The 60,948-nt window shown below is 43.0% G+C and overlaps 1 protein-coding gene across 1 annotated transcript; it reads left to right on the top strand.

Annotated features, from left to right (window-relative positions):
- The first annotated feature begins 10,909 nt into the window (after positions 1-10,909).
- On the top strand, positions 10,910-33,981 carry LOC141139028 (uncharacterized). The gene is made up of 5 exons (XM_073624799.1): positions 10,910-11,158; positions 14,181-14,348; positions 22,464-22,631; positions 28,331-28,477; positions 33,865-33,981. Exons 1-4 carry the CDS (start codon positions 10,954-10,956, stop codon positions 28,468-28,470), a joined length of 681 nt encoding a protein of 226 aa, XP_073480900.1. The 5' UTR covers positions 10,910-10,953; the 3' UTR covers positions 28,471-28,477; positions 33,865-33,981.
- Positions 33,982-60,948: the final 26,967 nt, after the last annotated feature.

Raw genomic sequence — 60,948 nt, 5'->3', positions numbered from 1 at the left:
CCACACCGTCAAGTACCACCACCGCATTAACTACATTAGAGGCCGGTTACACTCACCTAGCCAGGAGACTCCCAACCATAATCTTGTTAAAAAGATTATTGACATATCTCAAACGATTATTGGGTATAGGAGGCTTCTTATCGTGTACTCCTATTTGGAGGAACGACAATTATAGGGAACTACTTAAACTGAAAGGCTTTAGGTCATGGGAGACAAGAGGGATTCAGTTTCTATCGCAACTTTACAGAGGTCAGGTTCTCAAGTCTTTTACAGAAATCCAAATGGAATTTGACATCCCGCTTACTAATTTCTTTAGATACCTGCAATTAAGACATGCTCTACAACTGTAATCTAAACATACTTCTCTCCAGCTAGTTGAGCATGCCATCTTGCAAGAGATCTTGATGGAAAAAGAAACGAAAGGTATGATCTCCAGAGGGTACAGTATTATTCTTGCTGCACTTCAGGACCCCACTGGTCTACCTTGCAAAAGCAAATTGGAGGCAGATGTAGGGCCATTAGACGAGGAGACATGGAGTCTTTGTCTCGCATCTGCTCTGAAGGTATCTATATCAGCCTCACAGAAACTCTCTCACCTCTATTTGCTACATAGAGCATACAGAACACCTGCTAAATTGCATAAATGGGGGTTGCGTGACACACCACTGTGTCACAAGTGCCTGAGAGATCAAGGGGACCTCATGCACATGTTCTGGAGGTGCCCAAAACTCTTTTGATATTGGTCGGAAATTCTAGAGTTGGTCTCTCAGGTGTTTAACTTTACAATTCCAAAAGATCCGGTGGTATGCCTGCTGGGTGCCCTGGACGATGAGTCCTTGACCCCTTCGACTCATACAGCGATACTCTGACTGCGTTATATAGCTCGGAGACTGATAGCTCGGCACTGGATCACCTCCAGGGTCCCCACCAGGCAACAGTGGATTGATCAAGTGAATAAACTATTAATACACGAGAAATTGACGTACCAACACAGAAATGTACCCCGTAAATTCTACAAGATGTGGCAAGATTGGCTGGAGGTGCCAGGCTTGGCATCTCATCAATTGGTCAAATATAGATTGTTGCAAGGATAATCACAAAGCTATGGTACCTGATTTACTAATTGATAAATATATATTAAGTGAAGAAAGATTGCTGAAGTGGTTGGGCTGAGCACCATAACTAAATGAGCAATGTTTCCGGAGTATGGATAATAGATTTTATGTTGCAACATACATCTGACACTATGTTTTTGTTGCATTGATGCTTACTCATTTTATTGTTTTTAGTTCTGTTCCGCACCGCCTTACTATATACTTGTATGTATGTAAAATGGTACTCAGATATTGTACAACTTTGATGACCTTGTAAAAGGACACTTGATATTCGTTATGGTCACTGATATATCATGGTTTTGTATGACTTGTATATGGCTGTGCGGAAATTCAAATAAAACTTTTTTCTGATTTAAAAAAAAAAAAATCACAGTATACAACATATAGATACAATAGCCTATAGTCAACGCGTTTCAGAGAAAACTGTAGTCTCCTTCATCAGGGATTAACAGGATGTATATCATATAGAATGCAGATAGTTAAAAGTAAAGTAGTGCATCTATTCAATGACATACAGATATGGGAAAGGCAATATAATAGCAACTTACATCTTATTTAGTTGTGTATACATGAATAAAATCCACGTTCATATATTAACCACTTACGGACCGCCCGCCGCAGTTTTAAGTCGGCATATCGTTGTTATGACAGCAGCTAGCTGCCATAACCCCGGTATCCCCTTCTTCAGTGGGCAGTCCGCTACAAGATAAAAGTGGTCTCTGCTGCAGATTCGCAACGAGATCACTTTTATCGGCAGGGCGATCCGGTGCCCTCCGCCGCTTAATGGAGCCGTCGACAGTGGCGGAGGTGATCGCGTCCTGTCGTTAGCTGGGTATGGAGACGAGTGAGGGGAAGATGGCTCCCATCCGTCTCCATACAATTGCTGGGCGGAAGCGACGTCAAAATGCCACTTCCGCCTACAGCTCTTAAAGGGACATTTTTTTAAAATAATTTTTTTAATGACAATTTTTTTTTTTTTATTGCATTTTAGTCTAAATATGAGATCTGAGGTCTGTTTGACCCCAGCTCTTATATTTAAGAGGCCCTGTCATGCTTCTTTCTATTACAAGGGATGTTTAAATTTTTTAAATGTAAATGTAATTTTAAAAATTTTTTACATTTAAAATTTTTAACGTGCCTTGTCCTGACAAGCTCGCGTGCAGAAACGAACACATATGTGAGTAGCGCCCATATATGAAAACAGTGTTCAAACCAGACATGTGAGGTATCACTGCGATCGGTAGAGCGAGAGCAATAATTCTAACCCTAGACCTCCTCTGTAACTTAAAACATGCAACCTGTAGAATTTTTTAAACGTCGTCTATGGAGATTTTTAAGGGTAAAAGTTTGCCACCATTCTAGGAGCGGACGCAATTTTGAAGCGTAACATGTTGGATATCAATTTACTCGGCGTAACATTATCTTTCACAATATAAAAAACAATTGGGCTAACTTTACTGTTGTCTCATTTTTTGATTCAAAAAAGTGTATTTTTTCCAAAAAAAGTGCGCTTGTAAGACCGCTGCGGTGTGACAGAAAGTATTGCAACGACCGCCATTTTATTCTCTAGGGTGTTAGAAAAAGAAATGTATAATGTTTGGGGTTCTAAGTAATTTTCTAGCACAAAAGCCTGTAAACAACAAATCTCAGAAAGAGGCTCGGTCCTTAAGTGGTTAAAAACAGTGTCACATGGAGTCTCTGGCAACCCTGTCCGCGTTATAGCTGTTTACAAAATGCAAGTGCCTCCAAACCAGAATTTTGATGGAGAGATTAATAAAAGGACTAACAACCCATCCTCAGAGGGAACCAAAGGGGGTTCAGGGTTGTATAATAGATCCCTAAATGAGGCTAGACCATGGATACTGGGGCCTAGAATGGGAGTCCTGGAAGAAAAAAAAAACCCAAATAAGCATATAAAAAAACTTGTATGTATAATATGCGTACAGCCACAAAAACAAAAGGCTGCCTGGTGGTAGCACATACCTAACATGTGAAATGACATCTAGAACATGGCAAGCAGGCCTGGAGATGCTAAGAGGGGATCCTATAAATAAAGAGGAAAAAAGTATGCAATAAAGATCACTACTGTTAGCAGCCATCATCAGAGCCCCAAAAGTAACAGGGAGCGATGTTGAGCATCAGCAACCACTCCATGTAAGTGGGGTATTAGATGTTAGGTAACAATGTGCAAAGTTTCCAAAGTTACGTACTGTTGGTAACGTTCAATCTCAATTAGACATCCTGAGCTAATCCTCCTGGTGGCCATGAAACTATGAGAGTAAAGCTGTGATATTTACGTGCCTACTAATTTTCGCCGCACTCTGAATAACTTCTTCATCTGGATGACTTAAAAGGAACAATCCACTTCTCTATGTGTGTACATGCAGCTTCACCGCTACCTCTTTGCCACTACTTCCTACTTGCATGGTACTTTCAGATTAAATTACAATAGAGTCATTCTGATCACCTCCTCGCTTGACTGATTGGAATCCCAGGGCAATGTTGAACTCTAAGTCACGGGCCATAACCACCCATCTCACCGACTTGTGCATCAACAACCTCAGTCTCTGACAGTACCCTTCCCTTGGGCTTTCACTCACTTGATCAATAGTCCATGTGCCACTCATAAACGATCGATCGCCCAGTTTCCTTCCGTTTTGCTGCCACTTCATCCGAAATGATTCCTGGTTCCTCTGTCTGTCTGTGGCCCGCTCCCCTCCCCGCAGGGGAGGCCTACGACATCCATAATTACATGCTGCGGGATGTTGTCTGTTCCTCCATGAGAACCAGACCTCCACCCATCTGGCTAGGGTGAGGCTCCGTTGGCTCCCCTCCGGGAACCAGGCTGGGCCTCTCCGGCTCTCACGGCAGACAGCACGTCAGGACCCCGACTGACCATGTGACTCAGCTTTTATATCAGAGTTCCGGGCCTTGTCCAACAAATCAATGATTGGCCGGGACTCGAATACAAACACCTGTCACTCAAATATAGAAATTAACAAACAGGCCTGCTGCAATAGCACAAGCCTGTCTAAATTTACCTGACATAGGAAACTAACAATAAAGGTCACCTATGTAAAAATAGGTGCCCGCTACATAACTATATTAGTAGATTGCTTTGAGTATTTATTTTAATTTATGAGATTTTAGATACATTTGCTTTTTTTTTAAGATATGAAATAACATTTTTATATTTTATACAAACATTTGGTTGCGTTGATGCCTAAAAAAGTCCATGGTCTCTTCACCCTACTTTACTCCCTAACAACAGTTGAGGTTGGCGCGGTACCCCTAGCTTGCCTTTTACTCTCCTCCTCCCTCATCTCCCTGCCTGCTACGTTACACTAAAAATAATTCAATGTAACTTTTTTTTGCTATATACCACACCTTGTCGGATTGATTCAATACTGGAACACAGATCACATCATATGGAGTGCTTTTAGCTTACCAAATTCATTGGCGGTTGAGAAAGGTTGCTCTCCCCTTCCCCTGATCCCTATTCCTTCCCTCCTTACCCCCTTTTTTCCTTCCACACCCTCTTCCCTTCCGTCCCTTTCCCTATCCCCCTGCCATACTCCCTACTCTTATTAGTCATATAAGTATCACCTATCTATACCATAGAACTTGATCCCACTACACTTGTTGTATTCATGTCTGTCTCGCGCTCTTACAATGCAATTTGTAGTTTATGTTCTACTTGTTTACATGTGTACAAGGGTTTTGTTGCAAGGGGGGCCCCTCTGAATGACAGAATTTCCTGTTTCTGTAAAAGATTTCACTGCCTTCAACCTCCCCTCACCTTTAAGTGTAATTATACCCTCCTACCCCCCTGCATAAACTGGAACCAACCTGGTCTATTTTGTCCTGAGTAACATCTAGTACTAACCAAACCATCTCAACCCTGTTTTATGGGCATGTTTTACACTACCCAGTTTATCCCCCCAACCATCACTGGTGTTATAAATTGCTCATGCGTTATGTGGGAACCCCCATAGTTCTCCTTCTTGTATACTTTTGCCATGGTTTTATGGGAGTTTGAGAGATGCTGGATGGTGCCAAGGGTTCTCCTACTTGCCAGGGGTCTCCCCTGGCCTCATCTACCTCTCTCTGTTCTTATATTCTTACAGTTTTACTCTATTTAGCCTGCTTATCTGTTGTTGTACTTACTCAGAACCTTTCACCTGTTCGATCTCCCCTCCTGGTTCACTGTCATTGACTTATTTTAGTCACTTGGACCTGTGATGCAGTGATTGCTCCTATACTTTCAGCTGTTTCTACACATCTACTACCTCCTCAGAGCTGGAGAATATCTTTGCTTTCTGTCTCCTACCTGACCCCCACACAACAGTCTCAGTGAGCTTCCGCTGACTTTTTCTGGATTCTTGTGCTGTCTCACTGTGTGGGCTAGCTGGTCTGCTCCGACCTCCAGATTTTTCTTGTTTCTTGACCGCCCTTGAACCCTTGGCGTCTCGCTCTCCTTCCTAAGTGAAAAATCTTGAAAGCCCTATTTCTATGGAGGAATTGGAATAAGAAGCAATTAAGCAATTAAAAACAGGGAGTCCTGATGCGGATGGGTTCACGGCTGCATACTTCGAAACTCTTTCATGCGTTCCCACCTCTCCCTTTTTTGTTGCTTTGAATTCTCTAGCATCTACTATTTGTGACTGACACAGTCTTTTGGAAGCACGCGTTTCTGTGATTGAAAAAGATGACACAGATATGTGGTTGGTGACTAACTACCAGCCTATATCACTCCTTAACATCGACCTCAAACTTTTTGCCAAAATTCTTGCTAATTGCCTGCTCCCGTTGCTCTCTTCCCTCATAGCCAAAGACCATGTAGGCCTGGCCACTGTCAGGGAGGCCAGGGATAACACCATTAAGGTCTTGAATCTCTATCACTGGCTAACCTCCTCTAACAAACAAGGCTTTTTTCTACCTTTAAACACAGGGAAGGCCTTTGACAGAGTGGCCTGGGACTATATGACTGCTGGGCTATAGGACTATGGGAACGCATGCTTCATTTCATCCTATCACTCTACTCAACTTCTACTATGATAGTCTGAGTTAATGGCCATCTGTTGAATGCCTTCCCCATCTTAAAAGGAACCAGATAGGATTACCCTCCTTTGCCAATCCTCTTTGTGCTGATACTGGAACCACTTCTCTGCCAGCTTCCGGCTAATGTAGACATTAAAGGACTCTCGGTTTCTGGACAAACTTTTAAGCTTGTCGCATTTGCGCATTATTCTTCTTTTCATAACGGAACTCCATGTTACAATTCTGAACCTACTCATGGATTTCTTTCTCCTCAAAACACTACCACCCTCCAAATAAATTTTTCGAATTCTTATGCCCTGAAAGTGTCCCTTCCCCGAGAAATAGTAGCTTATCGTCAATCCAATTTTCAATTTAAGTGATAACCTGACACTATACCATATCTTGGCATACAGCTCGTGGCCCCCTATCAGACCTATACCCTGGCAACTATCTGCCTCGCCTCCGAGACATACAAGGTGATATACAGTGCTGGAATAAACCTTTCTCTCTTTCGACTTTGTTTTCCTCATATAGGAAATGCTGCACCACCCTTCTACAGGGTACTAAACATTCCAGGATTAGCTATGACAGACTGACACTGCCCAAGTTGAAGAGAGGAATAGGTCTTCCCAGGCTCCTAAAATACTACTGGCCTTGTCAATTGACCAAACTAGTAGACTGTAACATTCACAACTGAGTGAAAGGCTTGGTGTCAATAGTGCCTTTGCCACTACACCCTTGGCTAGCTCCAAAACACATCCCCATGCCTATATGGATCACCCGCTCAGAAAAACTCCCGATCTCTTCTTCCCCAGGTCCCTTGACCCCACTTCAATACAACCCTGATTCTCCATCCGGGATCTCTAGGCAATTCTTAGAAAACACACAGACATACAAATTTGTGCAGAGCACTTCTTCAATCAAGGATCTCTCCTGAGTTATGACTCCTTGACCCCTCGCATGCAGGGACAGATGTTTCCCATTTTGACTTACCTCCACTTTTACTTGTCCAAACCGCATCTGCCTTTGGTCTTGACCTCACACAGTCTACAGTATATACACAAGAATTACATTGCAACAAGACTTGATCTCCATCATTTACTCTCTCCTATTTTCTGATTAATCACCCAATATAGGTAAGGCATGTAAAGCCTGAGAGAGGGAGTTGGCCCTTGACTTGTCTGCTGTGGAATGGGAATTTATTTTTACGTGCATTCATTAGGGGTCTATGAATATTACAAAGCAGGAGAATTGGTGTAAAGTAGTATCAAGAAGATAGTATAGAACCCCTAGCTAAATATGTTCTCCTATTCTATACCTAACCAGTAGCCTGGAACCTGGAACCTTGTTACACATATGGTGGACCTGCCCAACCCTCTATTCCTAGTTAAGTATAGTCAACAATATAATTTCCAGGTTCACCACTTACTCACTGGATTTTAACCCAAGCACAAATTCTCCTTCACCACTCCTCCTTTCATAAGACAGTTTATTTCAAGTCTTTAGCTATGCACTTGGTAAATGCAGCTAAACTGTCCCAACACTGTGGGGCTCCACTAGTGTCCCAAAGATCATGGACACGTTGGCCTGCTGGCTTCATTTCCAAGAATCTGTGGAATATACCTTCTCCTCTCAAGCTCTTCCCTCCTCTCCCCTCTGCACTAACTCCAACCCCCCCCCCCAATTTTTTGTTCCCACCAACTATTCTTACCCTCTCCTGTACTCTCTACTCCCTGACCCAATACTTACTTTGTATCTTGCCAGCTAACACTACCTCACACTCGGAACCACTTACCTTCTCTTCCTTATTTTGACCTTTGGTAATATACCACTTCCATCCTTCTCGCTCAGGAAACCTAAAAATACATCCACCCATGATGGGTTCCGGGAATTGTTTTCTGCATACGTACATGGTTATCTTTGTTACGTAACTAAAGGCAAAACTGGTGACCGTTATCACTGAGAGTCAAAGTGAAAGAAAAGCCACATTTTTGGATCACCAGAACAGAAATAGAGGGTCACTCCCTGGTCTGCTAATCCCTCCATTGGCTTCTGCTCACCCAACAAATAAAATTCAAAATACTAACAATAATTTACAGTCAGCCACACCTTGGCCCCCCAGCTACATTACTAACCTAAAAAACACAAAATGTGTGGTCTGGTGCTCCCTAATATATACATAGAAAGAACAGGAGTATGCCCTGGGTCCCAGAGCATACTTGCGTTCTTTCTATGTACATCACTAACCTTGTCTCAAAATACCAACCTAATCGTTCACTTCGTTCCTCCCAAGACCTCCTGCTTGTCACTTCCTCCCATGCTCGCCTCCAGGACTTCTCCTGAGCCTCTCCCATCCTTTGTCCACTTTTAGGTGATCCCTGAAAACCCTTCTCTTTAAAGAAGCCTATCCCACTTCCACCTTACAACTGTGTTTCCACTTTCTCCATCAGCTTATCCCCAACAGTTATTACCTTTTGTATCACTTTACCCTCCCTTTTAGATTGTAAACTCTTAACTAGTAGGGCCTTCTGATTCCTCCTGTATTGAATTGCATTGTAACTGTACTGTCTGCCCTCATGTTGTAAAGCGCTGCTCAAACTGTTGGCGCTATATAAATCCTGTATTATAAAAATAATAATAACGGGGAAATCTACCAATGAGGACACTACTTCTGTGACAACCAGGGATTCCCTCACTTTGGAGGGGTTTCCTCTCACTCCCTGTTTTGGCTTTGGAACAGGAAGAGAAGGGAAATCTCCCCAATGGGACACAGATGACAAAAAAAAAAAAAACAACCTCAGAGGGGCTATAACCCTCCCTTACTCTCTCCAAAATAAAAAGAAAAATTAAAAATTAAAAAAAATTAAAGAGAACCTGTCACCTAGAAATCAAAACGTAGGGGACTTTTTGTCCCCTATGCAATGAAAAAAAAAGTTAAGTAAACATTTTCTTTGCAAAAAAAAAGTTCCACTTAAGCACATAAAATCCCCCCCACCAAAATTTTTGAGGCCCCCCCACCCCCACATATACGCACATATGAATGTAAACACGTGCATCGGGGGCGCCTACGCATGAAAACGTCAATTGCAATACACATGCTACATATTGCTGCGCACGCCAGAGGGAGAGTAATAATTTTAACACAAGACCTCCTCCATAACTGATGACCTACAGGGGGCTTTTGAAGCGTTGCCTATAGAAAATATAGGGTACTGCAGTTTGTCACCATTTCATGGGCACACAAAAAAAAAAAAAGGTTTGGCATGTTGGGTATCCATTTACCCGGTGCAACCTCGTCTTTTATATTTTACCAAAAATGTGGGTAGTTTAGTGCGTTTGTTCCACCTTATATTCACTTTAGTGTGTTTTTTATATTTTGCGTTTCCTAGACCTTTGCGGTAATAACATGTGACATAAAAAAATGAAACTACCACAATTTTTTTCTGTAGGGTGTCTGCTTTCAGAAAATATATAACGTTTGGGTATTTTGTGTAATCTTCCAGACGAAAATGATTTTGTTAAACATGTGTGCAAAAAATGCAAAAATGCCTCTGGCAATGAGTCCAACCAAACATTTTGTCCTTTTTCTATATTTAACCGCTACCCGACCGCTGCACGATGATATATGTCGGCATGTCGGTGGGCAAAAGGAGCGTACAGCTATGCCCCCCTTAAGAAGCGGTGCTGCGGGCGCGCACCGCGTTCTCCATGACCGCGGGTGCCGCAGACTCAATGTCCACCGGGTGCCCGCAATCGTGTCACGGAGAATGGGGAGATGCTTTTGTAAACGAGGCATTTCTCCGTTCTGCCTTGTGACATGACAGAGATCACTGCTCCCTGTGATCGGGAGCAGTGATCGCTGTCATGTGTTTGAAGCCCCTCCTCCCCACAGTTAGAATCACTCCTTAGGACACACTTAACCCCTTCATTGCCCCCTAGTGGATAACCCCTTCATTGCCAGTGTCATTTACACAGTAATCAGTGCATTTTTATAGCACTGATCGCTATATAAATGCAAATGGTCCCAAAATAGTGTCAAAAGTGTCCGATGTGTCCGCCATAATGTCACAGTCACGATAAAAATTGCAGATCGCCGCCATTACTAATAAAAAAAAAATTATAATAAAAATGCCATAAAACTATCCTCTATTTTGCAATCTTTTTTTTTAACAAAAATATGTAGAAGAATACATATTGGCTTAAACTGAGGAAAAAAATTGTTTTTTTATATATTTTTGGGGAATATTTATTATAGCAAAAAAGTAAAAAATATTGCTTTTTTTTCAAAATTGTTGCTATTTTTTTGTTTATAGCGCAAAAAATTAAAACCACAGAGATGATCAAATACCACCAAAAGAAAGCTCTATTTGTGGGAAAAAAAGGACGTCAATTTTGTTTGGGTACAATGTCGCACGACTGCGCAATTGTCAGTTAAAGCGACACAGTGCCGAATCACAAAAAGTGCTCTGGTCAGGAAGGGGGAAAATCCTTCCGGGGCTGAAGTGGTTAAAGAAAAAACATTGTACTTACTATATTGGATGTCTTGGGAATCCTCTGCCATGTGAGAGGAAAAGTTGTTAGATCAGAACATAATTATAGTTGTATGCTGTCTTTATACATTAGGTAAGAGGGTAGGTGTATATTAAAACTAAAATGTAATTATAGGATGTCACTTCTATGATGAAGCTCTGAATATAATAATATCTTCTTCTCTGACATTCTGCCTCCTCCCTGATCTCCTCCTGTACTGAGTCCTATATAACCCGCCGTGTACATTCCGAATCTCATAGACTCAACCATGTCTCCGTACAACGCCGTCTTCCTCCTCCTCCTGAGCTGTTCAGCCATCTACGCCGATGTTTTCCCCAACAATCCAGGTCCTCCACCCCACCATCAGCCTCCACCAGGCAATTATCCAGTTCCAGGTCCTCCACCCCACCATCAGCCTCCTCCAGGCAATTATCCAGTTCCAGTTCCTCCACCCCACTGGCCCCCTTCTAGAGGTAAGTCACCCATCAAGGGCTGAACACTATGAAAATTGGCAGAACTTGGTGGTCAAACTTTCCTTGTTTGTTTGTTTCTTGTGATTGTTTTATTTGGTGTTCACTTTTAAATCTGATATTAAGGCCTTCTCTTCAGTCTTGCACAGTTGTACCGGTTCCTCTCCTCTACTGAAATGGCTTACTCTGATTTCATGGCACACTGTGAGCCCATACCATTTCCTGGCTGGAGGATGTCTAGCATCCTCTAGGCCAGTGATGGTGAACTTTGGCACCCCAGATGTTTTGGAACTAGATTTCCCGTGATGCTCAACTACACTGCGGAGTGCATGAGCATCATGGCAAATGTAGTTCCAAAACATCTGGGATGCCAAGGTTCACCATCCCTGATCTAGGCCTTTCCTCCCCAGCCTGACCGCCCCTGGCCTTCCTCTTTCTTTCATTGGAATTCAACTGTTTCAATCATGGAGGCTCAGCATCACGTGTGGGCCTCACTTGCCTGGATTGTATAGAAAAGCATAGAGATCCAGTGATGACATCACTAGGTCAAAAATAAGGTATGTAATAAAAAAATATATAAAAATGTGATTATGTTGATGAGGGGGGAACAAGGGCAGGCAAAATATAAGCAATTTAATTGCAAACAATATAAGTACCTGAATTTGACTCAGTGTCAGCCTCTTGCAATCCCTGTATAGCAGAGTTTAAAGGGAGGAAGGAGATGTTCCTCTTTGCAAGGATAGTAGGAGAGGACAGAGTGACAGAGAGCTGAGCTCCACACATTCCAAACACATGTAAACACACACGTGGAACCGTACACGCGGGAGTTGCAGTGCATATCTTGGGTGGAGCGTCTGCTCATAATAGGGAATTATGATTGAGAATTGATTGCTTTGGAGGCCCCCCAACCCCCTGACCACCCCCTTTAAACTGCACAAGTAGCCAGAAAGGGGTTGTAGATATGCCATGGCTGGGATGCCTTTCTTTGCTTATGGGGTGCAGCAAAATTTATACCCCCTTCAACTGCCCGCCGAACATGACCCATTCAAGTAAATAGATCCACGCTTCAATTGCCCTACAGGTCAGTTGTGCAGCTTTGAAGGGTTAAATCAGGCACTGAGGAGGCGACGTGTCATTTTTCCAATCACTTGTCAACCACCCTCTGAAAGCAATCCACCGCAGATCCAACTGTGAAGGGGAAGCTGGAGTTGCACCTTATAATGGTCAAGAAGGGGCTTCCCTACTGCCTTCTGATTGGACAAAGGGCAATGTGAAAAAAGGAAAAATATTCCCACCCTATGATTTGCCACCTTTGAATACCATAGAAGCTTGGTGCACCTGACCCAGAATAGGCGATGGGTAGATATTACGGTTCTTTGTTTCAGATGAAATAGGGACACCGTACTGGAGATAAAAGATTCAGGTGATTTGATTTGTCATTATCTAAAGGTGAAATATTAATGTTAGGAGATGCATTATTTGCAACAAATATTTCACATCCAGTTGCAACAATATCTTCTTATATATTATTTTCATGTGTTGCTTTGTGTTTTTTTTAATTACTTATTATTATTTTTATTATTATTATTATTTAAATTAATTAATTTAAGATTTAATAGTATTATTTTTTTCCATTAGATAAGCTTTAATTTGCTCACCAAGATCAAAAAACAAATATCCTCCCTATTATTTGCTCATGTATTACTTATTTTATTATTTAATTACTATTATTTTAATTTCTTTCTTTTTTTCTTTTTTTTCTTTCTTTCTTTACAACACTATCATTTTTGTTCTTTAGATACGCTTTTAGCTGAATACCAAGGTCTAAATTACAAATATCCTCATTATTATTTGCTCATTTTTTATTTAATTGGGGGTTCCCTCCAAAAGAACTGATGGATACGTTTTGGGTGTGTCCAAGAAAAAAGGCTGGCCAAGAAGTAGATAAAGATAAAAACAGGCGTAACCTCATAGGGAGTGACCTCAAGGGTATGACTAAAGGAATTTCCCTTCTGTAGAGCCAGTGACAATGTTCAAGTGTTTTGGGAAAAAAGGTCATAATGGAGATAAAGATAAGAACAGGGGGAAACCTCATAGGGGGTGACACTGAGGGTATGGAAAAGGTTTGGTTGTCTCAGAGAAAAAGGTCAAGATGTAGATAATCGTAAGAACAAGGGGTGACCTCGAGGATATGACCTATGAAGCTTGCTTCCAGTAGAGTCGGTGGACAAGGTTCAGGTGTCTCAGAGAAATAGGTCAAGAACTAGATAAAGATAAGTACAGGGGGCTACCTCATAGGGGGTGACCTTGTGGGTATGAACAAAGGAGCTTCACTCCAGTAGATCCAGTGGACAAGGTTTGAATGTCTCAGAGAAAAAGGTCAAGAAGTAGATAATGATAAGAACAAAGGTCGATCTCAAGGATATGACCTATGGAGCTTGCTTTCAGTAGAGCCAGTGGACAAGGTTCCGGTGTCTCAGAGAAAAAGGTCAAGAATTACATAAAGATAAGAACAGGGGGCGACCTCATAAGGGATGACCTTGTGGGTATGAAAAAGGAGCTTCCCTCCAGTAGATCCAGTGGACAAGGTTTGGGTGTCTCAGAGAAAAAGGTCAAGAAGTAGATAATGGTAAGAACGAGGATCAATCTCAAGGATTTGACCTATGGAGTTTGCTTACAGTAGAGCCAGTGGACAAGGTTCAGGTGTCTCAGAGAAAAAGGTCAAGAATTAGATAAAGAAAAGAACAGTGGGCAACCTTGAGGATATGACCTATAGAGCATGCCTACAGTAGAGCCACACACTAGGTTTGTGTGTCTCCAAGAAAATGGTCAAAAAATAGATAAAGATAAGAACAGGGGGAAAGAAAAAAGAGGCTGTTTGGGTATGGGAAGGGAGGGGATCTCATCTTGTTTTTCGCAGCTAGAGGGTAAAACTTTTAGTTGTGACCAAATATCATATGCTGAAGGGTGTCCATAATGTCAGTCATGCAGAGAGGTCTCATGTACATCTTGCTTTGTGTTTTAGTGAAGCCTGGAGTCTGCCAACCTCCTTCTCCTGAGTGCAGGTTTATACGGCCGAAAGGACAGTGTAAGGATGATGGGGACTGTGAACGAAATCTGAAGTGCTGCACCACCTACTGTTTTCCCCAGTGTCTCCCACCTATGCCTGAAAGACCTGTGAGGCCTCAACCACGTAAGTACCTTGAAGGGATAACAAATCAAAGCTGGAAATTTTCCATAGGTTACATCCCATTCCCTGGCACCAAAAATTTTCCAGATATCATAAAGACTGATAACATTTATAGTGCTCAAGATATCTTTATCTATAGATGAAAATAGTTGGTGCATATCTGGTGGCTATCCTTACACCTACAATCTTGGCATTATGAACTTGCAAACCCTCTTAGAATGTCTAACTCTATTAGGGGGCCAGTAATGAGCCCTCCATATGTGGAAGATGTGGTCATCCCTTACCCATGCCCTGCCCATAGAAATGCATTATGGCTAAATCTGAACCGACAACAACTGTGTCAATTTAATTGTCCACCATTTCTTAATATGGACTTGATACACCACATTTATTGAGGATTGAGTAACATCTGTGATGCTGGAAAAATGGTGAGTTGGTCTCTGAAAAATTGCAAAAATATTCTTACCGTATTCCTGACAAACTTCTTGTGTAGAATCCTGGCATCTGCTGAGTGGAAGAAGCCCGGGTAGAAGATGTTGGCACCGGTGTGGGAACCTTAGTTATCCCTGTGACAAACACAGAATCAGACCAATGCCCTTTCCACCAACTCCTGCCAAAGGACTGGTCACCTCACACCGCACTGTCACTGATTACACACAATGCCACTCTCAGCCCCACCCGCCACAAAGATTCTCCAGGTCGAGGGACCACAATCTAGGTGCCTGGGTTAAGTTAACTAATGCAAGTAACCCTTTAAACTGCCACCAGATAGCTTTTAGGCCTATTAACCCTTCACAAAAACAGCAATGACAACTATGATTTCCAAATGAACTTCTGTAACACACACTTACACCACAGACAGGTAGATTCAGAGATTCATACTATAGTAGACATGTGCAAAACAAATAAAATGTATTTCATTTCGATTAGTTATCTGCATAAATTTGTTTAGATAAATATGCTTATCTAGTTTCGGAATTTGTTTCGTTTATTAAAATTCGAATTGATTTTAATTTTCCGAATTCCATTCAAATTCAAATCAAATTCCATCGAAAACAAGTTTATTCTATTAGAAATTTGAATTTTGGAAGATGGTTATATTCTTTCTATTTTATTGTATTTTCTATTCTATTCTATTCTATTCCTTTATTTTCTATTCTATTCAAATTCAAATTTATTCTATTCAATTTTTTTCTATTAGAAATTCGAATTTTGGAAGTTGATTATATTGTTATATTCTTTCTATTTTATTCTATTGTTTTTTTCTATTCTATTCTTTTCTATTCTATTCAAATTTATTCTATTTGAAATTTGAATTTCGGTAGATGATTATATCCTATTTTATTCTATTCTATTCTTTTATTTTCTATTCTATTCAGATTCAAATTGATTCTATTCGAATTTTGGGGAATGGCTATAATCTTTCTATTCTATTCTATTTTTTTATTCGATTCCATTCTTTTATTTTCTATTTTATTATATTATTTTCTATTCTATTCAAATTTGAATTTATTCTAATTGAAATTTGAATTTCAGAAGATGTTATATTTTATTCTATCCTATTTTTTTATTTTCTATTCTATTCTTTTATATTCTATTCAAATTTATTCTATTTGAAATTCAAATTTCGGAAGATTTTTATTCTTTTAGTCTTTGATTCTCTATTCTATTCAAATTTTGGGAAATGGTTATATAATTTCTATTCTATTCTATTGTTTTTTTTAATTCTATTCAATTCTTTTTTTCTATTCTATTCTGTTCTATTCTGTTCTATTCTATTCTATTCTAATTAGAATTTAATTTAAAATTAGAATTTCAGAAGAAGGTTATAGTTTTTCTATTTTATTCTATTCTATTATTTTTTCTATTCTATTCTCCAATTATTTTTTCCTATTCTATTTGAATTCAATTTTTTCTATTTGAAATTTGACTTTAAGAACATGATTATATTTTTTCTATTTTATTCTATTCTTTTCTACTCCTTTATTTTCTATTCTTGCTTTGTGCACTGGTCCAAATCATTTGGTGGAGGGGGATTATGGTTTGGGGTTGTTTTTCAGGGGTTGGCCTTGGCCCCTTAGTTCCAGTGAAGGGAATTCTTAAGGCGTCAGCATACCAAGACATTGTGGACAATTTCATGCTCCCAACTTTGTGGGATTAGTTTGGGGATGGCCCCTTCCTGTTCCAACATGACTGTGCACCAGTGTACAAAGCAAGGTCCATAAAGACATGGATGAACGAGTTTGGGGTGGAGGAACTTGACTGGTCTGCACAGTCACAACCTCAACCTGATAGAACACCTTTGGGACCTGAAAGAAGCCCGGGTAGAAGATGTTGGCAATGGTGCGGGACCTCAAACCAATAGAACACCTTTGGGATGAATTAGAGCGGAGACTGCGAGCCAGGCCTTATCGTCCAACATCAGTGCCTCACCTCACATGTGCTTCTGGAAGAATGGTTAAACATTTCCATAGACACACTCCTAAACCTTGTGGACAGCCTTCCCAGAAGAGTTGAAGCTGTTATAGCTGCAAAGGGGGGGCCAACTCAATATTGAACCCTACGGACTAAGACTGGGATGCCATTAAAGTTTGTGTGCGTGTAAAGGCAGGTGTCCCAATACTTTTGGTAATATAGTGTATGGCTATATTCTGGCTGTGCTGTTATTATTTAATGAGTTATGAAATATACAGGGATTGTGAAGTGGAAGAGACAGAAATGTTGATTGCTAGAGGTTTCATCAAAGGTATTTACGATAGGGTGGCCTGGCAGATCTCTGTTTGTTTTCTGGGTTGCTCAAGCTTGTGAACTGGACAGTTTTACGAGGGTACCTAGACTGAATTGTGTATTTGTCAATAGAAAGGGTCCATGTGTCTGATCAATAGGCTGATAAGGGGGTCCTGGTATCAGTTAACAAACTGTGTATTCCCGAAACTGAAGGAAGGAGGGGGGGGGGGGTCAGTAAAAAAAAAGGGGGGTAAGGGGTAGTGTGTATGTGGGGGGGGAGGTATTTAGGGGGCAGGTAGGAGTTAAATGGGAAAGACAGGTAGGGACGCAGCCAGACCTGTCCCCCCTCAAATCATCCAGCACCTCCGTGGCAGAAAAAGCCCCTCAGCCTCAGTCAGATCAGGAGGCATTCCCTCCCATGATTAGGTTGGCCTTGTGGGTAACACTAACACTACCCCCCTGGCATGACGGGGATAAAAGAGGTGAATGGTTTGCCAACATGCACTCAAAATCAGTTGTGCAAGAGTCAGTGGCGGCCCGTCCATACGGGGTGCAGGGGCCGCCACACTCTAATCCATGTGCCCGGCCTCTAATCTACATGTAGGGTACATGAATTAGGGTGGGACGGCCCCTGCACCCCGTATGGACTGGCTGCCACTGACTCTTGCACTACTGATTTGTGAAAATGTTCAAAATTGGGCCCAAAGTGTCAATATTTTGTGTGGCCACCATTATTTTCTAGCACTGCCTTAACCCTCTTGGGCATGGAGTTCACCGGAGCTTCACAGGTTGCCACTGGAGTCCTCTTCCACTCCTCCATGAAGACATCATGAAGCTGGTGGATGTTAGAGACCTTGCGTTCCTCCACCTTCCGTTTGAGGATGCCCCACAGATGCTCAATAGGGTTTAGGTCTGGAGACATGCTTGGCCAGTCCATCACCTTTACCTTCAGCTTCTTTAGCAAGGCAGTGGTCGTCTTGGAGGTGTGTTTGGGGTCGTTATCATGTTGGAATACTGCCCTGTGGCCCAGTCTCCGAAGGGAGGGGATCATGCTCTGCTTCAGTATGTCACAGTACATGTTGGCATTCATGGTTCCCTCAATGAACTGTAGCTCCCCAGTGCCGATAGCACTCATGCAGCCCCAGACCATGACACTTCCACCACCATGCTTGACTGTAGGCAAGACACACTTGTCAAAAAATGTGTTTGTTTTCGTTTCATTTGTATATTTTTTTTTTTCATTATGATTGCAAATCGTAAATTCGTACATTCACACGTTCGTACATTCGCACGTTCGTACATTCGTAAATTCTTACATTCGTACATTCGCACATTCATACATTCGTATATTCGTAAGTTAATAAATTCATACATTCGTAAATTCGTACATTCGTAAATTCCTAAGTTCATAAATTTGTACATTTGTAAATTAGAAAATTCGGAAATTTGTAAATTCGAAATTTGAAAATCCAAAAACCCGAAAATTCAAAAATCTGAAATAGTAACTAACTGTTAAATTATAGGTATTGTAATTTCCTTTCAAATTTGGCTGTTAGTGAATGTAACAAATTAGAATTTATCCGAAGTTACGAATTATCTGAAATAACGAATGCTGCATCTAAACAAATGGAACGGAACAAATTAAAAATAAATAATAATAATAAAAAGTTTTTATTATTATTATTTATTATTATTAATTCATTACATTACATTCGTTTGGATACGGCATTCGGCATTATTTCGTTATTTCGGATCATTCGTAACTTTGGATAAATTTGTATGTGTATGTGTTCACTAACAGCCAAATTTGAATTGAAATTACAATACCTATAATTTAATAATTAGTAATAGTTAAGTTATTATTAGTTATTTATTATTTCAGATTTCCTAATTTACAAAATTACGAATTCACTAACTTACTAATTTATGAATTTACGAATTTGTGAATGTACGCATTTACGAATATTCGGAAAAATTCGTTAAACGGGTTTCCATTAATTCGGATATTTTCGAATGAACGAATTTGTCAAAATTAGTTAAAAAACAAATTCAGAACGAAACAAAATGCACATGTCTACTCCTCACCTGGTTGCTGCCACGCATGCCACCATCTGAACCAAATAAGTTTATCTCATCAGACCACAGGACATGGTTCCAGTAATCCATGTCCTTACTCTGCTTGTCTTCAGCAAACTGTTTGCAGGCTTTCTTGTGCATCATCTTTAGAAAAGGCATCCTTCTGGGATGACAGCCATGCAGACCAATTTGATGCAGTGTGCGGCGTATGGTCTGAGCACTGACAGGCTGACCCCCCCACCTCTTCAACCTCTGCAGCAATGCTGGCAGCACTCATATGTCTATTTTCCAAAGTCAACCTCTGGATATGATGCTGAGCACGTGCATTCAACTTCTTTGGTCGACTATGGCGAGGCCTGTTCTGAGTGGAACCTGTCCTGATAAACCACTGTATAGTCTTGGCCACCGTGCTGCAGCTCAGTTTCAGGGTCTTGGCAATCTTCTTATAGCCTAGGCCATCTTTATATAGAGCAACAATTCTTTGCCATGAGGTGCCATGTTGAACTTCCAGTGATAAGTATGAGAGAGTGAGAGCGATAACACCAAATTTAACACACCTGCTCCCCATTCACACCTGAGACCTTGTAACACTAACAAGTCACATGACACCGGGGAGAGAAAATGGCTAATTGGGCCCAATTTGGACATTTTCACTTAGGGGTGTACTCACTTTTGTTGCCAGCTGTTTAGACATTAATAGCTGTGTGTTGAGTTGTTTTGAGGGGACAGCAAATTAAATTAAGTAACTGTTCAAACTGGACAAAAACCTCTTTTCTTTATATTTTATTTGGCTACACCATTTTTTCAATAAATTGAAAAAAAAAAAAATTGGCAATACAATATTACCAGGAGATGGCAATGGTGTTTCAAGAAAAAGCAAATTATTTTTATAATTTTTATATTTGTAATGCAGCTTTCAGAGAAAATGCTTGTCCGAACTTTTGGCTTTTAAACTTTTTGTGTGAATTCTGCTGAGTTATCACACCAGAAAATATTTTTTTCAATTCTTAATGGATCTCCATACCTCCTGTTCCCCATTATGCCTTGTTTCCACTGAGCGGATCGGTAGGGTACGCTATTTTGAGTGTTTCCATTATGAAAGCGGCCTATACAACCGAACCGCACCATTCCCACTCTATGATTTGCCACCTTTGAATACCATAGAAGCTTGGTGCACCTGACCCAGAATAGGCGATGGGTAGATATTACGGTTCTTTGTTTCAGATGAAATAGGGACACCATACTGGAGATAAAAGATTCAGGTGATTTGATTTGTCATTATCTAAAGGTGAAATATTAATGTTAGGAGATGCATTATTTGCAACAAATATTTCACATCCAGTTGCAACAATATCTTCTTATATATTATTTTCATGTGTTGCTTTGTGTTTTTTTTAATTACTTATTATTATTTTTATTATTATTATTATTTAAATTAATTAATTTAAGATTTAATAGTATTATTTTTTTTTCATTAGATAAGCTTTAATTTGCTCACCAAGATCAAAAAACAAATATCCTCCCTATTATTTGCTCATGTATTACTTATTTTATTATTTAATTACTATTATTTTAATTTCTTTCTTTTTTTCTTTTTTTTCTTTCTTTCTTTACAACACTATCATTTTTGTTCTTTAGATACGCTTTTAGCTGAATACCAAGGTCTAAATTACAAATATCCTCATTATTATTTGCTCATTTTTTATTTAATTTATTATTATTTTTATTATTATTATTATTATTATTATTATTATTATCATTATGTAATTATTTCTTTCTTTCTTTTTAAGATTTATTTATTTAATTTAAGATAAATTTGTGTTCTTTAGGTACACTTTTAGTTGAATACCAAGGTCTAAAACATATGGCATATCTTCCTTATAGAGCCCTGATACTTGAACAAAGGGGATTAGACCCTTTAGCAGCAAAGACTGGGAGCAATTCCACGACAGGGGTATGATGCATCTCTCAACATATAGTCAAGGTGTAAGATCTGGGCTGGGTGCCCTCATAGGGGGCAACCTCAATGGTATGACCAATGGAGCTTTCCTCCAGTAAAGTCAGGGTCGAGGTTCGGGAGTCTCCAAGAAAAAAGGCAAAAATGTAGATGAAGATAGAAACAGAGGGCAACCTTATAAGGGGTTACCTTGAAGGTATGACCAATGGGGGTTCCCTCCAAAAGAACTGATGGATACGTTTTGGGTGTGTCCAAGAAAAAAGGCTGGCCAAGAAGTAGATAAAGATAAAAACAGGCGTAACCTCATAGGGAGTGACCTCAAGGGTATGACTAAAGGAATTTCCCTTCTGTAGAGCCAGTGACAATGTTCAAGTGTTTTGGGAAAAAAGGTCATAATGGAGATAAAGATAAGAACAGGGGGAAACCTCATAGGGGGTGACACTGAGGGTATGGAAAAGGTTTGGTTGTCTCAGAGAAAAAGGTCAAGATGTAGATAATCGTAAGAACAAGGGGTGACCTCGAGGATATGACCTATGAAGCTTGCTTCCAGTAGAGTCGGTGGACAAGGTTCAGGTGTCTCAGAGAAATAGGTCAAGAACTAGATAAAGATAAGTACAGGGGGCTACCTCATAGGGGGTGACCTTGTGGGTATGAACAAAGGAGCTTCACTCCAGTAGATCCAGTGGACAAGGTTTGAATGTCTCAGAGAAAAAGGTCAAGAAGTAGATAATGATAAGAACAAAGGTCGATCTCAAGGATATGACCTATGGAGCTTGCTTTCAGTAGAGCCAGTGGACAAGGTTCCGGTGTCTCAGAGAAAAAGGTCAAGAATTACATAAAGATAAGAACAGGGGGCAACCTCATAGGGGATGACCTTGTGGGTATGAAAAAGGAGCTTCCCTCCAGTAGATCCAGTGGACAAGGTTTGGGTGTCTCAGAGAAAAAGGTCAAGAAGTAGATAATGGTAAGAACGAGGATCAATCTCAAGGATTTGACCTATGGAGTTTGCTTACAGTAGAGCCAGTGGACAAGGTTCAGGTGTCTCAGAGAAAAAGGTCAAGAATTAGATAAAGAAAAGAACAGTGGGCAACCTTGAGGATATGACCTATAGAGCATGCCTACAGTAGAGCCACACACTAGGTTTGTGTGTCTCCAAGAAAATGGTCAAAAAATAGATAAAGATAAGAACAGGGGGAAAGAAAAAAAGAGGCTGTTTGGGTATGGGAAGGGAGGGGGTCTCATCTTGTTTTTCGCAGCTAGAGGGTAAAACTTTTAGTTGTGACCAAATATATGCTGAAAGGTGTCCATAATGTCAGTCATGCAGAGAGGTCTCATGTACATCTTGCTTTGTGTTTTAGTGAAGCCTGGAGTCTGCCAACCTCCTTCTCCTGAGTGCAGGTTTATACGGCCGAAAGGACAGTGTAAGGATGATGGGGACTGTGAACGAAATCTGAAGTGCTGCACCACCTACTGTTTTCCCCAGTGTCTTCCACCTATGCCTGAAAGACCTGGGAGGCCTCAACCACGTAAGTACCTTGAAGGGATAACAAATCAAAGCTGGAAATTTTCCATAGGTCACATCCCATTCCCTGGCACCAAAAATTTTCCAGATATCATAAAGACTGATAACATTTATAGTGTTCAAGATACCTTTATCTACAGATGAAAATAGTTGGTGCAGATCTGGTGGCTATCCTTACACCTACAATCTTGGCATTGTGAACTTGCAAACCCTCTTAGAATGTCTAACTCTATTAGGGGGCCAGTAATGAGCCCTCCATATGTTGAAGATGTGGTCATCCCTTACCCATGCCCTGCCCATAGAAATGCATTATGGCTAAATCTGAACCGACAACAACGGTGTCAATTTAATTGTCCACCATTTCTTAATATGCTTTTTTTGGACTTGATACACCACATTTATTGAGGATTGAGTAACATCAGTAATGCTGGAAAAATGGTGAGTTGGTCTCTGAAAAATTGCAAAAATATTCTTACCGTATTCCTGACAAACTTCTTGTGTAGAATCCTGGCATCTGCTGAGTGGAAGAAGCCCGGGTAGAAGATGTTGGCACCGGTGTGGGAACCTTAGTTATCCCTGTGACAAACACGGTATCAGACCAATGCCCTTTCCACCAACTCCTGCCAAAGGACTGGTCACCTCACACCGCACTGTCACTGATTATGCACAATGCCACTCTCAGCCCCACCCGCCACAAAGATTTTCCAGGTCGCAGGACCACAATCTAGGTGCCTGAGTTAAGTTAACTAATGCAAGTAACCCTTTAAACTGCCACCAGATAGCTTTTAGGCCTATCAACCCTTCACAACAACAGCAATGACAACTATGATTTCTGAATAAACTTCTGTAACACACACTTACACCACAGACAGGTAGATTCAGAGATTCATACTATAGTAGACATGTGCAGAACAAATAAAATGTATTTAATTTCGATTAGTTATTTGCATACATTTGTTTAGATAAATATGCTTATCTAGTTTCGGAATTTGTTTAGTTTATTCAAATTCGAATTGATGTTAATTTTCCGAATACCATTCAAATTCGAATCAAATTCCATTCAAAAACAAGTTTATTCTATTAGAAATTTGAATTTTGGAAGATGGTTATATTCTTTCTATTTCATTGTTTTTTCTATTCTATTCTATTCTTTTCTATTCTATTCTTTTCTATTCTATTCAAATTTATTCTATTTGAAATTTGAATTTCGGAAGATGATTATATCCTATGTTATTCTATTCTTTTATTTTCTATTCTATTCAGATTCAAATTGATTCTATTCAAATTTTGGGAAATGGCTATAATCTTTCTATTCTATTCTATTTTTGTATTCTATTCCATTCTTTTATTTTATATTTTATTATATTATTTTATATTCTATTCAAATTTGAATTTATTCTAATTGAAATTCGAATTTCAGAAGACGGTTATATTTTATTCTATTCTATTTTTTTATTTTCTATTCTTTTATATTCTATTCAAATTTATTCTATTTGAAATTCAAATTTCGGAAGATTTCTATTCTTTTAGTCTTTGATTTTCTATTCTATTTAAATTTTGGGAAATGGTTATATAATTTCTATTCTATTCTGTTTTTTTTAATTCTATTCAATTCTTATTTTTCTATTCTATTCTATTCTATTCTATTCTATTCTATTCTATTCCAATTAGAATTTAATTTCAAATTAGAATTTCAGAAGAAGGTTATAGTTTTTCTATTTTATTCTATTCTATTGTTTTTTCTATTCTATTCTCCAATTATTTTTTCCTATTCTATTTGAATTCAATTTTTTCTATTTGAAATTTGACTTTAAGAACATGATTACATTTTTTCTATTTTATTCTATTCTTTTCTACTCCTTTATTTTCTATCCTTGCTTTGTGCACTGGTCCAAATCATTTGGTGGAGGGGGGATTATGGTGTGGGGTTGTTTTTCAGGGGTTGGGCTTGGCCCCTTAGTTCCAGTGAAGGGAATTCTTAAGGCGTTAGCATACCAAGACATTGTGGACAATTTCATGCTCCCAACTTTGTGGGAACAGTTTGGGGATGGCCCCTTCCTGTTCCAACATGACTGTGCATCAGTGCACAAAGCAAGGTCCATAAAGACATAGATGAGCGAGTTTGGGGTGGAGGAACTTGACTGGTCTGCACAGTCACGACCTCAACCTGATAGAACACCTTTGGGACCTGAAAGAAGCCTGGGTAGAAGATGTTGGCAATGGTGTGGGACCTCAAACCAATAGAACACCTTTGGGATGAATTAGAGCGGAGACTGCGAGCCAGGCCTTATCAGTGCCTGACCTCACAAATGTGCTTCTGGAAGAATCGTTAAACATTTCCATAGACACACTCCTAAACCTTGTGGACAGCCTTCCCAGAAGAGTTGAAGCTGTTATAGCTGCAAAGGGTGGGCCAACTCAATATTGAACCCTACGGACTAAGACTGGTATGCCATTAAAATTTGTGTGCTTGTAAAGACAGGTGTCCCAATACTTTTGGTAATATAGTGTATGGCTATATTCTGGTTGTGCTGTTATTATTTAATGAGTTATGAAATATACAGGGATTGTGAAGTGGAAGAGACAGAATTGTTGATTGCTAGAGGTTTCAACGAAGGTATTTATGATAGGGTGGCCTGGCAGATCTCTGTTTGTTTTCTGGTTTGCTCAAGCTCGTGAACTGGACAGTTTTACGAGGGTACCTAGACTGAATTGTGTATTGGTCAATAGAAAGGGTCCATGTGTCTGATCAATAGGCTGATAAGGGGGTCCTGGTATCAGTTAACAATTTGTGTATTCTCGGAACTGAAAGAAGGAGAGGGGGAGGAGGTCAGTAAAAAAAAGGGGGGGTAAGGGGTAGTGTGGGGGGGTGGTATTTAGGGGGCAGGTAAATGGGAAAGACAGGTAGGGATGCAGCCAGACCTGTCCCCCCTCCAATCATCCAGCACCTCTGCGGCAGAAAAAGCTCCTCAGCCTCAGTCAGATCAGGAGGCATTCCCTCCCACGACTAGGTTGGCCTCGTGGGTAACACTAACACTCCCCCCCGGCATGACGGGGATAAAAGAGATGAATGGTTTGCCAATATGCACTCAAAATCAGTTGTGCAAGAGTCAGTGGCGGCCCGTCCATACGGGGTGCAGGGACCGCCCCACTCTAATCCATGTGCCCGGCCTCTAATCTACATGTAGGGTACATGAATTAGGGTGGGGCGGCCCCTGCACCCCATATGGACTGGCTGCCACTGACTCTTGCACTAATTTGTGAAAATGTTCAAAATTGGGCCCAAAGTGTCAATATTTTGTGTGGCCACCATTATTTTCTAGCACTGCCTTAACCCTCATGGGCATGGAGTTCACAGGTTGCCACTGGAGTCCTCTTCCACTCCTCCATGAAGACATCATGAAGCTGGTGGATGTTAGAGACCTTGCGTTCCTCCACCTTCTGTTTGAGGATGCCCCACAGATGCTCAATAGGGTTTAGGTCTGGAGACATGCTTGGCCAGTCCATCACCTTTACCCCCAGCTTCTTTGGCAAGGCAGTGGTTGTCTTGGAGATGTGTTTGGGGTCGTTATCATGTTGGAATACTGCCCTGCGGCCCAGTCTCTGAAGGGAGGAGATCATGCTCTGCTTCAGTATGTCACAGTACATGTTGGCATTCATGGTTCCCTCAATGAACTGTAGCTCCCCAGTGCCGGCAGCACTCATGCAGCCCCAGACCATGACACTCCCACCACCATGCTTGACTGTAGGCAAGACACACTTGTCAAAATATTTGTTTGTTTTCGTTTTTGTTTCATTTGTATATTTTTTTTTTTCGTTATGATTGCAAATCGTAAATTCATACATTTGTAAATTCGTAAATTCGTACATTCGCACATTCATACATTTGTATATTCGTAAGTTAATAAATTCATACATTCGTAAATTCGTACATTCGTAAATTCGTACATTCGCACATTTGCACATTTGCACATTCATACATTCGTATATTCGTAAGTTCATAAATTCATACATTCGTAAATTTCGTAAGTTCATAAATTCGTACATTTGTAAATTAGAAAATTCGGAAATTTGTAAATTCTAAATTTGAAAATCCAAAAACCCGAAAATTCAAAAATCAGATATAGTAACTAACTATTAAATTATAGGTATTGTAATTTCCTTTCAAATTTGTCTGTTAGTAAATGTAACAAATTCGAATTTATCCAAAGTTACGAATTATCTGAAATATTTGATCTTATCTGAAATTATCTGAAATAACGAATGCTAAAAAATGCTCTAAACAAATGAAACAGAACAAATTAATAATAAATAATAATAATAAAAAGTTTTTATTATCATTATTTATTATTATTAATTCATTACATTCCATTCGTTTGAAAACGGCATTCGGCATTATTTCGTTATTTCGGATCATTCGTAACTTTGATTAAATTTGTATGTGTTCACTAACAGCCAAATTTGAATTGAAATTACAATACCTATAATTTAATAATTAGTAATAGTTAAGTTATTATTAGTTAATTATTATTTCAGATTTCCTAATTTACAAAATTACAAATTCACTAACTTACTAATTTATGAATTTACGAATTTGCAAATGTACGCATTTACGAATGTACGAATTTTCGAATATTCGAATTTACGAATATTCGGTAAAATTTGTTAAACGGGTTTTCATTAATTCGGATATTTTCAAATGAACGAATTTGTCAAAATTAGTTAAAAAACAAATTCGGAACAAAACGAATTGCACATGTCTACTCCTCACCTGGTTGCTGCCACACATGCCACCATCTGAACCAAATAAGTTTATCTTGGTCTCATCAGACCACAGGACATGGTTCCAGTAATCCATGTCCTTAGTCTGCTTGTCTTCATCAAACTGTTTGTGGGCTTTCTTGTGCATCATCTTTATAAGAGGCTTCCTTCTGGGATGACAACCATGCAGACCAATTTGATGCAGTGTGAGGCATATGGTCTGAGCACTGACAGGCTGATCCCCACCCCTTCAACCTCTGCAGCAATGCTGGCAGGACTCATATGTCTATTTCCCAAAGACAACCTCTGGATATGACGCTGAGCATGTGCACTCAACTTCTTTGGTCGACCATGGCGAGGCCTGTTCTGAGTGGAACCTGTCCTGATAAACCGCTGTATGGTCTTGGCCACCGTACTGCAGCTCAGTTTCAGGGTCTTGGCAATCTTCTTATAGCCTAGGCCATCTTTATATAGAGCAACAATTCTTTTTTTCAGATCCTCAGAGAGTTCTTTGCCATGAGGTGCCATGTTGAACTTCCAGTGATAAGTATGAGAGAGTGAGAGCGATAACACCAAATTTAACACACCTGCTCCCCATTCACACCTGAGACCTTGTAACACTAACAAGTCACATGACACCGGGGAGAGAAAATGGCTAATTGGGCCCAATTTGGACATTTTCACTTAGGGGTGTACTCACTTTTGTTGCCAGCTGTTTAGACATTAATAGCTGTGTGTTGAGTTATTTTGAGGGGACAGCAAATTAAATTAAGTAACTGTTCAAACAAAAAGCTCTTTTCTTTACATTTTATTTGGTTACACCATTTTTTCAATAAATTGTTAAAAAAAAAAAAAAATGGGCAATACAATATTACCAGGAGATGGCCATGGTGTTTCAAGAAAAAGCAAATTATTTTTATAATTTTTATATTTGCGTTGCAGCTTTCAGAGAAAATGGTTGTCCGAGGGTTACCAATGATCGATGCCATACCCCATGGCTTGAATCTGAATGCAAGACTGACCGTGACTGCAAAAGGAATGAAAAATGCTGCCAAACCCCCTGCAATAAAGTCTGCTTATAAGTCTAAGGTAACACTCAACTCAAGAGCACAGTAAAGATATAGGATCTGAACTTTTGGCTTCTAAACTTTTTGTGTGAATTCTGCTGAGTTATCACACCAGAAAATATTTTTTCAATTCCTAATGGATCTCCATGCCTCCTGTTCCCTATTATGCCTTGTTTCCACTGAGCTGATCGATTCGGTTTGGTTTGGTACGCTATTTTGAGTGTTTCCATTATGAAAGCGTTCCATACAACCGAACCGCACCATTCTAGGTCCTGCTTCAGATGTGGGGCCATAGAAAATGGTACGGTTCGGTTAGGGCGGAGCTACGATACATTTCACTGATTGAGGGAAGTGTGACGCCATGCTAGGCATTTTTTCTAAACCCACGGATGGCCCCTGGCGGTCTGACTTGCAGTGGAAACGCTCACCTGAATAGGCCAAACCATTCTAGGCCTTCCAAACTGTACTGACCCGAACCGATCCGCTCAGTGGAAACGAGGCATTAGACTGTTCTCTATTAGATGATAGGCTCTCATATACAAGACCCTCATATCTCCGGTTCCCTATTAGATGACAGGCTCTAATGTACAGGACCCTCATATCTCCTGTTCCCTGTTAGATGATAGGCTCTAATGTACAGGATACTCATCCCACCTGTTCCCAATTATATGATAGGCTCTAATATACAGGACCCTCATATCTCCTGTTCCCTATTAGATGATAGGCTCTAATGTACAGGACCCTCATATCTACTGTTCCCTATTAGATGATATGCTCTTATGTACAAGACCCTCATAACTCCTGTTCTCTATTAGATGCAGTGGTGTATTTTGGTTTTGTGCTGCCCTAGGCAAGACTAAATTCGCCCCCCCCCCCCATGTAAATTTGCCCTACCCCTTCCTGTTTAATGGATGTGACTCCTTCCAAAATTGAAGGACTATAAGTTCTAGTATGAACCCCTGAGCTCTCACGGGTTCATGCTCAGACCTGTAGTCATTCACTAGTTTTGGGGGGGTCATATCCTCAGCTCTGCAATCCTTCACTTTTGGGGTCACATCCCTAGATCTCACAGGTTCATTCTGGAACCTGTAGTCCTTCACTAGTTTGGGGGGCATGTTGCATCCTGAGCTCTGAGGGGCTCATGCTGGGGGGGGTCACATCCCCCAAAAGTGAAGAACTACAAGTTCCGACATAAGCTCCTTAGATCTAAGGATGTGTCTCCCTCCAAAATTGAAGGACTACAAGTCCCGGCATGAACCCCTAAGAACTAGGGTGTAACCCTTTAGATCTCACTGGTTCACACTGGAACCTGTAGTCCTTCATTAGGAGGATGGAATCAGTGGCAGTGGTGGTGGTGCTTGGGGGGTTGGATTCAGTGTCAGTGTTGGGTTCAGTATCATTGCTTGGGGGGGTGGGTTCAGTGTCAGTGTTGGGGGGGGGGTCAGTGTCAGTGATTGGGGGGGATGGGTTCAGTAACTCTCATTTGCTGTCACCTGTCAGTCAGTGTCCAATTGATTCCCCCTGCCTGCATGCAAAAGAGGGGTGGAGAGAGAGGGGGGTTGAAAGGGGGTTATGGAAGGTGAGGGAGAGAGGGGGGTGTGAGAGAGAGGGTGTGTGGGGGTAGGAGAGAGAGAGGGGGGGTGTGAGGGGGAGTGGGAAAGGAGGGTGGGAGAGAGGGGTGGGTGTAAGAGAGGGGGAGAGGGAGAGGGGGGTGGGAGAGAGAGAGAGGGGTGGGTGTAAGAGAGGTGGGAGAGAGAGGGGGTAGGTCTAAGAGAGGAGACAGAGGGAGAGGGGTGGGTGTAAGAGAGGTGGGAGAGAGAGAGGAGTGGGAGGGAGAGGGGGGTGTGGGTGTGTGTGGGTGGGAGAGAGAGAGAGGTGGGTGTGTGGGGGTGGGAGAGAGAGAGAGGGAGGTGGATGTGTGGGGTGGGAGAGAGAGAGGGGTGGGTGTGTGGGGGTGGGAGAGAGAGAGAGGGAGGTGGGTGAGTGGGGTTGGGAGAGAGAGAGGGGTGGGTGTGTGGAGGTGAGAGAGAGAGAGGGGGGGTGAGTGGGGGTGGAAGAGAGAGGAGGTGGGTGTGTGGGGGTGGGAGAGAAAAGGAGGGGTGGGGGAGAGAGAGAGAAGGGTGGGTGTAAGGGGGGGGTGGAAGAGAGAGAGGGGTGGGTGTAAGAGAGAAGGGAGAGAGGTGTGGGAGAGAGGGAGGAGTGGGTGAGGGGGTGGGAGAGAGAGACCCGGTAGCCCTGCCTGCAGTCCCTATTGTCCCCCCCGTGACTATCCCAGGCAGCCCCTGTCTGTGTTGGAAGGTGTGTGATGCACCTACCTCACACCCATCCTCAGTCAGCTTGTCTTCCTGTTGCAGGACAGTCACAGCTGGGAGAGGAGTTGGAGAAGGAGTGCAGGCTCTGCCACTCTGGGAGGCGCTGGGGATGCTGCTCAAGTCAGGGTGGCGGTGAGGCTCTTGGTTATGGCAAGCTGTGAGCCTCTTGCCAGCTGCCGGGGCCTTCCTCTTGCTATTTGAAAATGCCACTGCCCTGCACCCCATCGCCTCTGGACCAACAGCGGACTCTCCAGGACCATGACAAAGGGGCGGGGCTCAGCTCAAGGGGCCGGGCAGCTGCTTTGAGCCCCTCCGCGCTGGAGGAGGAGGAAGTTAAGTTCTCCTCTGCTTTGAATGCTGGGCAGGGAGGGAGTCAGGGCTGTGACATCACTGGTTGCTAGAAGCCAGGTGGCTCTAGCAACCAGTGGCCAGGAGTCAGGTGGAGGCGGAGCCGAGCCAGCACTACCACGGCTCAGTCCGCCCCTGTCCCCTGGTTTCCGGACTGCTCCCAGTGTCACTTTTATTCCGTGCGTGAGTCGGGACTCTGGAGGACAGGTCGGGGAGGAGGCTTTTTTTTCCCCAGGGGGTGGGCTTTTTTACCACCCCCTCCCGCAGAGTGCCACCCTAGGCCTGGACCTTGTTGGTCTAGGCCAAGCGTGGGCACTGATTAGATGATAGGCTCTAATGTACAGGACCCTCATACCTCCTATTCTCTGTTAGATGATAGGCTCTAATGTACAGGACCCCCATACCTCCTGTTCTCTATTAGATGATAGGCTCTAATGTACAGGACCCTCATACCTCCTGTTCTCTATTAGATGATAGGCTCTAATGTACAGGACCCTCCAATCTCCTGTTCTCTATTAGATGATAGGCTCTAATGTACAGAATCCTTGTACCGTCTGTTCTCTTTTAGATCATATGCTTTAATGTACAGGACACTCATATCTCTTGTTCCCCATTAGATGATAGGCTCTAATGTACAGGACCCTCATATCTCCTGTTCTCTATTAGATGATAGGCTAATGTACAGAATCCTTGTACCTCCTGTTCTCTTTTAGATGATAGGTTCTAATGTACAGGACACTCATATCTCTTGTTCCCCATTAGATGATAGGCTCCAATGTACAGGGCCCTAATACCTTCTGTTTCCTATTAGATGATAGGCTCTAATGTACAGGAGCCTAATGCCTTCTATTTCCTATTAGATAATAGGCTTTAATGTAGAGGAACCTCATACCTCCTATTCCCTATTAGATAAAAGGGTCTAGTGTACAGTGTATAAGCTCTATAATGTATAGGACCCCCATACCTCCTGTTCCCTACTGCATATAATCTCATAGACACACAGGCTGTCATCAGCATTTAAAGGTTATCTAAGCCAAGTGATATTACTTAAAGAGTCAGTGCAAGCGTCCACTCACAGTCTCTTTAGACTTCAACACCCAGCTTATTTATTTTATATTTACTATCTGTAAGGGTGCACAGTTGCAGAGTAGTTCTTCTGGCCAAGGGGTTCAGATTACATGATCATGATTGGATTGCAGATCTCAACTTGATCCTTTGGAGATCAAAGTATATTCTCAACCTACCAAGCCTGTCCCTGAGTTGAGGGAGGCTTGCAATTGCATCTTACCTAATTGGCACAGGCAGGATCTGACCTATCCAAAGCTTTAAATTCTCTCTGTGCCAGATTCTGAGATATAAAAAAGATTGTATTGGCATAACCAGTACCAATGCAACCAACCCAACTGGAGTCCATTTTTTTTCTCCAACTGGGCTTATGCAGAATATTTTATCTGTGCACTGCATAGTATGGGAGTTATTTGATATAGATTTTTCAGAGTTTACTAGGATTGGAATACTTTCTCTCTTCTCAAAAACCAAGGGAGATGTGATGCCATGTGGTGGCCTTAGATATAGTGCAAGGGTATTCAATTAAAATTCAGGTCTGATCAGTAAAGATTTCTTCCAGCAGAGGTCCAAATTCAGGTCCTTCACATCACAGCCCCCCTCTCCTCTTATATCACAATTCCGTTCTTACATCGCTCATGTTCTGAACCCCCCCTTCACATCACCTCCCCCCACATCAGTGTCCAATGCCCCTCTCACATGATCTCGCCCCCCCCCCCACAGCAGTGTCCTCTGTCCCTCTCACATCAACCCCCACAAACATCACCTCCCCCCCACAGTGGTGTCTTCTGCCCCTCTCACATCAACCCCTACAAACATCACCCCCCCACAGTGGTGTCCTCTGCCCCTCTGACATCAACCTCCACAAACATCACCTTCCCCCCACAGTGGTGTCCTCTGCCCCTCTCACATCAACCACCATAAACATCACCTTCCCCCCACAGTGGTGTCCTCGGCCCCTCTCACATCAACCCCCACAAACATCACCTTCCCCCCCACAGTGGTGTCATCTGCCCCTCTCACATCAACTCCCACAAACATCACCTTCCCCCCACAGCAGTGTCCTCTGTCCCTCTCACATCAACCCCCACAAACATCACCTTCCCCCCACAGCAGTGTCCTCTGCCCCCTCACATCAACCCCCACAAACATCAGCTACCCCCCCCCCCCCACAGTGGTGTCTTCTGCCCCTCTCACATCAACCCCCACAAACATCCCCCCCCCACAGTGGTGTCCTCTGCCCCTCTCACATCAACCCCCACAAACATCACCTTCCCCCCACAGTAGTGTCCTCTGCCTCTCACATTAACCCCCACAAACATCACCTTCCCCCCACAGTGGTGTCTTCCGCCCCTCTCACATTAACCCCCACAAACATCACCTTCCCCCCACAGTGGTGTCTTTTGCCCCTCTCACATTAACCCCCACAAACATCACTTTCCCCCCACAGTGGTGTCTTCCGCCCCCTCACATCAACCCCCACAAACATCACTCCCCCCCACAGTGGTGTACCTGATAGATATACAGAGCAGAAAGCGGAAGGCGGGACAGATCGAAAGCGAGAGCCACAGTAGGGCTGCATGGTGGGCCAGAGCTGCCGAAGTTAACTTTGCATATTAACAAGCTACCCACTTGTAAATATTAAACGTTTCCATCTACTTATCATCTATTTCTGTTTTTCCAGGTTTGGCTGCAGACCAATACGGGAAGATTTGGTTGCTCCAGATAATTCCCAGCTAATTGTATAACATGAAATTTGGGTGTCTCATGTATAGTTCATCATTAAAATACATGATGAATATTGGTCTATATTGTAATTTTTATTGCTCAAGCTTGTGTGTCCTTTGAAGCTGAAGTTTAATCTGCTTAATTTTCCCGTCCCTGGTTTCTTCCTTCCCTCCCCCCTCATCAACATGCTAATAACCTTTTTAAATAAAGCCTTTCCATTGTCATTACATTCCTTATTCTCTATGTAATGCAGGCAGATTACAGCTGGTGGGAGGGGTAAGGTGTGGTACATAGCTTCCTGAAAACATCACCGCACCCTGCCTCTGTACTCCTTCCAAGAGCCCTCAGTCCTGATGCATGGGAGAAGTTATAAAAATAGCAATATGCCTTGATGGGTGCAGGTCAGTCTGGGGGAGTGGGCAATCCTAGGCAGGCTGTACTTGCATACATGTGATGCTGAGCTTCGATGTTGAAAGAATTGAAATCCAATGAATGAAAGGGGCGGGTCAGGGACAGTCAGCCTAGGGAGGAAAGGGCTAGATAATGTAACCTATAGGGTAGAGGTAGGACCATCTTTGGAAATGCCAGTACTAAAAGGTCCTGGATCTTCTTGGCAAAGTGGAACTGGAAACAAAATATAAAGAAACAGACATTAAAAATACATTAAATATAACAATAGCTTCTTCTGTTACTGAAGTTTGGGGCAAATAGTAGGTACAAGTAGATCCAGTTCTTACCAGCGATGTTGCCACTCGGGTGTAGCTCTCCACTGTAGACATGTGCTAAGGTGGTGACTGGGCTTTGCAGCTGATTCTTCTTCAAATGTTTTTTTGAAAATGCAGCCTAAGCTTCTCAGGATGGCTGTGACTACCTCTTTTGGAGTGAAGGATGATAGGAGGATGAAAACCTTATAGGATCGAACACTAATATACAAGTTCATGAATTAATAGAGAGTTGCGCACTAGTTGGAGCCCAAGACAAATTTAACAGGTAAACAATAAAACATTATAAACTGTATGCTTGAGGCTTGACAACCTCGGAGTAAGTATCTATCATAATATTCGCCATGGGAAATGCTCAACGTGACCATGGGACCATTGAGAAGGATGAGATGGATGTTCTGGGGGGGCTGTGAAGGAGGCCTTATGGTAACTGTTTGACAGCAGCCAAAAGTTGAGATTGCAGTTGCTCTCTCTCTCGAGACGGGTGACCAAAGTCAATGTACAAAGAGCACGCTGGTTTGGAAGTCCTAGACCTCATCTAAACCTACATGGGCAGCATGTGGTCTTCTGAAGCTCGCACATGGCCCGCCCAATGCATACCCTTATGCTTACTATCAATTCATTATTTATAAGGGTTGGTTATAAGAGCATGACATTGCAACGCTGATACAATCCAGGATGCTCTGGTCTTCTTCATGCCAGAGCCAGCAGTAAACCTTCACAGCAAAATGGTGGTGATGTTGACCTCGGGTGGGTGCAGCAGGGATGCAAAAACTCACCTGTTAGACAGGCTCCTCCTTTCCTCCAGATGACGTTCGTCTAATTAAAGACCTAGTAAATCAATTATCACCGGAGCAGGGAAAGGTCAATTTTCATTTACAGCACCATAGGCTGCACCTAATGTAATATTACAAACCCTCCTGGTAAAAATCAAAGACTATACACCATTGCTTTAACGCATCACTTTAGAATGGCTTAAGTGCTGTTCAGAAACTCTAAAAGTCTACAGACACAGAATTCAAATCCCCCACATGTGAGTAGAAATACTCACATTTTGGTCCCCTCCCAAGAACACAGTTAACTCCACCCACAATCCACCTGAGGCTCGCCCAATGACTGGGAAGGCGTGACCAGACCATACCCACCTAATAGAGTGGTCCACCCAAACCCAACTCTAATTATGTTGGAATGCCACTTATAGCCCTCAATCACCGTAATTAATGCCTTTAATGAGTTATATGATAACCTCTGTAGCTGGTCACTGGCTGGAGCTTATAAACAGTTGTGCTCAAAAGTTTGCATCTCCTGGCAGAAATGGTGACATTTTGGCATTGATATTAAAAATATGACTAATCATGCCAAAAAACTGTCTTTTATTTAAGGATAGTGATCATATGAAGCCATTTATTATCACATAGTTGTTTGGTTCCTTTTTAAATCATAATCATAAACGGAAATCACCCAAATGGCCCTGATAAAAAATGTCCATGCCCTGGAATGTTTGGCCTTGGTACAAACACACAAGGTGACACACAGGTTAAAATAGCAATTAAAGGTTAATTTCCCACATCTGTGGCTTTTTGCATATAGTGTCTGTGTATGCGTTTATTAGCTCTCATGTGGATACACCAAGCAGGCTAGTTACTGAGCCATGGGGAGCAGAAAGGAACTGTCAAAAGACCTGTGTAACAAGGTTGCCAGAAAGAAGCATATACTGCACCAATGCCACAAAAAAGCCTGTATTTTTGACAACACCTTGACATGCCTCACAGCTCCTGGCACACTTTAATCTGGAGTGAAGGCTTATTTTTGGCAACTCGACCATGCAGCTCATTTTTGTTCAAGTATTGTGCACCTTGAAAAAACCACACCGTCTTTTTCCAGAGCAGCCTATATTTCTCCTTAGGTTACCTGTGGGTTTTTCTTTGAACCCCCAACAATTCTTCTGGCAGTTGTGGCTGCAGTCCTTCTTGGTCTACCTGACCTTGGCTTAGTATCAAGAGATCCCCGAATTTTCCACTTCTTAATAAGTGATTAAACAGTACTGACTGGCATATGTAAGGTTTTGAATGTCACGCTTCCCCCTAACGCAGGTGGTCAGACATTATAGCTGGCTACTGTGTTCTACATCTATAGCAGCCCCCTTTCCCATAAGGCAAGCATGCCTACCGGTACTCGGTTGCCCCCAAGACTTATACACAATGCTATTGTGTCTAGTCACCACACCAGAGCAGGCGCAAACTGAGCAAACCAAACAGGTACTTACAGTTGGCAGACAAGCAGATTGCTTCATTAACAGTCCAGGTACAAGGCAGGCAGAGTTCAGAGAATAGTCATTATCCGATCCAAGGTCATACACAGGGAAATTAAATCTAGCAGAGCAGGACAGACAGACAGGCAGCTTGATTTGGTATTACACACTCTAACACACTCTATCACAAGCATGAGACTGCAAGCTTGGCTAGTTTAAATCAGGTTTAGTCTCCACCCAGAGACTGACCACATCCATCACCTTCTAGATGGAACAGACAGACAAGCAGAATGCCATAGCCAAAACCAGGATGCTGGAACAACCAGCTATGTTGGAGCAGGAGCACATACACTCCTGACATTGGACATCTTTTTATATCCTTTTCCGTCTTTATAAAGTTCCATTACCTTGCTACTCAGGTCTTTTGGACAGTTCTTTTCTGCTCCCCATGGCTCAGAATCTAGTCTGCTCAGTGCATCCACATGAAAACTAACAAACTCATTGACAGAAACATACACTAATTGCAATTTACAAAGCCACAGATGTAGGAAATTAACCTTTAAAAGCCATTTGAACATGTGTGTTACCTTGTGTGTCTGTACGAAGGCCAAACATTCCGGAGGATGGAAACTTTTGATCAGGGCCATTTGGGTGATTTCTGTTACCATTATGATTTAAAGTGGTTGTAAACTCCAATAAAAAAAAACCCTGCAAGACAAAGGCATAATGAGCTAGTATGCATCGCATGAAATACTTACCTTAGATCAACGCTGTTGCAGCGGTGACATGTCTCCTGGAGCTATTTCCGGGTTCACAGGCTACGGCGCTGTGATTGGCCGGAGCCGCGATGACGTCACTCCCGCGGTCACGGCACAAAGAAATGGCACGAGCGGACGTGTAAGGCGGGCATATGAGAAGATTTGCCGACCAAGCGACCGAACGGGGGGCCCTTAGATTTGTCTGCCCCCCCCCCAAAAAAAATGCGTGTGGCGGTGCTGACCAGGTAGAATGTCTCCTATCCGTACATGCTGAGAGGTAAGCTGCAAGGATTTCCATTTCCCGAACCTGTGAAGCACCATCCCCATGTCTGACAGCAGGGGATCGCAGGACTTAGGTACAGCGGGGCCGGGGGGCAGGGCCATCTTTAATATTGATTGAACCCTGGCCAAACATTTTCTTGGGACAACCCGAATCCACTTGACAACTATTTGCATGCAGTGGGGGCTCAAGTGACAGCTGCTGTGGGCCCCGCAACAATGCCTTGGCCCGGGGGGAGCTGTCCCTTTTGTCCTGTGTTAAAGGCGGCCTTGCCGGGGGGGAGGGGGGAGGTGGTCAAGTGCAAGTTCACCTTACAGTAGGTGAACTCACACACCAAAGGCAGTTTTTTGGCATGATTTTGAATATCAATGCCAAAATCTCACCATTTCTGCAAGGGGATGCAAACTTTTAAGCACAACTGTATAGCTGGTCACTGATATGGGGATAGAGCCAGCTCTGTATATGTTAATTTACAAGGCTCCACCCACCAGCACCATGTAATAGGTATAACAGTACATCTTGACCTTTATACCTTGTCACCGTGGCTTTAATCATTGAAAATAAATATAAAATTCATGACCTCTCTCACCCATAGAGGGGACTTAGGAGTGAGAGTTTAAAGGGTTGATGCGGGGTAGGCACAGAACCAAATCATTCTGAGAATTCTGCTTTGGATCAGTTATTAGAAACCTTCTTAGCCTCAGAAACAGATGAAAAATATCTGCAGGCTGTATTTAGCTATTTCAGATCCGCGCTATAGCCGAATGACGGCTACAGCGTGGTTCTGCTTTGCCGGGAGGGCGTCAATAGACGTCCTCCCCTTTGTAAGCTGGCCATGCCCCCCTGCAGGGCGCGCGCTGTGATCGATCCCGACCCCTTACCACATGATCAGCTGACAGCCAATGACAGCTGATCACGTGATAAAAAACATAAGATCGGTAATCGTGAGGAGAAAAAAAAGCAGATCACCGGCTTCTGTTGAAGGGACATCGGTCCCGAGCAGTGAGAGGCGAAGCCACCTCATATGTGCCCACAGTGCCCATCAATCAGTGCCCATCAGTACATCAGTGCCACTTATCAATGCTCACCAGTGGTGCCAATCAGTGCCTCATCAGTGCCACCTAGCAGTGTTGCCTATCAGTGTCGCCTACCAGTGCCAATCAGTGCCCATCACTGCACCCATCAGTGCCAGCTATCAATGCCACCTATCAGTGCCCTTCAGTGCCACCTATCAATGCCCTTCAGTGCCGCCCATCAGTGCCACCCATCAGTGCCCCATCTCAGTGCCCACCAGGGCCACCTCATCAGTACCCACCAGTGCCGCCTACTAGTGCCCATCAGTTTCACCTTATCAGTGCCCATTAATGCAGCCTATCGGTGCCCATCAGTGCAGCCTATCAGTGCCCATCAGTGTAGCCTCATCAGCGTACATCAATGAAGGAGAAAAATTACCCATTTGCAAAATTTATTAACAAAATTTAAAACGGTTTTGTAATTTTTTTTTTTAAATTCTGTCTTTTTAAATTTTTTTAACATAAAGTAAAAAACGCAGAGGTGATCAAATACCACCAAATGAAAGCTCTATTTGTGGGAAAAAAAATGATAAAAACTTAATTTGGGTACAGTGTTGTATGACTGCACAATTGTCATTCAGGCTCCATTCACACTAGCGCGTTTTTTGATGCATTTTGCATTTTGCAGAAATGCACGGGAATTTTTTAACATGGGTTCCTATGGAACATGTTCACATCAATGCCTTTTTGTTTCTCTGCATTTTTGGAAAGGGTCGGGGACTTTTTTTCATGCAAAAAGCAGCGTTTTGCATGTAATGGATTTCAATGGACAAGCATCAAAAACGCAAGTGCACCGTTTTTGATTTGGTATTACACACTCTAACACACTCTATCACAAGCATGAGACTGCAAGCTTGGCTAGTTTAAATCAGGTTTAGTCTCCACCCAGAGACTGACCACATCCATCACCTTCTAGATGGAACAGACAGACAAGCAGAATGCCATAGCCAAAACCAGGATGCTGGAACAACCAGCTATGTTGGAGCAGGAGCACATACACTCCTGACATTGGACATCTTTTTATATCCTTTTCCGTCTTTATAAAGTTCCATTACCTTGCTACTCAGGTCTTTTGGACAGTTCTTTTCTGCTCCCCATGGCTCAGAATCTAGTCTGCTCAGTGCATCCACATGAAAACTAACAAACTCATTGACAGAAACATACACTAATTGCAATTTACAAAGCCACAGATGTAGGAAATTAACCTTTAAAAGCCATTTGAACATGTGTGTTACCTTGTGTGTCTGTACGAAGGCCAAACATTCCGGAGGATGGAAACTTTTGATCAGGGCCATTTGGGTGATTTCTGTTACCATTATGATTTAAAGTGGTTGTAAACTCCAATAAAAAAACCCCCTGCAAGACAAAGGCATAATGAGCTAGTATGCATCGCATGAAATACTTACCTTAGATCAACGCTGTTGCAGCGGTGACATGTCTCCTGGAGCTATTTCCGGGTTCACAGGCTACGGCGCTGTGATTGGCCGGAGCCGCGATGACGTCACTCCTGCGGTCACAGCACAAAGAAATGGCACGAGCAGACGTGTGAGGCGGGCATATGAGAAGATTTGCCGACCAAGCGACCGAACGGGGGGCCCTTAGATTTGTCTGCCCCCCCCCCCAAAAAAAATGCGTGTGGCGGTGCTGACCAGGTAGAATGTCTCCTATCCGTACATGCTGAGAGGTAAGCTGCAAGGATTTCCATTTCCCGAACCTGTGAAGCACCATCCCCATGTCTGACAGCGGGGGATCGCAGGACTTAGGTACAGCGGGGCCGGGGGGCAGGGCCATCTTTAATATTGATTGAACCCTGGCCAAACATTTTCTTGGGACAACCCAAATCCACTTGACAACTATTTGCATGCAGTGGGGGCTCAAGTGACAGCTGCTGTGGGCCCCGCAACAATGCCTTGGCCCGGGGGGAGCTGTCCCTTTTGTCCTGTGTTAAAGGCGGCCTTGCCGGGGGGGAGGGGGGAGGTGGTCAAGTGCAAGTTCACCTTACAGTAGGTGAACTCACACACCAAAGGCAGTTTTTTGGCATGATTTTGAATATCAATGCCAAAATCTCACCATTTCTGCAAGGGGATGCAAACTTTTAAGCACAACTGTATAGCTGGTCACTGATATGGGGATAGAGCCAGCTCTGTATATGTTAATTTACAAGGCTCCACCCACCAGCACCATGTAATAGGTATAACAGTACATCTTGACCTTTATACCTTGTCACCGTGGCTTTAATCATTGAAAATAAATATAAAATTCATGACCTCTCTCACCCATAGAGGGGACTTAGGAGTGAGAGTTTAAAGGGTTGATGCGGGGTAGGCACAGAACCAAATCATTCTGAGAATTCTGCTTTGGATCAGTTATTAGAAACCTTCTTAGCCTCAGAAACAGATGAAAAATATCTGCAGGCTGTATTTAGCTATTTCAGATCCGCGCTATAGCCGAATGACGGCTACAGCGTGGTTCTGCTTTGCCGGGAGGGCGTCAATAGACGTCCTCCCCTTTGCAAGCTGGCCATGCCCCCCTGCAGGGCGCGCGCTGTGATCGATCCCGACCCCTTACCACATGATCAGCTGACAGCCAATGACAGCTGATCACGTGATAAAAAACATAAGATCGGTAATCGTGAGGAGAAAAAAAAGCAGATCACCGGCTTCTGTTGAAGGGACATCGGTCCCGAGCAGTGAGAGGCGAAGCCACCTCATATGTGCCCACAGTGCCCATCAATCAGTGCCCATCAGTACATCAGTGCCACTTATCAATGCTCACCAGTGGTGCCAATCAGTGCCTCATCAGTGCCACCTAGCAGTGTTGCCTATCAGTGTCGCCTACCAGTGCCAATCAGTGCCCATCACTGCACCCATCAGTGCCAGCTATCAATGCCACCTATCAGTGCCCTTCAGTGCCACCTATCAATGCCCTTCAGTGCCGCCCATCAGTGCCACCCATCAGTGCCCCATCTCAGTGCCCACCAGGGCCACCTCATCAGTACCCACCAGTGCCGCCTACTAGTGCCCATCAGTTTCACCTTATCAGTGCCCATTAATGCAGCCTATCGGTGCCCATCAGTGCAGCCTATCAGTGCCCATCAGTGTAGCCTCATCAGCGTACATCAATGAAGGAGAAAAATTACCCATTTGCAAAATTTATTAACAAAATTTAAAACGGTTTTGTAATTTTTTTTTTTAAATTCTGTCTTTTTAAATTTTTTTAACATAAAGTAAAAAACGCAGAGGTGATCAAATACCACCAAATGAAAGCTCTATTTGTGGGAAAAAAAATGATAAAAACTTAATTTGGGTACAGTGTTGTATGACTGCACAATTGTCATTCAGGCTCCATTCACACTAGCGCGTTTTTTGATGCATTTTGCATTTTGCAGAAATGCACGGGAATTTTTTAACATGGGTTCCTATGGAACATGTTCACATCAATGCCTTTTTGTTTCTCTGCATTTTTGGAAAGGGTCGGGGACTTTTTTTCATGCAAAAAGCAGCGTTTTGCATGTAATGGATTTCAATGGACAAGCATCAAAAACGCAAGTGCACCGTTTTTGCAGCGTTTTTGCAGCGTTTTTGATGCGTTTTTGATGCGTTTTTGCCGTTTTTTTTTTTTTTTTTTTAATTTTTTAAAAAATTTTTTTTAGACTGTAAAAAAAAACTGTAAAAAAAAACAAAAAAAAAAAACAAAAAAAAAAACGCAAAAACGCGGCAAAAACGCCGCAAAAACGCTGCTCAAAAACGTGGCAAGCATGAAAAAAAAACCTCCAAAAACGCTCAAAAGCAACATGCATAGGTGTGAATCGAGCCTTAAAGAGTGACAGCTTTAAAAGCTGAAAATTGGTCTGGGCAGGAGGGGGGTTTAGGTGCCCAGTAAGCAAGTGGTTAGAGGTACCTATAGCTCCAGAGATTAAATACTACGTTTTTTTCAGCTCAGAATGCTCTGTTACTAATTTGTTACCATTTCTCAGCATTCAACTGTTAAAGAGACACATAGCTCTACTGCCAATCTGTGGACATTTGTTAAAAGTACAGCAAAGACATTTATTTATTTATTTATTTTAATTCAGATTTTATTTAATGAAATTTTCCATCTTGAAAAATACAGACACAACATACGAAACACGTCACACAGGGCTTAAAAAAATAAAAAATAAAATAAAATAAAGAATTTTACATATTAGCGGAGAGAAAAAAAAAAACAAAGACATTTATTAACTACTTCCCCTCTACAGCATATAACGGAAAATTGAATTCAAATACTTACCGTAATTTTCCTTTCATGACGAGCTCTATGGCAGCACAGCTAGGTGAGGCCCCGTCCACCCCTACGTAATCAGGACTTAACTATACATTTTTCACTCACCTCAGCATTTCGTAACTTGTATTACTTAACTGGGCGGGTATTGTGCTGCCATGGAGCTCGGCAGGAAAGGAAAATGGTAAGTATTTGAATTCAATTACCCGTTTTCCTGATGGCTCCATGTGAGCACAGCTGGGAATTAACTAGCCACACATGGGAGGGTAAAGCTTGAGAAAAACATTTTAATCTATACTGGAGGCGAAAGCCAGAACACTCCTACCAAAATTTACGGTAGTCAGAGCCACTGGCTCCACGCAATAGTGTGCCACGAAGGTATGTATGGACATCCATGTTGCTGCCTTGCAGATCATCTCCAAGGAGCTGCCCAGAAGGTAGAGATTCCCCTAGTGGAATTCGCTGTGACCCCCTCAGGCACAGGCAAACCCTTCTGTAGGCCAACGATATAGTCTTGACTAGCCACGAGGCGATCACCCTACCAGAAGCCCTCAGGCCCTTCCAAGCACCATTCAGGATGACGAAGAGATGGTCAGACTTTCTAAGTTTGGCCGTCGCATCCACATTGGCTTTCAGTGAAGACCCCACATCGAGTGGACTTGGATTCCGAGAGTTCTCTGTGAGAAACATTGGGAGCCTGATTTCTTGTGTCATATGGAAACTAGAGGCTACCTTCGGGATGAATCCCAGCATTGGCCTGAGCACCACCCCAGGAAGAAAGAGAGGAAGGGTTCTTTAAACCCCAATGCCGCTATCTCGGATACCCTTCTGGCTGAAGTTATTGCCACGAGAAAGGCAGTCTTCAATGAGAGACAAACACAAGCACCCCCTATCGGAGTGCAATACCTCTAACGGGACTTTATGGCGGGGTCACCTCTGGTAAAGTAGAAAATAGTAGGAAATTTTTAAATTTTGTATAAAAGTATTAAAGTTTATTCATTAAACATTTCTTAAAAAACATTACCATGACCTAACCGTATATACAGTAAAAATGGATGCGTATAATGGGAAGATACAATTGTAAAGGAAAATTGACCAATTGCAATGATACAGGTAAATAACCAATAATCATAGAAACCCAACGTTTCGAGGTATGTAAAAAAGTTGACCTCTTCTTCAGGGGTAACGATAATTAGTCAGAGTGGGTGTTTCATCTAAAAAGTTAACAAAAAAGCAGAACAGAAATAAGTGAAAGAAATTCTCAGATATTCATAACAGGAGGCAGTAGAAAGCATTTTGGTTTGCATTACAAGGTTCAGTTCACATTTCAACAGTTGTTAACATCATTGGTAAATTCTAGGCATCTATAAGCAAGAAATTCATACTGACCCCTTGAAAATTATGTAAAACTTCCTAAGGACATTTCCAGCATCCAGTGCGACTTAAACAAATTGCCGTCCGTCACGGCCACACAGAAATCGCAAGACCAAGGTTGAAGCAGATAGAGAAAAGACCAAGTAAACCGCAGGAGTGAAAGCCAGGGTGGGCTGAGGTTGCTTCACAAAGGATGTCCCCCAAAAGGCGGAACAGACACAGTCCTCCCCTTTTCCCCTATGAGGGCTGGAAAAACAGCCTGCTTGATGGAGTATGGAAGGTGGGGGGTAATAGCCCGCTGTAATAAAAATATACTTCAATGAGGATCTCAGAGAAGAAACTAGTATAAGTACAATATTCATCTCCAAAGTAGAGGTAATATTGGGGTAAGCAGATACAGACCACCCAGAATTGTACATATCAGACACATACCTAAAAAGATATAAAGGTGAGTGGAATCAGGTCACGGATTCCAGTATTGAGCCAAAAGGAGATATTTTGATAAACCTCCAATTAAAGTGGGCCGAGGTCCAGAGGGGTCTGCAGGTTCCCTGGTTAGGTATAGGCCCGCATAAGTCTGCAGATTGAAAGGCACAACAGGGAAATGTTGTAAGTAAATCAATAATCAGACCTCTGCATGGTTAGCAAGAATCCCAGTCAAGAATAGTCCTAAGGTTTACCTGCTTGTCTTAGCTTCCTCCAGGCACGTCTGTGTGGTATAGGAAACAGCTGATGAGTGCAGCGTCAGCAAGGTTTAAATCTGTGTGTGCTGGAGTGGGAGTTGGTGCCCAATCAGTAGCCTGATTGGCTGAGCCAGGGGTGGGGGGCGGTCTAGAGAAGGGAGGCCAGGACGTGTCTGTAAAGGACATCCCCCGGGCGGAGCGACGTACAGCGTCTCTCCACGATGCACTCCCTGGAGTGGAACCATCCACAACAGGGCGGAGATGGACCAATGCCGAGGCGCAGCGCTCGGCGGGGGGCGGAGCCAGCGCGACGTGGAGAGATCCCCCATACGTCTAAAGGTCCCGCAGCGCAAAGCTGGCGTGCCCGCTGTCATGGAAACCCATGCCACAGACTGCCAGAGAGAGGGGAGGCCGGGTGCGCTCAGAAGAGAGCGCATCTCAGTCTCCCCCGGGTGCGCTGAGTGAGCTGACACACAGCCCAAGCCTGGGAGAATTGAAGGGGAGAGTGAGGGTGATGGATTGTAAAGTAGGAAGGGGGAGGAGCAAACGACCGACAGTTAGAGAGTGCAGGCATGAAGGAAGGAATGAAGGGAGAGATGGAGATGACAGTAAGTGAAAAGAACAAAGGAAAGGGAAAGGGGAAAAAAGGAAGGAAACAAGTTGGGACTCAGAGGAAAAGAAGGGAGAAAAGCTGGTGTAAGTGCAGGAGAAAAGAAAAGGGAAAAGGGAGGGTGTGTGCAGAGGAGGAAAAGAAAAAAGGAAGAAAAGAACCGAAGAGAAAAGGGAAAGGAGAAGAAAGAATGAAAGTGCATGCTGTGAGGATTACCAACACTTGGTGAGTTTATCTGTGTAGTCGAGAGGGGCAGTCCCACTGAATTAGAAAAAGGTCCTAAAATCATAAAACAAGGTTATTGTGTCATACATTGAACAATGTGTTACATCAAGGGCCAGACAGGAACAAGCATATTCAAATTAAAGATACAGTCCTAGTGGTTCATGTGTCCTGTTGGTTTTAAGGACTATCCCCAAGAACCTGGGGTATATTGATAGTCCCGTATAGATACCCGATTGCTATATTCTGAATGAGGGGTACCAAAGGTCCAAGTGGGACAAAGGGCTGCATCAGTTTGATTGAGGGGGTGATTTTATTATAAGGACTCCCATTCGGATCCTCCTGAGGAGAATCCCTCCAGGAAGGGTCTGAAGGAAGTAGTAGCATTAAGGCCAGGTGGCATGGTCGCATTTAAGCGAAAAATCCACCTTTGTTCGGCCTGCATTAATGTTTTATTAGTGTCACCCCCTCTTATGCCAGGATGTATTCTGTCTAGGATCAGGAAGGAAATCTTTGGAGTGATTCCTTCATGTAGATCTCTCGCATGTCTACCCAAAGGGAGGCTTGGGTTACAAGCCTGCATGGATAAGATATGTCGATAGGCACGTTGCCAGAAGGGCTGAATAGTTTTGCCCACGTAAAAACAGAAGCAGTTACATAGAAGTAGGTACACTACATTAGCTGTTTGGCAATTCGCATAGTGTTTAGGGCGGTAGCGTTCGCCATTTGGGAGTGTTATGTTGCGCGTGGTGTTCATAAACCGGCAGTAGTTACACCCACCACAGGTGAATGTACCAGGATATTTGCATGGATCCTGGTGTCCGGAATCATGATATTCACTGGACACCAGGTAATCCTTGAGAGATCTCGCTCTTTTGAATGTGAAGACAGGGTGTTTACTCACATAGGGGCCTACAGTGGGGTCCATTGAGAGAAGATGCCAGTATTTGTTGGCAATTTTTTTAAAAATTTCATGTTGGTTACAATATTTTGTTATAATCGAGATTGGATTTTTTTTATTAGTGTTTTTAGAAGATGGGTTGTAAAGCAGTTCTTTCCTAGGTCTCATAATTGCCCGATTGTAGGCCTTTTTAAGGCAAGATTTGGAGTAGCCCCGAAGTAATAGTCTCTCTCTCAGGAGATCTGCCTCTCTTTTGAAAATTGTGTCGTCTGTGCAATTTCTCCGTGTCCTCAAATACTGACTGAAAGGGATGGATGCGATTAAGGGTGATGGATGAAAGCTGCTGGCATGTAATATAGTATTGCCCGCTGTTGGCTTCCTATATAAACTGCTGCTAATACGCCCCCTGTCGTCTTTGTAGATAATTACATCTAAGAAGGTTATGGAAGAGTTGTCAAAAGTCATTGTAAAGCTCAAGTTAAAATTGTTTTTGTTTAGGCATTCTAGGAAAGGTTTGAGTAGATCCTGTGGGCCATCCCAGACAAGAAGGACATCATCGATGAATCTGAGCCATAGGCTCACATTCATCATGAAGGGGGCCATATCATCGGATTGGTTGATCATGCGCTCCCACTCCCCCAGGTACAGGTTGGCATACGATGGGGCACAGGAAGTCCCCATCGCTACCCCCTGCACCTGGAGGAAGTGGGAGCCATTGAAAGTGAAGTGATTGTGCCGTAGGATATAGTCCAATGAGTCCAACAAAAAATCGCCCATTTTAGGATTGAATCTATTGTCTTGTAAGATAGCCTGTCTGATACAGCTTAGACCCTTAGTGTGGGGAATTGAGCTGTATAAGGCCTCCACGTCGATTGCCACCAAGGTCGACGTGGGGGGGATGGCCATTCCGTCCAAGATCTGGAGTAAGTGGGGGGTATCACGAAGATAGCTGGGAAGGTTGATCACAAAAGGGCGGAGATGCCCATCGATGAAGGAACTGAGGTTCTCTGTTATTGAGCCATTCCCCGACACTATGGGTCTTCCTGTAGGTCTTTTAACACATTTATGCAGTTTCGGTAGGGCATAAAAGGTAGGGATCTTGGGTTGTTTAGTTCTAATAAATTCCCATTCTGATTTGCTAATCACCTGTTGTTCAAAGGCTAGATCTACTAGGGAATAAAATTCCTGTTTGAACTTGGTAATCTTATTGGCTGCGATCTTACAATACCATTTTTTGTTTTCAAGAATTTTCATGCACATCTCCACATATTGTGTATTATCCATGATTACAATGTTGCCCCCCTTGTCGGAGGGCTTTATTGTTATGTGTGGATGATCACGTAGTTTTTTGAGGGCAGCCCTTTCATCGTTAGATAGATTGTCGCTTTCCTTGGTATTGGTTCTAATCCTACAGATTTCCTTTCCTACCAATTTAACAAACGCTAGGACGTTGGAATTGGTATTCAAGGAGGGAAATTTATCGGATTTCTTCTTAAATTTTGGTATGGGGGGAGGTTCCGTATGGTCGAAACGACCTAACAGGTGTTCTAGGTCGATCTGGTCGATCAAATCAGGAGATTCGTTCTCCTCCAGTAGACTGACCAAAGTGTCTAGGGCCTTCAATTCCTGTGACTCAAAGTTAGGTTGAGCCGGGATTGACTTAGAGTACATCTGTTTAAGGATCAATTTGCGTGCAAACAATTGGAGATCTTTTATGGCTTCAAATTTGTTGATGTTATGATTGGGACAAAAACTCAGTCCCCGTGAGAGGACTTGCAGTTCAACATAAGAAAGTTCATATGTGGATAAATTTACCACATTTAGGACATTTAAACCTTGGTCAGACATCTTTAAGGCCCTATCATCTCCATTCCCATGTCATAGTGGGCCGGTATTGTTACCGCCCGTTGCTCCACCGCGCTCATGTGTTGTGCTTGGCTGTGTTGCAGTGGTGCCTGTGGTCGTCAATTTAGGGAAGAGGGAGGTGATCTCTTGTTGGGAGGTTGAGGGTACTGTGTGTCTCGTTATTGAATTTTTTTGGGTTCCCGCAGTGCCCTGATGTTGGGAGGGGGTATCATGGGTTTCCGTAATGCGTCTTTTAGGATATTTCCCGTTGGACCCACTTCCATTTGAGCCGCGTTTAGATTTTTGTGATCTATAAGGTCTATTTTGTCCTCCCACAGAGTGTGAGGATATTGAGGAGGCATCTGATAAATCAGACTCGTTAAAGCGTGGTTTGGTTTTAAAGTTAGACTTGGGTCTTGTTTGATTAGTTTTCCAATTGTAAGCTTTGTGTTCGGAGAAAGCTGTGCGGTCTCGTAGGAATTTGTTTTCCTTTTTTATCAGTATATTTCTGTTAAACTGTTCTAGATGTGCGTTTAGGTCATTGTCAAGTTGGATGAAGGAGGTATGAGTTTTGAAAGGTGTCAGAAGAGCATAGAGGGATTCCAGCTCCTTGTCCGTTTGTTTAATAATCCCTCTATATTCCTCTATAAGGAGTACCATCATTTCCTGTGAGCAAGCTGATAATTTGCTTTCCCAGGCTTGTTTGAAGGACGGGTCCACATGTTCCATTGTGGGGAAGATCTGGATCCGCAAACCAAACGGATTAATATTGTTCCTTATGTACAGTTGAAAAAAATGTATGTGCCAATGATTTGTCGATTTTTTTTCCAGGAGTCTTCTGAGATTTGTGAAAATCTGAGATAGCTCCGACTCTTTCTGTTCCTTTTCAGAGAAATTTTTGTATAGCCCAGACATGGTGTTGTCCCAATTTTTCCCAGCATAGTTGGTCATGGTGAAAATTATCAGGTAAGGATAAAGTAGTTAGTGAAGTGGAGCAGCGTCTAAGGGAGACTACCAGGCGAGGAGATGGGTATTTTCTACCCTAATTATATAGAAAGAAAGGGAGGTGTCATCCCAGTAGGCACTGTAAGTTTCTAAAGGTGGGCCCCCATCCCAATTTCTAGCCAAACACAAGCACCCCCTATCGGAGTGCAATACCTCTAACGGGACTTTATGGCGGGGTCACCTCTGGTAAAGTAGAAAATAGTAGGAAATTTTAAATTTTGTATAAAAGTATTAAAGTTTATTCATTAAACATTTCTTAAAAAACATTACCATGACCTAACCGTATATACAGTAAAAATGGATGCGTATAATGGGAAGATACAATTGTAAAGGAAAATTGACCAATTGCAATGATACAGGTAAATAACCAATAATCATAGAAACCCAACGTTTCGAGGTATGTAAAAAAGTTGACCTCTTCTTCAGGGGTAACGATAATTAGTCAGAGTGGGTGTTTCATCCCTTGAAAATTATGTAAAACTTCCTAAGGACATTTCCAGCATCCAGTGCGACTTAAACAAATTGCCGTCCGTCACGGCCACACAGAAATCGCAAGACCAAGGTTGAAGCAGATAGAGAAAAGACCAAGTAAACCGCAGGAGTGAAAGCCAGGGTGGGCTGAGGTTGCTTCACAAAGGATGTCCCCCAAAAGGCGGAACAGACACAGTCCTCCCCTTTTCCCCTATGAGGGCTGGAAAAACAGCCTGCTTGATGGAGTATGGAAGGTGGGGGGTAATAGCCCGCTAAAAAGATATAAAGGTGAGTGGAATCAGGTCACGGATTCCAGTATTGAGCCAAAAGGAGATATTTTGATAAACCTCCAATTAAAGTGGGCCGAGGTCCAGAGGGGTCTGCAGGTTCCCTGGTTAGGTATAGGCCCGCATAAGTCTGCTTGTCTTAGCTTCCTCCAGGCACGTCTGTGTGGTATAGGAAACAGTATAGGAAACAGTCTTCAATGAGAGATGCCATAAAGAGACAGGAGAAACAAAGGTGTCTGATGAAAGGAAATCCAAGATTAGAGGCAAGTCCCACTATGGAAAGCTTAGAGACCCCGGCAGTCTTAGGCTGATGGCTGCTCTGATCACCAACTTATCCACGGCTCACTGGGTACCAGTGAAAGCCAAAATAGCCAACACGTGGGCCTACTGGTATAGGCATTGTTTGTACTGTCTTTCCTGGCTTTCATTAGGGTACTCGTGACTCTGGCTGAGCAACCCAGACTAATTAGCCTTCGCCTCTCAAGACCCAGGCCTTCAATTTCAGGCTCTCTGGGGTCGGGTGGCAGATTGGCCCCTGCTTCAGCAGGTCCGACGTTACTGGCAGAGGGCATGGTTCCCTGTGGCTCAATGAGAGGAGCAGAGGATACCAAGGTCTCTCCGGCCAGTCCGGTACTACCGCAAGAATAGATACCTTCTCCTGCCGCAACCTGCGGAAAAAGAGGAGGATCACCGGGATCGGAGGGAAAGGCATATGCCGTTCTGAAATTCCATTCTGCTGTTAGAGCATCCACCCTCGTTGCTTGCGGGTGACTGGACTTGGCAAAGAACCATGGTAGTTTGGTATTGGTCGGAGAGAGGCAAACAGGTCCACCTCCGGAAGGAAGGCCCATGCTACTAGTCTCCGAAAAAGATCTGTGGTGACAGGGCCCACTCATTGTTGTCCATGTCCACTCTGGACAATTAGTCTGCTTGAGTATTCAGATGCCTGGGCACATATACTGCTGTTAGCAACTGTAAATTGGCTTGAGCCAAATCCATGATCGGGGTCACCTCTCTCAGGAGAGCACTGCTGTGAGTGCCTCCCTGCCTGCGGATGTAAGCCACTGCCGTCACATTGTCTTGCATCAAAAGGATGGGCGCTCCTTGAATCTGACTCTTGAAGGCCAGGAGGGCCTGGAAGGCTGCCCTCAACTCCAGTATATTGGAAACTACATTGGCTGCCTGAAAAGTCCAATGGCCTTTGGCCCAGTGTTCTTTGTGTAGGGCTCCCCAGCCCGTACCGCTGGCATCCAACTGAACTATTTGCCACCTCGTTGTGAATAAGGAGTGGCACTGAAGAAGATTATGCTGCCTCGACCACCAGTCCAAGTTGACCCTCATCTGGAGTGTGATCTGGATTCTGCGACCAAGATCCCCCGATCTCCATTGGTCTAGGAATCCCATTTGGAAGAGGCGCAATTTCCATTTAGCCCATTTGACCATCGGAGTGGTTGAGATCATTATACCAAGAAGTCGCATGCAGTCTATTGTTGGCCTTCTTTCGAGCTTCTGACATTGTCTTCAGGATGCAGGACATCTTGTCTATGGGTAATGCCAATGATGTCATCTAGGTATCTATCTTCGCACCTAAGTTCACCAGAACTATCCAACGCCAACAAGGTTGTCTTCCGGTATGTCAGGAGCATGTCCTTGTCTTGGCTAAGAAGTAAAATGTCGTCCAAATAGTGGTGTATACGAATTCCCTGCAATCGTAGGTGTGCCACCAGGGTCACCAGGATTTCTGTGAATACCCTGGGAGATGTGGCCAGCCCAAAGGGCAGGCATACAAATTGATAGTGCAGTTGTCCTACTGCAAACCGAAGAAACCTCTGGTAGAAAGGGGCCACAGGCACGTGGAAATACGCATCCCTGTGGTACACCGACAGTAGCCAGTCAACTGGTTGAATGACCTTAAGGATTGTTTGGAGCGACTCCATCCTGAATCGATCCTCCTTGATGGACTTGTTGAGGTCCCTGAGGTCTATTACTGGCCTCCAAGTCCCCAACTTTTTCTGAACCAAGAACAGTGGTGAGTAGACTCCAGAAAAACTCTCCTGTTGAGGAACTGCAACTATCGCTTCTTGCTCCAGGATGGTCTGTATGTATTTCCAAAAGACATCCTGTTTTCCCTTTTCTGGAGGCATTTTTGTTGAGACAAAGGCTCTGCAGGGCTGCTTGAGGAATTTCCAGCTGTGCCCATACCTGATGGTTGATATCACCCACGGCTCCCTTATCTTTTCTGCCCGCACTTGACGGAACCTGAATAACCTGGCTCCTACCTGACAAGTGTGAGCCGGTGGGTAGTCAAAAAGACTTCTGAGGTTCTTGCCCCAAGGAAGAGGTTGGTCTTCTAGATTTGCAGTTTGTCGCAAATTTTGGCCATTGCTGGCAAAACTCCCTTCCTGGCCTGTAGGACCTGGTGTCTCTGCCTCTAGGTCTTGCCATGTTTCTGAAGGTTGTGTTTTCCTTATGAAGCAACCTCTGATCCTGCAGGATAAATTCTGATTTCCCACCAGTCGCCTTTGCGATGGCAGTTTTATTCCCAAACAGGGAGTGATGCTTGAATGGTATCATAAACCATCCCTGCTTGGACGCTAGGTCAGCCACCCAGGGCCTCAGCCACAGGGCTCTTCTGGCAGTTACTGCGTTTAACATACTGTAACTTTCGCTAGAATCTTGATTAGGTCGATGGATGCTTCGGCCATAAATGAAGCTGTTAGCTTCAAATTTGCTAACAAAGCTAGGACCTAGGCTTTGCCCAGGTCATTCTTTACCGCCCCCTCGGCTTTAAGCAATCCAGACCTCTATGGCCTTAGAAATGGCGGCCAATGCCATCAACGGCCTACATGTTCCACCAGCCAGTGTGTAGATCTTTTTAAGATCTACATCTACCCTCCTATCCAGTACGTCCCTGAAGGATACCTCATCCAGTGGCAGGGTTACATGTCTGGCGAGGCGCATCAGTGCGACGTCCACTACCGGAGGCTCCTCCAGAACCTTCACCTTCTCTGTTTTAAATGGATACAGCTTTGCAAACCGATTCTTGAACATCATCTTCTTATCTAAATGCTTCCACTCATCATAGATCACTTCCTGGATCTCTTCCATGAAGGGAAAATTCACCGCCTCCCGCTTCATGTTTGCAAAATACTTCCTTTGCTTTTTCTGCGGTTCTTCTGCCACATCTTCCCACAGCAGGGCCTGCCTAATCTCTTTCACAAAAGGTTGGACTAAGGCGAAGTCAAATCCATCATACTGGGTATTATCCTCTTCAGCAGAGGATGCATCTGAAGCCGACGGTGATTGTGCCTCCGGGTTACCCTGAGCGGCCAGAAGTCTTTGAGGTGACAGGGAGCGAGAGGTAGAAGGAACTGGAGCAGTTCAAGCCTGCGTCTGCGTTGCAAATGACTTCAGTGTTTCCTCAAACGCCTGTTTCATTAATGATACCAGCTCTGTTTTATCAGGTTCCTGGCTCTTCTTTGAAGCAATCCACACAAGCCGTCTTACCCGCCATAGCCTTTTTAGGGCAAGCCCAGCAACCTCCTGGCTTGGGTTGATCATTTTATTATTATTATACACGATTTATATGGTGCCAAAAGTTTACGCACCACTTTACAGTGTAGAGGGGGGACAGCACAATTGCAGTACATTACAGTTCAATACAGAAGGGACGGGAGGGCCCTGCTCGTAGAGCTTACATTCTAAAGGGAGGGGGTGGTGGTACAAAAGGTAATAGATGTGGGGAATGATTTGATTGGGGTGGCTCAGGGACAGTTGTTAGGTGGGTGTGGGATATTCCCTGAATAAGTGAGTTTTCAGGGATCTCCTAAAGGTGGACAGGTTAGGGGCTGATCGGACATACCGGGGCAGGGAGTTCCAGAGGATGGGAGAGGCTCTGGAGAAGTCCTGGAGGCTAGCATGGGAGGAGGTAACAAGGGAGCTAGAGAGCAGGAGGTCCTGGGAGGAATGGAGGGGGCGATTTGGGGTGATATCTGCAGATGAGGTTGGTGATGTAGCTGGGGGCGATGTTGTGGATGGCCTTATATGTTGTGGTTAGCATTTTGAATTTTATACGGTTTGGTAGGGGAAGCCAGTGAGGGGATTGGCAGAGAGGGGCAGCAGTCAAGGATCGATTAGTGAGGTGTATTAGTCTAGCAGCAGCTTTCATAATAGACTGAAGGGGGGAAAGCTTGCATAAGAGTAGGCCATTATGGAGAGAGTTGCAGTAGTCAAGGCGGGAAATAATCAAGGATTGAATAAGTTGCTTTGTGGTGTCATTAGTCAGGAAGGGTCGAATTCTGGAGATGTTGCGGAGGTTAAGGCGGCAGGATTTAGCCAGTGATTTGGATGTGGGGGCGGAAGGAGAAGTCAGAGTCAAGGATTACACCCAGCACCCTGGCATGTGTGGAGGGACCAATGGTTGTGCTTTTGATCTTAATGGTAAAGATCATGATGTGAATCCCTGCGGTGACGCGCTGGAGAACGCCTACACCTTGAGGGAGAGCGGGAACGAGAAGCCTCTCTTCTAAGCCTCTCTTCTTCCATGGCAGCATCGATCTTCTTGTGAGGATGAATGTCTTCTATTCCTTACCGAGCTTCTATTCTCTGATCGCCAAGAAGAGCCATGACCGAGACCTGAAGAGCTGGAGCAGCACAGATAGGTGTAAGGAATTAGTCTGTCAATATAGAAAAATCTTAAAATTTATATATTCCTTGGTAACTCCCCTACCTTCTTTGTGAGCACTGATCTTTCGAGGGGTTAGACATTTTGATCCTGCTGGAAAAAAATATAAGACAGTTTAAAACTGCCTCCCTTAAGGCTTGCTCCACCCCCTCCTCCCGATTGGACGGGCAGCTCTGCACATGCTCAGAGCGGCTGCCCAGCTTGCGTTCCCGCCGCTCTAAGGAGAGAGACACAGCACGCCGCCCAGCTCCCCCCAAGCTGACTGTTTAAGGCAGCATGAAGCCGCCCCCGAGGATCAGCAGCAGGGCTCCCTGACAAAGTTGCCATTAGCAGCTTAGGAAGCAGGGACTGTGTCCAGCAGCAGACGAATCCGGACGGACAGCCACCACTTTATACCAGATAGGAGGGGAGACAACATTAGTCCTGACCTAGGAGGAAGAAAGAGGAACACTGAGGCCGAGGTGAGTGAAAAATTTATAGTTAAGTCCTGATTACGTAGGGGGTGGGTGGGGCCTCAACCAGCTGTGCTGACATGGAGCCGTCAAGAAATTGTGATTATTCACACACATGTTAACCACTTGACCTCTGGAAGATTTACCCACCTTCATGACCAGGCTATTTTTTGGCATACGGCACTGCATTATTTTAACTGACAATTGCGCAGTCGTGCGACGCTGTACCCAAATAAAATTGATGTCCTTTTTTTCTTACAAATATAGCTTTTTTTTGGTGGTATTTGATCACCTCTGCGTTTTTTATCTTTTGTGCTAAAAACAAAAAAGACCGACAATTTTGAAAAAAAAAGAAAAAACAATATTTTTTACTTTCTACTATAAAACATATCCATTAAAAAAAATTTACAAATCAAATTTCTTCATAAATTTAGACCAATACTTATTATGCTACATATTGGTAAAAAAAGAAATCCCAATAAGTGTATATTGATTGCTTTACGTGAACATTATAGCGTCTACAAACTATGGTACTGTATATATTTATGGAATCTTTAATGTGTACAAGTAATGGTGGCGATCAGTGACTTAAAGCGAGACTGCGATATCGCTACGGACATCACTAGCTGACACTTTTGACACTTTTTGGGGACCAGTGACACCAATAAAGTGATCAGTGCTAAAAATATGCACTGACACAATACTTGTGACACTGGCTAGGAAGGGGTTAAACATCTAGGGTGATCAAAGGGTTAAATGTGTGCCTAGCCAGTGTTTTTGTGTACTGTGTTAGATGCTTTTACCAGGAAAAGCAAGTTTTTTGTTGTCCCTGCTTAGCAGGGACACAAAATCCATCACTCCCCTCCTGTCAGAATGGAGATCTGCCTTGTTTACATAGCCAGAGCTCCGTTCTGTGTGTTTTACCGACGATCAGTGGATGCCGGAGGACATCCAGGTCCCGGCAGCCGCAGATTGGCTTCTGCTGTGATTAACCACAGCAAAAGCGGCTCGCCGGCGGCACATGTGTGCCCCCTGCAGGCAGGAGTGCAGAATCACGTATATATACATACATACATACATACATACATATATATATATATATATATATATATATATATATATATATATATATATATATATATACATGATCCTGCACAGGAGAGCCATCCTGTAGCAGTAAATCTTACATTTATATATATATATATATATATATATATATATACTGTATATATTTTCTGAAAACAGTATAAAAGAATAGCAGTTGCAATTTTTTTTATTTTGCACAATATTTGCACAACTACTAAAGACATAATGTGGGTGAGTATAGCAAGCACCACGTCCCTGTAATATGTATAGGAAATAGTTTTAAATGTAAAATTTGAAACTTTAAGGGTGCATAAACATCTCAGGAAAGGACAAACAAAAAATTTAAAAAGTTGCTTGCAATTTTATTGAATACAAAAAAAGTTAAAAACAGTTTCTACTCAGGATGCTTGTAGAAATCTAAAATATATACCTTACACTCCCAGCTTTTCTGCCCACCGAACCCGTTGATACAACATAAACTAAAACAGTATAGTACAATTGATCAAATAAGTACATAAGTGGGACTTAAAAGAGCTGGAAATACTCAACGCGTTTCGCTATTTTGCTTCTTCAGGGGGTGATTGTGCTGGTAATGCATGAAAATAATCATTAAACAACACATCATCTGATATTGTTTTACTTAACATCAAAAGGAAAAGTTATCAAATAGGAATAAAAGTTACTCACAAAGGGTAAAGCAAGCCAAGGGGCCCGTCTGCAACTTTTTATCAAACCTATATTTTCAGAAAAAAATACACTAAAATTAATTTTAATACACACACAATTTCAATACAAAATAAATACAATACAAAATAAAAGATGAGGTTGGTGTCAAGTATATAGATACCAAAGATGTCCGGCCTCAAAACTGTGTGCTTCTGAAAAATTAAAAAAAAAAAAAATGACGATACCCCAAATTATTACCAGGCAGCACCTTTAATGCCTTTACAGGTCATCTGTTTAGAATGATACCGAAAGTATATGTACTGTTTATGGATCTGTATGTAATAAACACGCAGATTTGTGTTTATGTGTGGGTGGGGAGAGGGGGACACTTTACATTTTTTATATATATATTTATTTATTTTCTTACACATATTTTTTTACATTTATTTATTTATTTATAAATGACTTAACCATCTCAGCTCCTGAAGGTTTTACCACCTTCATGGCCAGACCATTTTTTTTACTATATTAACTGGCAATTGCGTGATCATGCAATGCAGTTCCCAAACAAAATTTATATTATTTTTTTTTCACACATATAGAGCTCTCTTTTGCTGGTATTTGATCACCACTGGGTTTTTTATTTTTTACTATATAAATGAAAAAAAGAAGGAACATTTTGAAAAAAAAAAAACTACACTTTTTACTTTCTGCTATAACATAATTTCCATTAAAAAATAAATAAAACAAAATCTAGTTTCTTCATAAATTTTGGCCAAAATGTATTCTGCTACAAGTCTTTGGTAAAAAAAAAATCAAATAAGTGCATATTGATTGGCTTACATGAAAGATATAGCATCTACAAACTATGGTATATGCAGTATAATGGAATATATATATATATATATATATATATATATATATATATATATATATATATTTATACTGCTAATGGCGGTGATCAGTGACTTATAATGGTACTGTGATAGTGTGGCGAGAAATCTGACACTAACTGACATTGAGTGGAATCTGACTAACTGCCACTGACATCACCAGTGACACTAATATGCCACGCAAACACGGTCGGAATTTCCGACAACATATGTTGGATGTGAGCTTGTTGTTGGAAATTCCGACCGTGTGTATGCTCCACTGGACATTTGCTGTCGGAATTTCCGACAACAAATGTTTGGGGGTAGGTTCTCAAATTTTCTGACAACAAACTTTGTTGTCGGAAATTCCGAGTGTGTGTACCAAAGTCCGACGCACAAGTTCCACACATGCTTGGAATCTAGCAGAAGAGCCGCACTGGCTATTGAACTTCATTTTTCTCAGCTCGTTGTACGCGTTGTACGTCAACGCGCTCTTGGCAATCGGAATTTCCGACAACATTTGTACGACCGTGTGTATGCAAGACAAGTTTGAGCCAACATCCGTCGGAAAACAAATCCACGGTTTTGTTGTCAGAATGTCCGATCGTGTGTACGCGGCAATACAGTGATGAGTGCTAATACTATACACTGTCACTGTATTAATGACTCTGGCTGGGAAGGGGTTAACATCTAGGGCGTTCAAGGGGTTAAATGTATACCTAACAATGTGTACTGTGTGTGATGTGTGTTGCTTTTTTATAAAGATCTCTTTGTTTCTTATCCCTGCTTTGCAGGGATAAGAAGCAGAAAGATCATTCCCTCTGTACAGAGCGCTGTGTTGATTGGTCACCCATGAGCTGCAGGCTGTAGCAATTTAAAGAAAAACTTTCCCCAGTCAAGCGGACTCTTTCTCCACTTTCAGGGGCCGCTGCACAGTGATCTCCTGTGCGACAAGTACATGACAGTTCTCTTCTATATCAATCCGCCGGGCAGATCGGGACTGTCATGTACTTGTCGCATAGGAGATTACTGCGCAGCGGCACCCGAAAGTAGAGAAAGAGTCCGTTTGACAGGGCCCAGCCAGACCCCAGCACCAGCAGACAGGCCCCAGGACCAGCAGCCAGACCCCAGCACCAGCAGCCAGGCTCCAGCACCAGCAGCCAGACCCCAGGACCAGCAGCCCAGCTCTGGCCCCAGCAGCCAGACCCCAGGACCAGCAGCCTGACCCCAGCACCAGCGGCCAGGCTCCAGCACCAGCAGCCAGACCCCAGGACCAGCAGCCCAGCTCTGGCCCCAGCAGCCAGACCCCAGCACCAGCAGCCAGACTCCAGCACCTGCATTTTATGGGCACTGGTATAGCTGCATTTAATTGGCACTGGTAAGGCTGCATTTTATTGGGGGGGGGGGGGCTTAGCGGCTGGCACAGGCCAGGGAAACTTTTGGAAGCTCAGTTCCCAGGATTTTTGGTTCTAGCTGGCCCACCTGTGCTATCAAAAATGTGAAAGGCTGAGGTCCAGGGCTCTTCCTAGCTGAACTGGTTGGTGCTACTATGCTCGTGTATCGGGACAGCTGCGGCTTGCAGGTTTGCAGGATTTTTGGAGACATCCAAACCATGGACAATGCCATAATGGACTATCACCTCACAGAAGTATGCCTGGGCAGCCACACCATAACAGTTAGGGTTAGGGGAAGAACATTGATCATATTGAACTGTATACTGTAACCTGTTCAGTAATAGTTACTTTAGCTGTTATGAGCCTGGTCTGAAGTTATTCAAAGGAGTTCATGTTGGTTCTGGTATATCTAAAGAATCAGATTCTGTGAAGCACCATGGGGTATGAAGCTATACCACTACCATAGGGTTAACACGCCAAGACAAGGAAGAGAAGTGTAGTTGCTAAGAGTAACCAAATACAAGTTCAAGACACAAAGCAACCAGTCGGAACTATAGGAACCATAGGAACTATGTATGTTATTTTATTGCACACAGTGAAGGCCCAAGTCATGGAACTGCCTTAATGTTAGATTCTTCCCATGACCACAGTCTCTGTCTGGTCCCAGGCATTGATGGGCGTGCTCCGCAGGAAAGGTACCCCGCGTGCAGGCCGAAGGTGACCCCGCCCACAAGCTCACCACCAGTATAGCTCTCCCCCAGTAAAGATCTCCTCCCGTACAGTTCAAATGCAGCTCTTCCCCCAGTACAGCTCTCTCCCAGTACAAATCTCCAACCTAGTGTAGATCTTCCCCAGTACAGATCTCTCCCAGTATAGCTCTTCTCAAGTACAGATCTTCCCCAGTACAAGTCTTCTCCCTAGTGTAGATTTTCTTCTCAAGTACAGATCTGCACTAGGTAGAAAACCTGTACTGGGTAAGATTTTCCCCAGTACAGCTCTCCTCTAATACAGATCTCCCTCCAGTAGAAATCACCCCAAGTACAGATGTTCCCCAGTACGGTTCTACCCCTGGTACAGAGCTTCCTAGTACAGCTCTCCCTGAATATAGGTCTCCAACTTAGTGTAGATCTTTCCCAGTACA

The sequence above is a fragment of the Aquarana catesbeiana genome, linkage group LG04 (genome assembly GCF_042186555.1).
Source record: "Aquarana catesbeiana isolate 2022-GZ linkage group LG04, ASM4218655v1, whole genome shotgun sequence".
Classification (NCBI taxonomy): domain Eukaryota; kingdom Metazoa; phylum Chordata; class Amphibia; order Anura; family Ranidae; genus Aquarana; species Aquarana catesbeiana.
Note: the sequence above shows the minus strand (reverse complement) of the source record. Positions and strands in the feature narration are given on the sequence as shown.

Bases quoted from the DNA above. Each gene is read 5' to 3' on its own strand.
- LOC141139028 (XM_073624799.1), top strand. From the start codon at position 10,954: ATGTCTCCGTACAACGCCGTCTTCCTCCTCCTCCTGAGCTGTTCAGCC. The intron at 11,159-14,180 runs GTAAGTCACCCA...TTTGTGTTTTAG, and splicing joins CCACTGGCCCCCTTCTAGAG to TGAAGCCTGGAGTCTGCCAA. The intron at 22,632-28,330 runs GTAAGTACCTTG...TTTGCGTTGCAG, and splicing joins ACCTGGGAGGCCTCAACCAC to CTTTCAGAGAAAATGGTTGT.